At 41.0% G+C, this 55373-nt stretch overlaps 7 protein-coding genes, 1 long non-coding RNA gene and 1 pseudogene across 13 annotated transcripts; 5 read left to right on the forward strand and 4 right to left on the reverse strand.

Moving 5' to 3' along the window:
- Window positions 1-211: 211 nt before the first annotated feature.
- LOC129852773 (adenosine receptor A2b-like) lies at window positions 212-6211 on the forward strand. Its single transcript, XM_055918432.1, has 2 exons — window positions 212-961; window positions 4202-6211. Exons 1-2 carry the CDS (start codon window positions 627-629, stop codon window positions 5229-5231), a joined length of 1365 nt encoding a protein of 454 aa, XP_055774407.1. The 5' UTR covers window positions 212-626; the 3' UTR covers window positions 5232-6211.
- A 1823-nt stretch (window positions 6212-8034) lies between these two features.
- Window positions 8035-12025, forward strand: LOC129853398 (uncharacterized protein C22orf15-like). 3 transcript variants are annotated; one of them, XM_055919396.1, is made up of 5 exons: window positions 8035-8184; window positions 8451-8537; window positions 9976-10098; window positions 10327-10401; window positions 10707-12025. In XM_055919396.1, exons 1-5 carry the CDS (start codon window positions 8160-8162, stop codon window positions 10838-10840), a joined length of 444 nt encoding a protein of 147 aa, XP_055775371.1. In that variant the 5' UTR covers window positions 8035-8159; the 3' UTR covers window positions 10841-12025. The 3 variants fall into 3 exon arrangements, with proteins under 3 accessions (XP_055775371.1, XP_055775372.1, XP_055775373.1); XM_055919397.1 differs by having other exon boundaries at window positions 10330-10401; XM_055919398.1 differs by lacking the exon at window positions 8451-8537.
- Window positions 11528-25163, forward strand: LOC129852837 (beta-ureidopropionase-like; annotated as a pseudogene).
- Window positions 14064-17064, reverse strand: LOC129853399 (uncharacterized). The gene is made up of 2 exons (XR_008759121.1): window positions 15346-17064; window positions 14064-15243 (listed from the first exon to the last, which is right to left on the reverse strand). It is a non-coding gene; the product is annotated as an uncharacterized LOC129853399 (long non-coding RNA).
- A 1648-nt stretch (window positions 25164-26811) lies between the features above and the next one.
- On the reverse strand, window positions 26812-31629 carry LOC129853401 (protein GUCD1-like). 2 transcript variants are annotated; one of them, XM_055919402.1, is made up of 6 exons: window positions 31572-31629; window positions 29813-29897; window positions 29544-29709; window positions 29296-29387; window positions 28902-29143; window positions 26812-28589 (listed from the first exon to the last, which is right to left on the reverse strand). In XM_055919402.1, the coding sequence occupies exons 1-6, from the start codon at window positions 31627-31629 to the stop codon at window positions 28498-28500; spliced, it is 735 nt and encodes a 244-aa protein (XP_055775377.1). In that variant the 3' UTR covers window positions 26812-28497. The 2 variants fall into 2 exon arrangements, with proteins under 2 accessions (XP_055775377.1, XP_055775376.1); XM_055919401.1 differs by lacking the exon at window positions 31572-31629 and adding an exon at window positions 30434-31095.
- On the forward strand, window positions 31191-32616 carry LOC129853402 (small nuclear ribonucleoprotein Sm D3). Of its 2 annotated transcripts, none has more exons than XM_055919404.1 (4): window positions 31191-31316; window positions 31597-31722; window positions 31988-32180; window positions 32451-32616. In XM_055919404.1, exons 2-4 carry the CDS (start codon window positions 31597-31599, stop codon window positions 32513-32515), a joined length of 384 nt encoding a protein of 127 aa, XP_055775379.1. In that variant the 5' UTR covers window positions 31191-31316; the 3' UTR covers window positions 32516-32616. The 2 variants fall into 2 exon arrangements, with proteins under 2 accessions (XP_055775379.1, XP_055775378.1); XM_055919403.1 differs by having other exon boundaries at window positions 31192-31316; window positions 31593-31722.
- A 5010-nt stretch (window positions 32617-37626) lies between these two features.
- Window positions 37627-47362, reverse strand: LOC129853400 (P2X purinoceptor 4-like). 2 transcript variants are annotated; one of them, XR_008759122.1, is made up of 15 exons: window positions 47176-47362; window positions 46604-46751; window positions 46387-46458; window positions 46191-46263; window positions 45762-45858; window positions 45134-45214; window positions 44768-44909; window positions 44363-44499; window positions 44078-44168; window positions 43872-43937; window positions 43674-43778; window positions 43435-43542; window positions 38460-43248; window positions 38275-38323; window positions 37628-38052 (listed from the first exon to the last, which is right to left on the reverse strand). XR_008759122.1 is itself a non-coding variant. In XM_055919400.1 (13 exons), exons 1-13 carry the CDS (start codon window positions 47292-47294, stop codon window positions 42769-42771), a joined length of 1719 nt encoding a protein of 572 aa, XP_055775375.1. In that variant the 5' UTR covers window positions 47295-47362; the 3' UTR covers window positions 37627-42768. The 2 variants fall into 2 exon arrangements, 1 of the variants encoding a protein (XP_055775375.1); XM_055919400.1 differs by having other exon boundaries at window positions 37627-43248.
- Window positions 47363-48844: 1482 nt separating this feature from the next.
- LOC129852838 (taste receptor type 2 member 40-like) lies at window positions 48845-49810 on the forward strand. The gene has a single exon (XM_055918477.1). The coding sequence runs from the start codon at window positions 48845-48847 to the stop codon at window positions 49808-49810; it is 966 nt and encodes a 321-aa protein (XP_055774452.1).
- A 1125-nt stretch (window positions 49811-50935) lies between these two features.
- Window positions 50936-54054, reverse strand: gstt1a (glutathione S-transferase theta 1a). The gene is made up of 5 exons (XM_055919405.1): window positions 53863-54054; window positions 53247-53334; window positions 52892-53048; window positions 52034-52210; window positions 50936-51847 (listed from the first exon to the last, which is right to left on the reverse strand). Exons 1-5 carry the CDS (start codon window positions 53972-53974, stop codon window positions 51647-51649), a joined length of 735 nt encoding a protein of 244 aa, XP_055775380.1. The 5' UTR covers window positions 53975-54054; the 3' UTR covers window positions 50936-51646.
- Between the last annotated feature and the right edge of the window lie 1319 nt (window positions 54055-55373).

The following is a 55373-nucleotide window of genomic DNA, read 5'->3' on the forward strand; positions in this document are numbered from 1 at the left end:
CCGGCAGTTGTATGGGGAATGCAGTACATTGTCTATGTAAAGTAAACAGTACAATTGTTATTTGACTTGCTACATCGGACATTCCAGAGTATCATGGCAGACAATACATTGTAATTTATTGTTTGACTTCAAATGTGGTTAATATTTGATGGAAAGTCCTCTTATTCACTGGTATTTTGTGTAGTCATTTCTGCATTCAGCATTTCCACTTTATTTACTCTTTCTTCCCTTTATCAGCAGCAGTATGACGCTCATGTGATCACTTCCTGGCTCAGTCTGAGCCCCATCTGAGTTTCACAGGGCTGAATCTTCAAACAGTGGCGGGGAAGGACTTGAGAGGAGAGGGCCAGACAGGACAGCAGATACCATAACAGAAAGGAGACTGTCATGCCTTATATGTTAAGTGAGGAGAATGCCTTAGCCTTTGGACTGCTTCTCTGACCACCGACTGTGTGGGACTTCTAAGAGGCTTTAAGGTGAAGTGGTCTCTGTGTGGAGAGCTCAGCCATAGTCCCAGGCAGTGAGATACACCCTACAGAGTAAGCGCACTGCTGCCAGGCTGCAGCTATGGACCTTGAGGAGAGTGGTCCTCCCTCCTCCTCAGTGACCTCGCTGCTCTTCTCACGATGCTGAACGATTCTGCGTCTGTCATCTACATTGTGCTGGAGCTGCTGATAGCTGTACTGTCTGTGTTGGGCAACGTGCTGGTCTGCTGGGCCGTCTGTCTCAACAGCAACCTGCAGAGCATCACCAACTTCTTTGTGGTGTCCCTGGCGGTGGCAGACATTGCTGTGGGGGTGCTGGGTATCCCCTTCGCCATCGTCATCAGCACGGGCTTCTGCTCCAACTTCTATGGCTGCCTCTTCATTGCTTGCTTTGTGCTGGTGCTCACCCAGAGCTCCATCTTCAGCCTGCTGGCCATTGCCATAGACCGCTACATCGCTATCAAGATACCCCTCAGGTTAGTTCCAAATTGTATGAACATAACAGAGAGTGTGCTAACCATTTTAAACATATTGCTGCTGTCGCGCTGCTTTCCACTCCCATATACGGAGAAAGAGGTTAGATCAGGGGTGAGCAAACAACTTTTGGGGGGAAATTATTATTTTAGGTTAAAAAAAAATAGAAAGTACCGGTATGCAGAAATGATAATGAACCCTTTATATTTTAAATAACTGCCCTTTTTCTGGCCCGCAAATTGATGCTGACTAACAAATTGGCCCACAAAAAATTGGAGCGGCCAAATTTCAAAATCCCTATGTGGCCCTCAAGTCAAAAAGTTTCCCACCCCTGGATTAGGCTTTTCAAAGATATTAATCTACCCTTTGATTGATTTGCATACCCAGGTTGCAGGTACATTGTGTAGTTCATGCTTTATGCCAGTAGCACATCGCTACATTTTTCTTCATCTTAAAATCTGTGTGAGATATTTTCAGAATAGAGCAGCAGAGGACCGTGCTATTTTTAAATGCCCTTCAGGTTTTTGGACCAAATGGCTAGATGAGCTTTTGATTTCCTCAGTGGAACCAGCTATAGTCTCCCAGGAGGCCATCTCACCCAAGACCAGTTAACTGTAATCTCCTCTTACTAATAGTTTATACAGACCATGATCCCCATTCAGAACTATAAGCATGTAAACAAAAAAAAATGCTGTTCAGACCAGTCATTTATTTTCCTAGATAAACAAATATAAATTACATTATTCCCTAAAATGTATTAATCAGTAATTACTTATACACTTTCTGGATAGTGTGTGTAGATTGATGCTCTCACACTCTTTTCAACCTCACTCCTACTGGCATATTTGATAGTGTGCATTACCTAAAAACAACATGCCATTCACTCCCTTTTTATTGCATCCAAGATTGCTGTTCTGTTGTTTCCCTGGGATGTGTTAAGGGCATTTGTGCAGGTCTGTGTTGCTGTACGGGGGGGTTGCTGTTTTCTCACAGCTAACCTTTGAACCTCAACGTCTAGAGAATGTGACAGAAACAGGCCCAAAAGCTCAGCTGCTCTCCCACACTGACCAACAGACACTTAAAATAGACTTCCCTTCTAAATACTGACGTTTTATTTTTAACTCTCTTTTTACAACTTAGACGAGAGGTTTTCCCATAAAAAGATAGTGTGTCTAACCACATTTACATCCAAACATTTCATGCAGATGAATTACCTGGCGCATGAAACAAGTCACAACCGGGCAATGATATATATGCCGACAGACAATTTTGTTAGTTCGACATTGTTGGATCTTTTTGTGTCAGTAAAATTAATTACGCAAGAAAAGCAGTGGAAATGCCTTTATGCACAAATATTGATATAATAACCATCATGTCGAGGTAAACTTAGAGTCACGCAATGATACACCATATATACAAAAGTATGTGGACAGCCCTTCAAATTAGTGGATTCGGCTATTTCAGCCACACCTGTTGCTGACGGGTGTATAAAATTGAGCACACAGCCATGCAATCGCCATAGACAAACATTAGCAGTAGAATGGCCTTACTGAAGAGCTCAGTGACTGTCAACGTGGCACCGTCATAGGATGCCACCTTTCCAACAAGTCAGCATCAAATTTCTTCCCTACTAGAGCTGCCCTGATCAACTGCAAGTGCTGTTATTGTGAAGTGGAAACGTCTAGGAGCAACAATGGCTCAGCTGGAAATGATAGGCTACATAAGCTTACAGACTGGGACCGCCGAGTGCAGAAGCACATATTGCGTAAAATTCGCCTGTCTTCGGTTGAAACACTCACTACCGAGTTCCAACTGCCTCTGGAAGCAAGGTCAGCACAATAACTGTTCGTTGTGAGCTTCATGAAATGGGTTTTCATGGCCGACTTGCCAAAAATAACCATGCGCAATGCCAAGAGTCGCCTGGAGTGGTGTAACGTTCTCCACCATTGGACTCCAGAGTGATAAATCACGCTTAACCATCTGGCAGTCCGACGGACGAATCTGGGTTTGGCGGATGACAGGAGAACGCTACTAGCCCGAATGCATAGTGTGAACTGTAAAGTTTGGTGGAGGGGAAATAATTGTCTCGGGCTGTTTTTCATGGTTCGGGCTAGGCCCCTTAGTTCCAGTGATGGGACATCTTAACGCTACAGCATACAATTACATAATAGACAATTCTGTGCTTCCAACTTTGTGGCAACAGTTTGGGGAAGACCCTTTCCTGTTTCAGCATGACAAAGCCCCCGTGCACAAAGCGAGGTCCACACAGAAATGTTTTGTCGAGATCGGTGCGGAAGAACTTGACTGGCCTGCACTGAGGCCTGACCTCAACCACATCGAACACCTTTGGGAGGAATTGGAACGCCGACTGAGAGCCAGGCCTAATCGCCCAACATCAGTGCCCGACCTCACTAATGCTGTTGTGGCTGATTGGAAGCAAGTCCCCGCAGAAATGTTCCAACATCTAGTGGAAAGCCTTCCCAGAAGAGGGGATGCTGTTATAGCAGCAAAGGAGGACCAACTCCATATTAATGCCCATGATTTTGGCATGAGATATTAGATGAGCAGGTGTCCACATATTTTTCTTCATGTAGTATGTTGTGTTGTCCTCCCACTACAACTCGGGAAAGCATGCAGTTTATTAGGCTACAGATGAAAGAAATGATGATGAACTTCGCAGTGTGGTGAATGTTAAAGGTGATGAGCTTGATGCTCCTTTCCAATAAATATCAAGGGTCTTATTCTGGTGACATGATAATCGATGCTTGGCTGCCATTTGACAAATACAAATAATATTGCTCTTATCCATAATAATCTCATAATGTAGGTAGCCTACCTGCTGTATCTGTGAGCTGTTGGCTAGAGTGCATGTGTCAAGACTGGAGTGTGCACATTTGCTAAATAACACAACAGTTTTTGTGACAAAACCATCAGTAGATTTGAAAATGTCATCACGCACAGCCTTTTATCTGCAAAAAGTCTGTTTTGATGGAAACATCTCTGGTGGGGAAATGCGCATATTGTTCAATAAAGATTTTAGAATATTCACATAAAAATTGGTCGCAAATTGGATGGAAACCTAGTTAATGAAATGCCTACTATTATAGTGTTTATTATTTAACTCACTATCCCTTGACCTCTGCGGGAGTCTAACCCTCCAGAGAGACAACTTATCCTCCTCCAGCCAAGAGAGCCCATAATGTGTGTCTTACTGACGGTCCATATCTTTATTATTCCCACAGGTACAATAGCCTGGTGACAGGCCAGCGTGCCAAGGGGATAATTGCTGTCTGTTGGGTGCTGTCCATCATCATCGGCCTGACCCCGATGCTGGGCTGGAATAAGTCCACTGAGCGCCCCAACAGCACCTGTCCTCCAGGCCTGATGGAGTGCCTGTTTGAGGATGTGGTGGTCATGGACTATATGGTCTACTTTAACTTCTTTGCCTGTGTGCTGATGCCTCTGCTGCTCATGCTGGTCATCTACCTGCGGATCTTCATGGCAGCTCGGCATCAGCTGAAGCTCATAGAACTGAAGGCTGTCTACGGGGGGAAGTCCCACTCTACCCTGCAAAAGGAGGTCCAGGCGGCTAAGTCGCTGGCCATCATCGTGGGCCTGTTTGCCATCTGTTGGCTGCCGCTGCACATCATCAACTGCTTCACCCTGTTCTGCCCTCAGTGTGCCCGCCCGCCCCTCTGGATCATATACGTTGCCATCATCCTCTCTCACGGCAACTCAGTGGTCAACCCCTTCATCTACGCATACCGCATCCAGGAGTTCCGCCACACCTTCAAGAGGATCATCCGCCGCCATGTCCTGTTCCGCCGGGAGCTGTTTGACATTGGTGGGAGCAGCCGCACCTCCACCCACAACAGTATCAGCGGCTCAGTAAGGGTTAAGGCCAATGGCATCCGCTTCGACCTCTTTACCGAGAACAGCAGCAGCAGCAGTAGCTGTGAGAGCTCCCACCCCTGTCATAGCCATATCAAACCTGCAGGGGGCGTTCTGAAGCCAGCGCCCATTCACAACCACCCTCTTACCGTGATTAGCTCCCACAACCACAGGGAAAGCCCCCCTGTGCCACAGCCTCTCAGACAGACACATACACACCCTTTATGTCATCCCCTGCAGTATGGGGACCAGCAGCAGCAGTCTCACAAAGGTCCGGAGGTGGAAGAGGTAAAGGACAGGCAGGATCTCTCCCCTGTCCAGGTCAAAACACTATTCTATAAACATAAAACCTGCTTCACTGAGCTCACTGAGGTCTCCTAATGGACACAGAATGGGCATTAGACAGCTACAAAGGATCCTTATCACCTGGCCTTTGGTGTGAAATTACTACGGATGTGTAAATTTTTTGGAGTCAGCTCAGAGTAGATTACTGGGCAGTCAGGCTCACAATCTGAGGATCAGAGTTTGGTTGTATCCCATGTTATCCAGATGGTCTGATTCCACGTTCTATCGCCAGGGATTGTAACCGTTGGTCCTGAATGAGTACGAAACGAGGACCTACACAACGGCAGGCATGCAAAGCCTACTGTACATTCACCATGCTGAAGAGAACAACTTATTTTGGGTGCATGAACAATTCTATTTAAATTTGCAAACAAAAATAATTTGAGTTATTTATGGAAGAAACGTTGTGACTTGAATGGTTAAATGTGATTCTGTTTACGATGTTTATTCTCTTGGTCTGTGACGTGTGTCTGGCGCTTAAATCTGAATCCTCAAAATTGACTTTTGTTCTATGATAACTGGTGAGGTTTTAATAAATCACCTTTATGATGAATCTTGTGTGTTTGGGGATGGCAGGGATGTTCCAGGTTCGTGATAAGGGGACAGTACTACTGCATTGATTTAGAATGTTTGTGCACCATACAGATGGACATGATAAGAGCAATCTCTTAGATGTTCAGGTTTATGATCTTGCAAATGTATGAATGCTCAAAAAATGATCTGTGTGTTTTTAAATCTTAATGGTTTTAAACTATTTTGAGGAATATCTAAACTACTGTGCACTTTCTCAACTTATCTAACTGTCAGTAACACAAACCAAAACTGTTGAGCTGATCGTTGAGATTACACAGACAATTAAATGCCCAAAATAATTAATCAATGACACATACAGCTTACATTTTTCACTGAATATACTCTCAAGTGTTACATAGCTATGGCATTCTCTGCATTTTCACATTTTCAGATGCAATACAGGATGCAATACCTCCTGTTTGAAAATAAATATTTGTATGTAATTGTCATCTCTAAGTGTATCTATTTGCGTTTCCATGTTGCACTGTTTACGCATTACAATTACTGTACAGCTTTCCCAACTATTGATCAATAAGCTTTCCCAACTATTGAGCAATAAGCTTTCCCAACTATTGATCAATAAGTGCAGAGAAAGCTCTAGGGCTCACCATGGCTTTGCTCCAAGCAGGGAGAAGTTTTGGACAAAGGGAAGTGAAGCTCCGGAGGCAGGCTTGCTGGTGAGTCTGGGGAGGGGGTAGACTAGAGCAGACATGCCCTCTATGGGGATTTATGTCCCCTATCACAAGCTGTGAGATCCTCAAATTTCTCCAGCTTTCCCAGCTTTTATCCAAGTTCCCTGATGATTACAGGTTACAGGGTTACAGGGCATTCTCCTTTTGATATTCTCTCAGGGGCTTCCTGAAATGACATTTGAATGTTTTTTAAAAGATGCTCCCAGCCTAGTTCACTAGTGTTTTCTGCACAACAACATATAGTCTCTTCCCCCCATTTCTGACATTACTTAATCAGACTTCAACAACGCACCCTTTTAGCTGTGGCCATTCTGACCAATACATCTCTCACTCACCACTTACCTGTTTTACAGTGTCATCCTCACCCACATTTATTTTTATTCCAGTGTTACTGTACTAACCTCTACTGTTGATATAAGAAAACGTATGAACATGTATGTACTCACTACTGTAAATCACTCTGGATGAGACCGTCAGCTAAATTACTCAAATCTAATGTAAAATGATAAATGACTGTCCTAAGTGACCTGGGGGGGTTATGTTACCTTCCTGTCATGACTCAGTGATGACCATTGGTCCTGATACTGTACATGGTTTACTGTACATTTGGCCATGAGTAATGGTGCTCAATGAACAAGACTAATCTAATTCTGTCACTGAGTGGTTCTAGTGCCTCATTCACTGTACAATCTATCAAGTGTTCGATGGTCTGGTATTCTTGGCTCATCTGATTGATAGTGTGATTTGAGCAGTACCAATGCAATTCTCTTCATGGTCATAGAGGGGGAAATACTAGTTTATTCATTGTTCAGTGTTGATGGTTTAACTCTCACCAGCCCTGCTTAATGTAGCATATACAAGTCAGCAGGCCATGCCATGAATGGACTTAGGTCCTCAGATGATCTACTGTACTGGTCATTGTTATGGTGGTAAGTAGAGAATGTGTGAAGTGTATTCAATACAACTTGTGTGGTATTTGTGAAGTAAGAGGAAAAGCTGATTCCTGCCCCTAACATCTTTAAGCATAAAGACAGATTATTGCTCTCTTAGATTTGTTGTGATGAGGCTTGTGGTAACAACTGGCTTGCCATTGTAATTCGCTAGATATTAGTGTAGCATTGTCTCTATAGGTCATACACAGTCTTGTTTTCAATTCCAGTTAGTGGTCGGCTGACAATAAGTCATCCCCCACAGTATAGCTGTCAGACCACAGTTTTCAACAAGTAGCAGTAAAAGCTCTGTCTGTGTATTGACTCCATGGATACAAACAAAAACAGTCCCTTCACATAAAAGTCTTCCTGTCTTCTCATCTTTTGAAAGGAGAAGAGAGAAGAGTGGGTGTCAGAGGGGTTATCGACCATGGGGGAATGTGATGTCCCTGCAACAGTTAAAAACTGTTTACATGTCTGGTTAAAATTCCAAACAGAACATTTACCCTGTCAACTGTTGGTTTGCTCAGAGCAACTGCAGAAGCCATTCACAATGGCCTCTCCCTCAGTGCCAAAGCTTTGTCACTAAGTGTGATTGTAGTCAACAACATTGATTTAACACCCCCTATTGTGGCACTGTGTGCTTAGCCCAAACTCATTACTTCTTTTGGCTCTATGGAAGAGGCAAGTGCTTCAGCTGCTTGTAGCGACATTACAGGAGGGGGCTATAGAGGTCTGGTCTGAAGCATTTTGTATAGAGAGAAGGTGAAATGTTTGTCACAGTGCTGTTTGGAGGTAAGTAAAAGATGGCGCTATATCATCATCATGATTTGATTGGGCATAATTCCATCATCTCTGTGGAGGTCAACAGCTGACCTATAATGAAATGTATGACATACGGTAATGGAGAGCTTTGTTGATATTAACAGATCATATGAGAATAAAACCTTTTAGAAAATCATTGGTGGGGATTTAATGTGACAATCAGGTTACTTTAATGAAGTATGGGGTTATAGATAGAGGATATGTACAAAAATACTTCTCTTTTATTACTTTGAAAGAGGCCCAAACAGAACTGTTTAACCTGAACTGCAGGATGATAAACTTCATCCACAGTTTGAAGGAGAGGTGTGATCTGGATCCTCAAGGTACTGTCCTGTACTTCTCCCATAGAGAAGAATCATTTACAGTTGAACTTCTGATGTGTTTCATCAAATATCACATTCCTAATGCAACCTGATAGTGTGGTTACAGTATGAAAGAGTGATACAAACAGTACTGGATATACATTAAACAGTACATTGCAGTGTGAGGTTTAATGTAAACTCAGCAAAAAAATAAACGGCCCTTTTTCAGGAACCTGTCTTTCAAACATAATTCGTAAAATTCCAAATAACTTCACAGATCTTCATTGTAATGGGTTTAAACACTGTTTCCCATGCTTGTTCAATGAACCATAAACAATTAATGAGCATGCACCTGTGGAACGGTCATTAAGACAGTAACAGCTTACAGACGGTAGGCAATTCAGGTCACAGTTATGAAAACTTAGGACAATAAAGAGGCCTTTCTACTGACTCTGAAAAACACCAAAAGAAAGATGCCCAGGTTCCCTGCTCATCTGCGTGAACGTGCCTTAGGCATGCTGCTTGGAGGCATGAGGACTGCAGATGTGGCCAGGGCAATAAATTGCAATGTCCGTACTGTGAGACACCTAAAACAGCGCTACAGGGAGACAGAACGGACAACTAATCGTCCTCGCAGTGGCAGACCACGTGTAACAACACCTGCACAGGATCCGTACATCCGGACATCACACCTGTGGGACAGGTACAGGATGGCAACAACTGCCCGAGTTACACCAGGAAGGCACAATCCCTCCATCGGTGCTCAGACTGTCCGCAATAGGCTGAGAGAGGCTGGACTGAGGGCTTGTAGGCCTGTTGTAAGGCAGGTCCTCACCAGACATCACCGGCAACAACGTTGCCTATGGGTACAAACCCACCATCGCTGGACTAGACAGGACTGGCAAAAAGTGCTCTTCACTGACGAGTCGCGGTTTTGTCTCACCAGGGGTGATGATCGGATTCATGTTTATCGTCGAAGGAATGAGCGTTACACCGAGGCCTGTACTCTGGAGCGGGATCGATTTGGAGGTGGAGGGTCTGTCATGGTCTGGGGCGGTGTGTCACAGCATCCTCGGACTGAGCTCGTTGTCATTGCAGGCAATCTGGTGCAGTCCATGAGGAGGAGATGCACTGCAGTACTTAATGCAGCTGGTACTGACTGTTACACCAGATACTGACTGCTACTTTTGATTTTGCCCCCCGCCATTTGTTCAGAGACACGTTATTCAATTTCTGTTAGTCACATGTCTGTGGGACTTGTTATGTTCATACAAATATTTACCATATGTTAAGTTTGCTGAAAATAAGCTCAGTTGACAGTGAGAGGACGTTTCTTTTTCTGCTGAGTTTATATGGTAACTCTGCCAGATTGTTTCCTGACTGAGTAAATGTCATAAGTGAATATGTAATAGACCGAGAGAGCCCAGTGTAAAGGTCACATTGAAGATGTACTCTGCAGACTGTGTGGACCTGATGGACAGGACAGGGGAGCTGGTGAACCTGAGTGACAAGGAGGAGAGCATGGAGCAGGCCAGCAGTCTGATGAAGAAGAGGCACAGCTACGTTCTCATACGCATCTGCAGTGAGTCTCTCAAAATATGATGAAGGCACTAGGCTTCACATGTCCATATTAAAAATCCCATGGGATCAAAGATTGGTTTCTCACATTGCTTGCCCAACACTATTAATATGCCTACTAATATGTTATAGATAGGTTGTTAACATGGCTGCAATAAACGTTATTATTACTAAAGATATTTTACAGTAATGAAACTGATTAACTTTAATTCACTTCATATTTTTCCCCCAGAAGGTGACAGGACTGAAGGGCAGAAGTATGTGCCACTCTTAAATGACCTGGACAAGAGCCATCCTGAGTTAGTAGGTAATGCCAAAAACACGTTCATCCACAGCACAGGTAAATGTGCACCACTGAAACCACTGCATGAGTCTATTCAGTTGGAGCTGCGCATGATCTGAAGTGGTTCTTTGCGGCTTCCTAAAGGTACAGACTGGAGTTGTACCTGTAATATGACTCTCTTGCCTAGTTACTGTACATGTGCACCGCACTTGCCTTGAGCAAACCCACATCAAGTCTGATTTAAGACTTTATGAAAAGGGGTGGCTAATATGTATGTTTGTACGTACTGTCTGCACCCTTGTTACTTTTGTACAATTTTTCTACCTCAGAGGTCCTAAAGAAGCTGTCCAACCCCTGTAAGGAGCGGGACAGAAAGGGTGGTCCGTCAAGGAAAGGCTCTGTTAACCAGACCTGGAGCAAGGCCACCGCTGGAAACAAGAAGAGCCATTCTGGAAAACTTTGACTATGATGAGAGGAGAGGAGGAAAGGTGAAAATTATGGTGATGGACATGCATGAATAAAATGATGTGATCCACATACTAATACAGTAAATGTGTTGTTGCTGTGGTTCTCTTCACTCCGATTTTTTTAACAAAGGTACATTTAGGTTGATAAATTAACATTCCAACATATCCCAACTGGTAATGTAAGAATGTTACATGTCTGCTGTGCATACTAGAGGCTGGTATAGGCCCAGAAACGTTTTGTACTCATATAGTACTATTTGTGAGAATTAGGCTATATGGACCACTTATTAAATGCATAAATCTACTTATCCATGTACTCACAACAATGAATGAAGTTAAAATAAAATACAACAATTGTTGAACAACTAGTAAAGGTAGCATATATATTTGTAGATACAGTGCCTAGTCTTATACCACATAGTTTTCTATACAATACAAGCTATGTCTATACTGTACCTGACCTGTCATAGACTTCCTAACTGTAGTCAGTGTAAAGCATGACTCATGATGATAAATGACAGAGAAACGTGATAGAATCGGACAGGTTGCATAACCGCAGCAAAAGTAAATATATGACTGTTTATTTTGCCCAATAGACGACGGGGTGGGCTTACTGGGCTATCGGGTTCACTAACAGAAGCACAAGGCTTGGACAGTGGAACTTGTACAGAACGAGCCTCACAATGTCGGGGTCTGAGTTTGAATCTTTGGAGAAGACACTGGAGACACATATTCCAGATGAGGAATTGAAAGAAGTGAAACGAATCTTGTTTGGAAAAGAAACCAAGTGAGTTGTTGTTGAATTCTGCGCTCGGCCCTATCAGGCTGCAGAAGTCTCCTTGTCTGTATGCTGAGCCTGGTCTCATAGACTAGACGTAACATAGTAAAAGTAAATCCAGGGCATGCAAATTAGTATGATATGTAAAGTTTGGTACGGTTACATGAGACAGAAGGTTACTTAAGGCAAAAACGAAAGGAGAGTGGTTGGTCGGGGTGGATGGGTGAGCGCAGTGCATAATTTGAGACAGATCCTGGCAGAACAGGATCCTGCACCTCTCCGTTTTGCACTGTTTCATTCCGCAAACCCATTTGTCAAGATCTGGTATCTCTATTGCCATAAAAAATAATTGTCACTGTTTGCAATGTAAAAATTATAATAAAAGCAATCAGAGTTCATTCAAGTTGCCTCCTCCGTAATTATCCTGCCCCTTAAAAACGTAATGTGCAAAAGTGCCTGATATTCTGCGAATTGACTTGAGTCGGGCCGGCCCGGGTTCTTTGTTTGCGAAACATGTAGCCTATAGACCAACTTGTGGCCTTTGCTGTGGTGAGAGAGTGTAACGATCGTCGTAATCCTCCTCCTCGGACGAGGAGGAGAGGCGAGAAGGATCAGACCAATATGCAGAGTGGTTAGTGTCCATGATTATTTAATGAAAACAGACTGAACACTTAACATACAAAAACAACAAACGTGACAAACCGCAAACAGTCCCGTGTGGTGCTAACACAGACACGCGATACAACCACCCACAGCAACCACGTGAATCACAGGCTGCCTAAGTATGATTCTCAATCAGGGACAACGATTGACAGCTGTCTCTGATTGAGAATCATACCCGGCCGAACACAAACATCCCAACATAGAACAAACACATCGACAACCCACCATGTCTTCCGTGTATGTAGTTGGGCCACACGGGACTGTTTGTCGGTTAGATTATCTTTTGTTATTTTGTTTCGTGTAGTGTTCAGTTTAATTGTTAATAAAACATGGACACTTTCCACTCTGCGTTTTGGTCCGATCCCTACACCTCCTCTTCAGACGAAGAGGAGGATTTCAGCCGTAACACATATGCTATGTTGTCCTTACACAGTCCTAGGAACTGTTAATTACAAAATAAATGTAGATTAAGATGTCAATTACAAAATAAATGTAGATTAAGCTTGAACCCCGGGCATGGCTGCTTGAAGCTATATTGTTTTAAATAGTTTTGAATTATGGTGTCCAATAGGTGACTAAATTAGTAACAGTTGCTGTGTGATTGAAAACTGGATACAAATGTAATTAATTTAAAAACAATTCATTAAAGTCTGCAAAGATAAATAATACTGCATATTTTCACAGGAGGGGACATTGAACATTAGCTCACACCAGACGCCACATCTGTACAAAATGTGGAAAACAACACAGTGAAAGAAATTACAGGATAACGTGTGCCCCAAACAATCACAGCACAATTGCTCCACTGTCTGTATGTCCCCTGTATACCTACTGTGCAAGTTAAGGTGATAGAAGACGGACTAAATTACAATACATACAAGTTAAAGGTGAAACCGTCCCTTTGTAGTAGACAAAAATAAGATGTCATTGTATTCTACTCAACTCATGACTTTTTTTTTACAGTACATATTTCAATTTCATACATTGTCGATATATCCCTTTCCCACCCCCTCCCTATTGCCCCTGCCTCACACAAATTCTTATATGTATATATTTTCATTTAGAGGGTATTTTTTACATATTCTTTAAACATATCCCTTTTCCATTTTGAATATATAATAAAGTAAAATAAACCTTTACCGTGCCTCTTGTACTCATATATTTTGCACTTAAAACAATTAATTAATATTTTGAAGTTTTGAAGAGGGGACCATAGAAATGTCAGGAGTCTGTATAACTGTCCCTTTGTAGAAGACAATTGTAAGCAATGCTTATATTCACACCCCACATTTGAGTGAACTACAAATTACTAATAAATGTCAAACTTAAAACACATTTCAGCAATGTACAAATGTCTGTTCCTTTGGAATAAATAATTGTTAGCATTGGTTAGACCCACATTGAAAAAAGAACCGATGTCAGGCTGGTGACTCACCTCAGACCAGTTTGTCATGGGAGCTCCTGCCTGTAGTCATAGGCTATAGACAATATAGCTCTGAGGGTCCTCCAAACACACAAGCCTCTACACTGTCTTGGTAGAGGGGAACAAGTTGAACTGTGAACTATACTGAACAAAAATCTAAACACAACATACAACAATTTCAAAGATTTTACTGAGTTACAGTTCATATCAGGAAATCAGTCAATTAAATAAATTCATCAGGCCCTAATCTATAGATTTCACGACTTGACAGGGGTGCAGCCATGGGTGGGGTGGGCCCAACCACCCATCCACCCACCCACCCACCCACTGGTGAGCCAGGCACAACCAATCATAATGAGTTTTTACCCCACAAAGGGCTTTTATTACCGACAGAAATACTCCTCAGCTTCTTGATATGCCACACCAGTCAGGTGGCTGGATTATTTTGGCAAAGAAGAAATGCTCACTAAAATGGATGTAAACACATTTGTGCACAAATTTTGAGAGAAATATGTTTTTATATGTATGGAACATTTCTGGGATTTTTTATTTCAGCTCATGAAACATGGGACCAACACTTTACATGCTGCGTTTATATTTTTTGTTCAGTGTATATACAAAAGGATTGTTTCACGACCACCCTACGAGTGTCTCAGTTTCCTTCAGCACCTCGCCCCTCAACGTATCTCACTTCCGCCAGCCACTGTTCTACAATCTTCCCCTCAGCAGAACTTAAAACATAGTTATTTTCAGTTCACAATTAACATTTCAAAGTTAGAGGCCATAGACATAACAGGAGTGTCTGTATAACTGTCCCTTTGTAGTAGATCATTTTAAGCATTGCATATGCATGCCACACATTTGAGTGAAATGCTGATTAGTTACAAAATGTTACACAGCATGGGTTAGACTCAGCATGGGTTAGACAAGCAAACACTGGACCGCCGTTAGTCTGGTGTCTCAAGCAAGTCTGTGATGAATTGTGCCCTCACCCAGGCTGGGGGCATGTCAGCTTAAATGCCCACATACAAAGGGGCATCCAGAACAGAGGACATGCAAAGAAGGGGATCGGGGAGATGGTACACAGCGTCCGGCCAATCCACTGCTGGCTGCCAGCTCACACTGGACCGACGTTAGTCTGGTGTCTTTCAAGCAAGTCAGTGATGAATTATGAACTCCCCATGCTGCTCCTGGTAAACAGCGTCCGGCCAATCCACCGCTGCTGATGCTTGTTGAGAGTTGCACGCAAGCGCTGAGGGAGCGAGTGTTATACTACTAATAGTTGACCCAATATTAGCAACTATTCAATTACCATTTCTAAGCTTCTCATTTATTATAGAAAAACTCATCCCAGAACTTTCTGAGGCAGGCCTTGGAGGCAAGAAGGACATCACCCTCTTCTGGTTTTTGCCCATAGGGGCAAGGACAGTGATGAACTGTGAGCTCCGTAGGCAGCTATTGGTAAATAGCGTCCGGTCAATCCACTGCTGCTGCTTCCTGTTGAGAGTTGCCTGCCAGCTCTCCGGAATCACCAGCTGTATATAAGGGAGAGACAGAGTTAAACTACTAATAGTTATCCAAACATTAGCAAATATTAAATTACTATTTCTAAGCTAATTTATTATAGAAAAAATCACCGCAGCACTTCCTGAGGCATGCCATCGAGGCAGGAAGGACATCACCCTCTTCTGCTGGTCTTCGCCCTACCAAGGCACAGACAGAAGAATGGGGTGGATACAAGAGGACCTGAGGTAGAGTTCATACATAATACATACAGAGAATATATAAGTGACAGCTACAGTACTAAGCATTCTCAGCACCATGAGAGCAAATCTATAGCCAAGCAGCAGCATGGATGGTAAGTGACAGCTACTAGATTTAGTTATGTAGCTATAGGACAAAGAATCCATTGGCCTATATGACAGATACAGGAAGAGTGTCATCATGGAGCGGGGCGGCAGGGGGGCGGCAGGGTAGCCTAGTGGCTAGAGCGTTGGACTAGTAACCGAAAGGTTGCAAGTTCAAATCCCCGAGCTGACAAGGTACAAATCTGTCGTTCTGCCCCTGAACAGGCAGTTAACCCACTGTTCCTAGGCCGTCATTGAAAATAAGAATTTGTTCTTAACTGACTTGCCTAGTTAAATAAAGGTAAAATAAAATAAAAAATGGAAGGGTTTTCATATGTGCAAAGCACACATTGCATTTATGGAAAGCATGCGTGTAAAGTTGTGTAAAATTTAACGCATGTCAGATCTAAGAATTTGTTCTTAAGACTTGCCTAGTTAAAAAAAGGTTACTTTTTTTTATGTAATAAAAAAATCTACATGGACAATAGTAAGATTAACACAATGCATATCTTCCATTTTGGTAAAGTATTCATGCTTGCAGAATGTCAAGGGAATTAAATAGCCTACCTAACATTGCAGACCCATATGCATGTGTAGATTGAAATGCAAGGGAAATATCACGATTTTTACACCATTAAACTAGCTAACAAAATACATGTATTAGCTAATAAATGACTGATACTACTACATAAAACTGTGCCATACACTGGAACCGAAAATAAACTACTGTAGCATGCTACTTTCTCACAACTTAACAGGCGTCTTATTCCATACAAAAAACACAAATTTAAGCGCAAGTATGCATTAAAATAGCTACGATTATAAAAATATGATTTACCGATGCCGGTAAATGCTACGTGCATCATAGGTAGATGACACCAGATATGTATTTTATTTATTTGTATTTAACCTTAATTTAACCAGGCAAGTAAGTTAAGAACAAATTCTTATTTACAATGAGATTGCACTGTATAATAATGTTTACAATTCGCTTTCCATTTTTACAAATTCACAAATGTAGCAAAAACATTACAATCGTTTTCATGCCATCTTATTAAACGATGTAACTCTCTCCGTGTGATGTAAACAATGATCCAACGCGGGGAAAGCGTCATGGCCGCCGTTTGTTTTTGAAAATTCGAGTTGGGGCCGGGGCTAAAGTCAAAGTACGAACATGATTGCACCACACGACAAACGGGTGATGGTGGTTGGATACCGTTAGTTGAGAATGTCTCGCATTCCCATTGGTGGCTTTAGTGGCTTTTCACTTAGTTGAGACTGGCTAGACATCGAATTTGCTGACAGTGTTGTCAGTCATTTCACGTAGAAGCAACAATTTAGACAGAGAAGAATGCGCTCCAAAAGACTCAAAAAGCGCATGCGCAAAGACCCCAAACCAAATATTTTTTCAGTAATCTAAAATTATGTAGAAATGCATGAAATGCGGTTATAAAAGGCCCACATTTTCCCGGACCCTAGGCTACAAACGTGTTCCCTCATTTGTGCAACTTCTGCAAGCACCGTTACTCTACTGCTCTATGCCAGTATGCAAAAGGATATATCTATATTTTTTTATGTGTTCAGGCCCAGGTTTCTCGGGCTCACTTTTTGTTCCAGCACCTCCCAATTTACCATTAAGCACTAGGTGGGAGTATAATGTGAACGTCTAACAACCCAATGGTTGTGTGTTTGAATCCAATCATGGAACATTTTTGCTCATTTGCAACTACTTACAGTACTACTTTTTAGTTACTTTGCAACTACTTAGCATGTTAGCTAACCCTAACATGTAATATGTACAGCAACAACAAATTGGAATTTGTAACATATCATACATTTTGCAAATTCGTAACATATCATACATTTTGCAAATTTGTAACATATTGTACATTTTGAAAATTCATGACATATTGTACGACTTGCAATTCGTAACATATCATACAAATTGTAATCACAAAATCAAATCAAAGTTTATTTGTCACATGCGCCAAATACAACAGGTGTAGTAGACCTTACAGTGAAATGCTTACTTACAAGCCCTTAACCAACAGTGCAGTTTTTAAGTAAAAAATAGTGTCATGGCTCCTCCTCTGCAGTGCAGGGGCGGTTCCTCCTGCAGGCAGAGGAGGGTCGTTAGTGATTGGAGTCACCTGGGCTCAGGGTATTTATAAACTGTTTCACTAATTACCTCTCTCTCTCTCTGCTCCTCCAGGTATGGTCATGTTTTGTTTGTTCCTTTGTAGTTTTGCATAGTTTTCACTCAGTCATGTTCACACACAATTATTCACGCATCCATGCACTTTACATACACCTTACATTATGATACTTCCACACCTCATTCCTTTTTCTTAGTTTAAAGTTAATAGTTTTGTTTATAATAAAGAACACTTTTAATTGGCCTATACCTGTTCGTGTCCCCTCATTTTTATCACAGGCTATGAGCCGGCTTGTGACATTAGGTATTAGGTAAACAATAAATAAGTAAAGAAAACAAATAACAGTAGCGAGGCTATATACAGGTGGTACCGGTACAGAGTCAATGTGCGTTTTCAAATCAAAATCAGATCAAATTTATTAGTCACATACACATGGTTAGCAGATGTTAATGCGAGTGTAGCGAAATGCTTGTGCTTCTAGTTCCGACAATGCAGTAATAACTGTTAGTCAGGCTATTTGAGGAAATATGTACATGTAGGATTAGTTAAAGTGAAATGATAAACAGAGTAGCAGCAGCGTAAAAGAGGGGTTGGGGGGCAGACACAATGAATAGTCAGGGTAGCCATTTGATTAGATGTTCAGGAAGCTTATGGCTTGGGGGTAAAAGCTGTTAAGAAGCCTTTTGGTCCTAGTCTTGGTGCTCCAGTATTGCTTGCCATGCGATAGCAGAGAGAACAGTCTATGGCTGGGGTGGCTGGAGTCTTTGACAATTTTTAGGGCCTTCCTCTGACACCGCCTTGTATAGAGGTCACGGATTGCAGGCAGCTTAGCCCGTGATGTACTGGGCCAAACGCACTGCCCTCTGTAGTGCCTTGCGGTCGGAGGCTGAGCAGTTGCCGTACCAGGCAGTGATGCAACCAGTCAGGATGCTCTCGATGTTGCAGCTCTAGAACCGTTTGAGAATCTGAGGACCCATGCCAAATCTTTTTCGTTTCTTGAGGGGGAATAGGCTTTGTTGTGCCCTCTTCATGACTGTCTTTGTGTGCTTGGACCATGTTATTTTGTTGGTGATGTGGACACCAAGGAATTTGAAGATCTCAACCTGCTCCACTGCAGCCCCGTCGATGAGAATGGGGGCGTGCTTGGTCCTCCTTTTCCTGTAGTCCACAATCATCTCCTTAGTCTTGATTACGTTGAGGGATAGGTTGTTATTCTGGCACAACCCGGCCAGGTCTCTTACTTCCTCCCTATAGGTTGTCTCGTCAGTGATCAGGCCTACCACTGTGTCTGCAAACTTAATGACGTGTTGGAGTCGTGCCTGGCCATGCAGTCGTGGGTGAACAGAGACTACAAGAGGGGACTGAGCACGCACCCTTGAGGGGCTTCAGTGTTGAGGATCAGTGTGGCAGATGTGTTGTTACCTACCCCTTACCACCTGGAGGCGGCCTGTCAAAGTCCAGGATCCAGTTGCAGAGGGAGGTGTTTAGTCCCAGGGTCCTTAGCTTAGTGATGAGCTAAGCTAAGGATCCTGGGACTAAATATATACCATACGAAACATAACATATCATACTAAATGGAGTGTTTCAGATACATGTACAGAATAATATGAAATGCTATAAGACCAGGTTGCTATGTGACCATAGAAAATACAGTAGATTGCATTTCATAACTATGTGGACAATATGTACTCACCCATGAGGTTTAGCCACATATTGACACTGCTGTTATAAAGTGAAAAATATATGAAAATGTTAATGTCTCAATTTTTCCTTTTCAATCATTCCTTTGGAGTTTGATGTTCAGCAGAGTGAGTAAATTATTTACAATCAAGTGGACTTCGATCAAACGGTGTCCTTTCAACCAACCCCTGTCATAGTGCCTGTAAATGGGGGCAGTATTGAACCCTGGTTTTAATGTCTATGATTGAACCTTTCATGGGGGCAATTTTCAGTCTTTAGTATATATGGACATTAAGCAATCCACACACTATCTGCCTGGCAGGCTGGTGCCACCTGGCAGCAATGGCCAAATAAAGGGATGGTTCAATCAAAATCGTGTAGTATTTTGTTACTCAATTAATACAATCACACAAAGATGGACTTGTTTGTAGGGTTTACCAGCATTTCATATAGGTGTTGCTGAGGGTCTGTGAAACCAGATGAGAGTCACTTCTGTCTGGATAATTAGGTTTAGCTGACCTTTAAAGCACATTTGACAATCTCTTGCAGGAAGTTTGATCTCCCAGCATGTGCAGTGGAGGCTGCATTGGAGAGGGACTTTGAGCTTCAGGGGTACTTGCTTGATGCGTCTCCAGAGCAGCTCAGGCCCCCGAGAAACGTCCTCATTCAGAACCGCATCGTTCTGCCCACTGATGCCCCTGTCCTGGTTCAGATTAGAGTGTAATGACTACTTGGGTTCAATCTCTTAACCAACCAAAGCCTGCTGCAATATTGTTTGCATCTATGGCACTCTCTCTTTCTTCTCGTTATATGTGCATGTAAAGTTACAACAAATCCATTTAAATTCAATCACTTTTTCACAGCATCCCTTTTGATTTACTTAAAAGGTTTTATGTTTACCCATGGAAAAAGTGGTCAGAAAATGTTTTTTTTAACCTGAATGCTAAATACCATGAGACATCCATGTCTTCATCGCTGGAAAATATAAACGGTTGAGTTCGATATCATTTTAAAGCTTACAGTTTTGTCACACTATTTTATTATTTATTGAAAAAAATGCTTTTAAATAAAAATGTAAATTTTAAACCTTTAATGTAAATTATCTAAAAACACGTTAACTCAGATTTGGTTCATATTCACATATGTTGTAGCTTAGATCCTATTTCACATCATCTGAGGCTTTTGTGTTGTGCCCGCCATCAGTTGAGACACAACATGCTCTTGAATACAGGGTGGGTGTCATTTCAACCATAGAAATATAATTCATAGAACAGACCCTATCCCTTCAGACCACTGCAATTTAGCTGGTACACCATTAAAATTGAATAGAACCACTCTGTATTCAAGAGCATGTTGTGTCTCAACTGATGGCGGGCACAACACATAAACCTCAGATGATGTAAAATAGGGTCTAAGCTAAAACATGACCTATTTTTTATTTGCATATAACATTTTTGACAACCCTGTTTGTAAACTTTTAAATTATATTAATCTCAACCATTTATCTTTTCCAGTGATGATGTGGATGTTTCATGGTATACTGGGGTATGCAAAATGGGTCAACTTTGAGCACCTTTTTCTCTTGAAAGATTTGGCATTCAGGTCCAAATAGTCACTTTCTGAGCCCTTCTACAATTGGAAAATATGTATGGAACGTTTTGTTCAAATCAAAATGGGTGCTGTCAAAAAGTTATTGAATTTAAATGGATTTACCCAATTGCAATTTGAAGTCCTTGCTATGAGCAGTGTTGAGAAGATGCATGGGGTTTGGTGACTGATCTCTGTGTTCATCAATGAAGTCCACCATTCCATTCACTCCATTCCAGCCATTATTATGAGCCGTCCTGCCCACAGCAGCCTCCACTGGTGTTCAGCCCTCTACCCGGATAATAGCACTCCACAAAAGGATTGGTGAGATGGTCAATGTGGCGGCCATGTGTGGGGTCAACATTGTCTGCTTTCAGGAGGCCTGGAGTGAGTGAGATTACAGATCTGTTTTACTGGGGTAGCCTATTGGAGCTTTCCATACATTTTCTTTGTGCAATCTATTACAGAGAATAAGGATACAAATTGAGCTTGTTCACTTTACTGTACTATAACTGGATCAGCCAGGGTGATAGGATTTGGGTATACGGCAGAGGGTTAATGTGTCCTTAATTGGTTATAGGGACATCAGCAACACACCAAACACAGTCTGTTATCCTATTTGTTTGGTGTCCTAAACAACATTATGTGTTGAACATGTGATGAAAGAGAAGTGCATTCCTATGGCCTCTTGCCCCTTTAGAGTGTCCTAGTATAGTAGAAACACACCAATCTCACCCCCAAGTGCTCCATCAGGGAGGTGACCCCATCCCCACAACTATGTGCAACAGTAATAAGCATACACAGAGGTTTTCATCCAAATGCTTCACATTGTGTGAAGACAGATCACATGATACATTTTTGGAGCATAGTATGCATATTTTCTGTCCTCTGAGAGATATACTTATATGAACAGTTATGTTTAAGTGCTCTATAGTGTGTACCTCAATTTTACGGCTCTGAGTTTTTAGAGGCGTTCCTGCTTTGTTCCCCATCACAGGTATTCCCTTTGCCTTCCGTACCCGGGAGAAAGAAATGTGGACGGAGTCTGCATAAGGTGGATACACCACCCGCTTCTGCCAAGAGGTTCGAGGTCAAGGGTCATCCACGGTACAGGAATGAACCACATCCAATGCAATACTGCTAATGACTCATACTTTGAGAACAGTCATAGTAGTAGCCATTTAATAGTATGGGTAGTAGTAAGTATGCATAATTTAACTGTAGTTTTACAAATTCCCTGCAGTCAAATGACCTAGTGGCCTCATGGGTGGAATGAATTGTGGCGAAAATCCTGTGTTTCTATATCAAACAGTGTTGTTATATTTCAGTCTTCTGTGATGTATATAAAGTGTAATATTGAGTTGCAAACTAAAAATGTTATACATTCAACTCTATATCTAACATGGTCCAGGTGTCTTCTTTTTGTAAGCCCATAACCATGTGTGTAAGGTGTATACTTTTGTTTCAAAGTAGATTTATTTGACTACCAAGAAACACTCTGTGACCCTGATTTAGCCCACTGCAGTAAAAGGTTAACAGATATGAAGCTGTAGTCAAATAATGCCATTGTATAGATTAGAGATTGGTATTGCTCCTTAGTGTATTATTTATCATGTGAAATAATGTTCCATTATGTTTAGCTACAAGGCACATTCTACAACATAATGTAGGCCCAGCTGTTGAGAAACAAAGAGTGATTGTACTCTGGCGTAGTTTGCATGCTGCCATCTAATTCATGCATAGTGAATAATACATGTTTGTGGTGGGAGTTCATGCTCAGCTTGGGGTCTAGAACATAAAAACAGCTCCAGTCTGATATGAGCATTCCAGCACGTAGCTGTGCGCTGTCGCACACATACGTCTCTGTGTTTGCATGTGTGTGTGTGTGCATGTGTGTTTGTGCTGATGGAGATGGGCAATTCCAGCCTTTTGTCTTTGTATGATGACTAATGTCTTAAACTCTACTCTTGTTTTGTCTTCAGCTGGAAAAGAAATACAACATCGTAGTGATATCGCCCATTTTGTAGCGAGAAAAGGTACACAACGTACTTTGGAACAGCAGTAGAGGTCTCCAACTCAGGCAGCATCCTGGGTAAAACCAGGAAGAATCATATTCCCCGGGTGGGAGTCTTCAACGTGGTCTAGAAGGCCAGCATCCCGGAGTCACCTCTTCACTGTTGATGTTGAGACTGGTGTTATGTGGGTACTATTTAATGAATCTGCCAGTTGAGGACTTGTGAGACGTCTGTTTCTCAAACTAGACACTCTAATGTACTTGTCCTCTTGCTCAGTTGTGCACCGGGGCCTCCCACTCCTCTTTCTATTCTGGTTAGAGCACTGTTCTGTGAAGGGAGTAGTACACAGCGTTGTACGAGATCTTCAGTTTCTTGCCAATTTCTCCCATGGAATAGCCTTCATCTCTCAGAACAAGAATAGACATGAGTTTCAGAAGAAATTTCTTTGCTTCTGGCCATTTTGAGCCTGTAATCAAACCGACAAATGCTGATGCTCCAGATACTCAACTAGTCTAAAGAAGGACAGTTTTATTGCTTCTTTAATCAGCACTACAGTTTTCAGCTGCTAACATAATTGCAAACGGGTTTTCTAATGATCAATTAGCCTTTTAAAACGATAAACTTGGATTAGCTAACACAACGTGCCATTGGAACACAGGAGTGATGGTTGCTGATAATGGGCATCTGTACGCCTATGTAGATATTCCATTAAAAATCAGCCTTTTCCAGCTACAATAGTCATTTACAACATTAACAATGTCTACACTGTATTTCTGATCAATTTTATGTTATTTTAATGGACAAAAAATGTGCTTTTCTTTCAGAAACAAGGACATTTCTAAGTGACCCCAAACTTTTGAACCGTAGTGTATGTGTACATCAAGTCCAGAGCAGATCATTGTGTACATATTAATTGAATAGTGTCCCATTTGTTCATCAAACAATAATTCCTCATGTTTCTGGCATTCCAATCTGTAAACCAACAGGAAGCTGAATTTAGAGCCTGTAGCTCGCCCCTCACAAAAATAAATGAGTGTTAATTGTAGCGGGTGCACTTTGAATGCATGGAAAAGGCCTATTAAGAACCCCACTCTGCTATATATGTTCTACACTAGCTGCAGCCCTGCAATGTATGGCCTGAACACAACAAAGGTTCCCTGCTTACGACCCCATCTCTTTTATCTACCTGTGTGCTTGTCTCATTAGATGCATGTCCATACTCAGAGTGAGGAACAGACATTTGTAATTAGGGCTGTCAGGAGGACTGTTCCAACCGTCTTTGTACTTTGTACTCTAAAGTTGCTTGTGTCTGTCACGCGCGCACACACACACACACACACACACACACACACACACACGCACACGCACACGCACACGCACACACAAGTTGCTTGTGTCTGTCACGCGCACACACACACACACACATACACACACACACACACACACACACACACACACACACACACACACACACACACACACACACACACACACACACACACACACACACACACACACACACACACACACACACACACACTATACTCTTCCAGCTCCCATCCCACAATGGTGTGTCTACAGTAGGAAGACATACTCATTACTTGCTGAACACAACGGGCTGTTGTTTCATTTTTCAAGAAGTTAATAATCATGTCATGTCATCCACTAAACCTATTATTACAGGTCAACGGATTTTGCATGTTCATGCAGATGACAAGGCATGCATGACATGTGCATTGCTCATGTTCATTGTCCTACACTGACACCTACAGTATCAACCATTTCCTTAGGAATACGTTAGATTTGTAGAGCTTATGAGAATTTATTTGAACCTTCTTCTTTTGTCTTTTTCATCTATATTTCCTTACATGTAACCCTGTTTAGCTGACCTCTAACATTTTTTTATGGCAAATATACTATACTGGATGCAGATATGCACAGACTTTTGCTTGGACTTTTTTCCCCCTCCCTAACTCAGTCCACAAATTACATGAAGGGTGACACTGGCCACAGAGTGTTTGAGACCCAGTTTGGAAAGATTGCTATGAACATCTACTATGGGCACCACCACCCTCTCAACTGGTTCATGTACAGTATGAATGGATTGAGATTTGATCAGATTTTTTCTTTATTAGGATCCCCATTAGCCGATGCCGATGGCGACAGCTAGTTTTACTGTGGTCTGAAACACACTGAAAAATACATTACAGACAAAATACTTTACAATTGACATACATTTAAAAACATTAACATGTAGTGTAATTTGTGCATCTATCAGTTACACATACATGTCAGTACATACACACAACAAGTAGGTCACATGGGGAGAGGCGTTGTGCCGTAAGGTGTTGCTTTATTTTGTTTTTTTAAACCAGGTTCACTTGTGCTATATAAGATGGAAGGGAGTTCCATGCACTCATGGCTCTGTATAATACTGTACGTTACCTTGAATTTGTTCTGGACCTGGGGACTGTGAAAGACCCCAGGTGTCATGTCTGGTGGTGTAAGTATGTGTGTCAGTGCTGTGTGTAAGTTGACTATGCAAACAATTTGGAATTTCCAACACATTAATGTTTCTTATAAAAGCAAGAAGTGACGCAATTAGTCTTTCCTCAAATCTCAGCCAAGAGAGACTGGCATAATATTAGCCGTCTGATTACAATGAAGAACAAGACGTTCCGCTCTGTTCTGGGCCAGTTGCAGCTTAACTAGGTCTTTCTTAGCAGCACTTGACCATACTGTAATACTGGACAATAATCAAGATAATATCAAACTAGAACCTGCAGGACTTGTTTTGTGGAGTGTGAGCATCTCTTTATTATGAACAGACCTCTCCCCATCTTTACAACCATTGAATCTATATGTTTTGACCATGACTGTTTACAATCTAAGGTAATACCAAGTAATTTTGTCTCCTCAACTTTTTCAACAGCCACACTATTCATTACCAGATTCATCTGAGGTCTAGCACTTAAGGAATGATTTGTACCAAATACAATGCTCTTAGTTTTAGAGAGGTTCAGGACCAGTTTATTACTGGCCACCAATTCCAAAACAGACTACAACTCTTTGTTAAGGGTTTCAGTGACTTCATTAGCTGTGGTTGCTGATGTGTATATAGTTGAATCATCAGCTTACATGGACATACATGCTTTGTTAAATGCCAGTGGGAGGTCATTGGTAAAAATAGAAAAGAGTAGAAGGCCTAGAGAGCTGCTCTGCGGTACACCACACTTGACATGTTTGACATTAGAAAAGCTTGCATTAAAGAAAACCCTCTGAGTTCTATAAGACAGATAGCTCTGAATCCATCATAATATTATGGCAAAGGTTGACATAACACATACGTTTTCTCAACATGTTAACAAGTGTCATGTTGCTGAACGTTAGCCTCACAGCACATTCATATCCATAGACCTCATGACCCATGCAAAAGTTGCAGGTTGTCTACCTTTGAAACACTAACAGACATCAATGTCTGGTCTAACCTGTATCGTGTTCAGTTACGCGATAACATAACCCTGGTATATTAAATTTTCATAAGTAGTTTGCACTACTATATCTGCAGATGACTGGGAGGTATGGGAAGTATTCAGAGGAGCTCACCAGGGCAACCAAGCATGACTTCAAGCCGAACATTATCAAGGAGTAGAAGATCGATATGACCTGAAGGTACCCCTAAACGAAGAGACGTGCTGCACTGTAGACAGTAGGCTATCTCAATAAGAGGACATGAAGTCAATGTTGAGGAAGACATGATTAGTGCTATCAAGATTATTAACAGACCAAACAAGCCAGCCATAAGCTAAACCAAAGAATGTGTTCAAATTATTTTATTGAGTACAGTACATACATGGAATTGTATATTTCATAAAAATAAAGCCATTTTAACACATTCCATTTGTTCATAACAAAAATACACAAGCAGGAATAAATCATTGTCATCCCATTTAGATTGGGAAATATGCTATCATGGTAAAATGAAAATTAAATAATACATAATTATGGCTGGTACAAAAACCAAAGTGCAATAACATCATCCATGATACCAAAATATAAAAATAAATGTTGAAAGAGAATAATGAAGTCATTCTGTGTGTTGCCTCCACTTGATTGCTATTTTCAACAGAAAATATCTTATGATCTAATAATTCCTTTAAAACTTGGAAGGTAGTGTTAAGTCATATACTGAAGCAAAACCTGCAAGGCATCCATCTACCTCGTACCGAGTATTTCACACTTTCCACTGTGTCTCCATTCTCCCTTTTCCAAACTCAAAGAGCATGGAGATCGAGGCATGTAGTGCAACATGGAAAAAACGTCAGACAGTGGAGGCTGGTGGGATGAGCTATAAGAGGATCAGGCTGATTGTAATGGCTGGAATGGAATTAATGGGATGGATTCGAACATGTGGTTTCCATGTTTGATACAGTTCCATTAATTCCATGCCAGCCATTACAATGGGTCCGTCCTCCTATAGCTTCTCCCACCAGCCTCCACTGCCTTCAGATGAAACTATAACTGATTCTCTGTAATAATCTCCTTGATGTGAATGACACTGACATGGACTGTAATCATCGGTTCACATAACAAAAGCAAAGTCTGTACAAAGCAGCAGGCTGAGGTTGAACATGATGTCCTGATGACTGACACCTAGGCCTGCCAGGCAGATTTGGTTCCATTAACAGGCTATGGGTCAAGGTGTATTGCATTAAAGAAAATACATTTGTAACATGGGTTTGCTATTGTAATACAACACATCAGACTCTATGGACATTAATTACCTGAGTCTTTCAAAAACAATTTCTCCCTCTATTCCATGTTATTAGAAAATAGTAAATAATACATAAGTTTAACAAACAGTATCAAAATAACTATTAATAAAATAAGACAAGGCTAGTCTAAGGGGAGTAAAGTAGCAATACATGGCCCATCAGACTTGCATGACACCAGGTAAAACCAAAGAAAGCATCATGTTGCCATAAGCCCTTGTATGTGCATTGTTTTGTCCTCCTCTCCAAGTCTAGAATCAACTTGAGTGTCATGTTATTTTTTCCACCCAGCATTAGGAATAGGATTTCAAGTCTTGCACTGCTCACCATTTCACACGTCAATTGTTAGAATTAACTAACTGAAGTAAAACTAAACAAAATGGGACACAGGAAAATATAATTTATTCTATTTAATCTATCTGCTTGTCCCCCAACCAACTTAAAAACCACACTTTATTTATGTCTTCCGTGATTATTCCTTTACACACTGACGACTAGCATGGGCTATGTGAAGTGAGGCGTGTGTGGTGCCGTTGGAGTGGTGCTGTGTGTTCTGTGAGCAGTCAGTTAGCACTGGAGAGGACAGCCCGGGACCATCTACAACACTGGGCTAGAGCTGGAACCAGCAGTCCCAGTTCAGGGACCTGTAGACCCACTGGTGTGTCATCATAGTGAGGATGGGGCGCCATAGCGATGTGGAGAACATCTACATCTTCATTGTCCCTAAGCCATTCAGCTCTCCTTGAAGATGAACAGAATATCCTCATCTGTCCCATAGCTCATTCGAGCCTCTTCAAAGTTACTAATGCTGGTGCAACACACGCCTGTAAGCAAAACACACAAAGGCTTTCTGTCAATGTGATATTTTCACTCTTACTCAATCTCTCTGTGCTTACTGATAAGAACATGGTCAACTTTTCACCCTCTGGTTACATGTTCATGCAAAGCCCCATGCAGGGCACAGTCAGGTGCAGGTGTTATGTTATTGTGCAATTTATTAAGAAGCACTTAGATTTAGAACTTGGAATGCCAAAAAACACAATGTGATTTATTCCACACTTATACTTAATGAATATATGGGTTTAGTAAGTCAGTGGCCCTGTCTACTGCTGGAAATGTGTAGAGGGAGGACTAACGGTCTGAGTAGGCAGGGTTGTTGTAGAAGATGCAGCCAGTGCTCCGGTTGAAGCCGCACACCACCACAAAGTGACCCTGGTATTCTGGCTTCCTGCAGAAGCACTTCTGGCCCACAGGCAGGAAACAGCAGTACTTGACAGGCGAAGAGCAAAGTTCACACACCAGAACCACAGCGTTGACCAGCACTATGGCCACATGGCCCTGGTCAATATGTTCCTGGATTTCCTGAATTGTCACAGAGCTACAGGTGACATTCAAAAAGGCAGAAAGTTAGCATCTCTTAGTTATTTTCTGTCTAGGTCTGTAAAAAAAACTATTACTAACCAGACAAGCTGGTAGATTTGGAACAATTTGTCTTTTTTCTTTATCCGTGCAATTTTTTCACAAACTAACCATTTATTCACCACCACACCCTTGCTTTCAGCCTTTAGGAAGAGTTCGTTGACTCGGTCTTCCTCAGTGTCAAAATGCTTTTTGTAGAAGGACTGGAAACAGATGAAAGAAACATAAACATGGTAAGTCTCTCGGGTACGTATTAGTTAAGGACATTTGTTATAGTGGGCTACATGATGATTACATGTACTTAACCTTACATTATTCCTAGTGTACTTGTGATGGCCTGCAAAGTGTTGACTCATTACCTGATTCCTGAAGCCCTTGTCAACACCCAGTGTCTGAGTGCAGAAGCGGTGCCGGACCCTCAGCTGGCACATGAGGTAGGCCAAGTCAATTGTCCAGACACTCTGCGTCAGCTTCAACTCCCAGCAAGCACCCTGAAACTCCTCATCACTCACAGGGTGGAGGTACCTGCCAAATTATTGTATATGATGAAGTCTTCAGCTACACAATGCACTGTAGTTAAAATGCATACCCATGTCTGTATGCAGTATATGATGAAATGTCCTCTTACTTCAAAACCATTCTGGAGCAGGCTAATCCACAGTCCCAGTGGTACAGCTGCCGAATGACGGGTACATTCAGCAGGACAGCATCATCTGTCAAAAACAAGATGTGATGAGGCTGATGGAAAGAATTACACAATCTTAGCTACTGGTCTCACCCAGCCTATAATATGTCAGTTTCTTGCTGTTGTGGCAAGCTTCTCCAAATGAATAAAAATCATGTTTACAAAAGTAAATAACTACTGTAGCTAGCTAACTAATGTTTTTCTAATGGATTGGACATTCCTTTAGCAACACTGATAAACACAGCAAGTGTTATTTACATGTGACAATGTCATGAGATGGATGGGATGCCCTGGTTCGATCCCGGGCTGTAACACAACCGGTCGTGATCGGGAGTCCCTTAAAACGGCGCACAATTGGCTCAGCGTCGTCCGGGTTAGTTGGGGGTTTGGCCGTCATTGTAAATAATAATATGTTCTTAATTGTGTTGCCTCGTTAAATAAAGGTTAAATTTAAAAAAATACTTTTGCTTCACATTCAATTTGTGGTTAGCTAGCTAAGTTAGGTGGGTTCTACTACCAAACGTGACATTTCAAAAACACTCTAGATAACTAAAGCACACATACCTGACATTCTGTTGGTTTGTTCTTTGCTGCTAGATGCAAATCACCAACTAGTTAGACTTGATTACGGTCGGTAGCTAGTTAATCCTCCGGAGTTGGATTGCCTCATGAGGGTGTTGGCTAGCACTGCCTGGCGCTAGCAACCAAATCAGTGTACTCTAGAACATATCATTATTTACATCTTGGTTGGTCGACTTAATAGTCAATTCGCCCACTAACTGTTAGATTATTCAAAGTGGGTTCATGTGAATTGTTTAGTGTTTTCTTGTACTGATAGCTAAGCTAGTTCTGTTTAGATAGCTAGCTGGGTTTCTTCAAATAATTGATACGAACGAGGATTGCGAGTCAAACTCACTTCCGGTAGCTAGTGGCGCACGCACACCCAAATGTTGTTAATAGCGCGCGCACACACTTAAAAGTGGATCCAGAAACTACACTGCCACCAAAATAACCCTGGTCGCGAACAAGAACAACATCTGTCACAGAGTGTATCCCACATTATTAGAGTCGCTTAATTGTTGTTCATACTATAGATGGAATATAAAAAAGGTGTTAAATTGGATTGAGCGTTGTCTGTAAAATAAAAAAGCTTTATTAGTAAACTAAACTGCACCGTTGGCAGGACATCAGTAGGTGGCAGCACACACAGTTCTCGCTCTAGTTTTCACCTTGCATCGCCACAGATAGAACAATGAGCTATTAGTTATAAAACATCTTTGCCATGGCTATGAATGAATCAAACAGGAAATACACGGGGCTGGAGAGGCTAGTTTTCAAACAAGCAGGACATCTTTGCCATTCACCCATAGCTGGACTAGACCTAAATAAAAAATATTAGCTATCTAGCTGAATAATTTCCACGAACTTGTTTGCAAGGATTTAAACGGTAAGATATTACGGTTATCATCATCTATCTAGCTATTAGCATTATAGCAGTGCACACGGAAATGAGCTAGCTACAGTACGTATCATTAGGCGCTAACGTTAGATAGTTATCGTTAGCTACCAAGCATTGCTAGCTAACATCCCGCTAGCCAATTCCATTCTTCCTGTTTTAGGTACTAACGTTTAACTACTGATTTTTTGCGACAAATAACATCAACCAGAAGATAACTGTTTTATATTTGACCAAAACCATTACTATATTTGTGGTGGTGCTCAGAAAGATGTCCATTGGAGTGCCAATCAAAGTCCTTCATGAAGCTGAGGGCCACATCGTTACCTGCGAGACCAACACCGGGGAGGTGTACCGGGGGAAACTCATTGAAGCTGAGGACAACATGAACTGCCAGGTAATAACATGCGTCGCAAACTTTAAAGTTGATTTCATGCCTAACATGAATTACAATTTTATAGAAAGTATCAATCTGAACATGTTGCATCAAGTTCTCTTAAGTTCTAAGTTCCTTACTAGTCTATATTTTAATATTATGATCTACAAATCAACATCTCTTTTCCCTGAATCCCTCATAAAGTAGTCCTCCACAACCTACCCTCAACCCCTCCCTTCCTAATCTAATTTGATGTATTTCTTATTCAACATTCTGTCCCCTCCAGATGGCCAACATCACAGTGACTCACAGAGATGGCCGTGTAGCCCAGCTGGAGCAGGTGTACATCCGAGGCAGCAAGATTCGATTCCTTATTCTACCAGACATGCTGAAGAACGCACCAATGCTAAAGAGTATGAAGAACAAGAACCAGGGAGCTGGAGCTGGGAGAGGCAAAGCTGCCATTCTCAAAGCACAAGGTATAGATTTTATTACATTCTGGCCCCTAATCAGATCTTCTTTGAATCCAACTGGCCTGCGTGCGCCATCATGCCAACTCCTTGTCAGTCATTCTGATGCCAAACATGTTTGGCTTGACTATGACAGCAATGGAGTTGGCGTTAGCAGGAGCACAAAGAGATCTAGGCCCAGGCTAGTATCCTATTGGATTTGCTACATAAATTATGGAAGCAGATTATTGTAATAATGTATGTTGATTGATGAACAATTTGCTTTGTCTCCTCTCCCAGTGGCTGCTAGGGGTCGAGGACGTGGAGGGATGGGAAGAGGAAATATATTCCCGAAAAGGCGATAATTTTTACAATTATTTTCAACTTTCTATAATACTGCTTGTTTGTTATTTTGTTGACAAATGATGCGAAATACCATTTCCATATTAAAATGATTTTCTTAATATTTATCTGTTCCTTGTTATCAGGTAGCAAATAACTTTAGAGTAGCCATAATAGATTCCGACAATATGCTTGCTTACAGCTGCACTGGGGTCGAACAGGTTTCCTGTTTAGATTTAAAACACAGCGGAGCCGGTGTGAGATATGGCTCGGGAAACGTACCTCAATGTAGGGATGAGAAATTAGTTGTATGTCGAATTGTCCCATTATACCAACTGTAACATTGAGGAGATTGAACAACTGCTAGTTTAAGTAAACTGCTGTTTTGTTTCTCATGCTAGCTAGCAGTAGCCATTGCCGCCGTTATGGAATGTTCCGTTGAACAACAAAGGAGCTGATTGGCTGACACTGCCATTACAAAACGGCTGCTCTTGCCTCTGCTACCTAGCATTAGGACGAAAAGGGCCGTTTTCTGTAACTAGCAGTCTTTCAATCTTATCGGTGTAACAGTTGAGATAAAGGGACAATTCTGAGTACAACGCATTTCTTATCCCTGGATTATGGTATGTGCACATACCATACCACATATAAGCAAGCATTCTGGCTAAACTTCAGAGCAGTTTGATAGGTCGTACACTGAAGAGGCTTCGTTGGAAAGTTAAGGAAATACGAGTGTATGCATGATGTTTAGTGGCGGGCTGGATATTGGAGGTGGGTAAAGGTCTCGACAAAAAGAGCATGTCTTCAAGGTTCTTGTTTACACATTATCAGCGGTTTTGTAGTACTTTGCAAACCTGTGGAAATAACATAGTCTTATTGAAAAGCTATATTTAATCTCTTTAGAGTATTGTGTCCACATATTCATTGATCTCACCTAAAGTTGTATCCAGGGGCTACAGTTGAAGTCAGAAGTTTACATACACTTAGGTTGGAGTCATTAACTCGTTTTTCAACCACTCCACAAAATCTTGTTAACAAACAATAGTTTTGGCAAGTCGGTTAGGACATCTACTTTGTGCATGACACAAGTAATTTTTCCAACAATTGTTTACAGACAGATTATTTCACTTACAATTCACTGTGTCACAATTCCAGTGGGGCAGAAGTTTACATACACTAAGTTGACTACCTTTTAAACAGCTTGGAAAATTCCAGAAAATGATGTCATGGCTTTAGAAGCTTCTAATAGGCTGATTGACATAATTTGAGTCAATTGGAGGTGGATGTATTTCAAGGCCTACCTTCAAACTCAGTACCTCTTTGCTTGACATCATGGGAAAATCAAAATAAATCAGCCAATACCTCAGAAAAAAATTGTAGACTTCCACAAGTCTGGTTCATCCTTGGGAGCAATTTCCAAACGCCTAAAGGCACCACGTTCATCTGTACAAACAATTGTATGCAAGTATAAACACCATTGGACCACGCAGCTGTCATACTGTTCAGGAAGGAGATGCGTTCTGCCTCCTAGTGATGAATGTATTTTGGTGTGAAAATTGCAAATCAATCCCAGAACAACAGCAAAGGACCTTGTGAAGATGCTGGAGGAAACAGGTACTAAAGTATCTATAAACACAGTAAAACTAGTCCTATATTGACATAACCTGAAAAGCCGCTCAGCAAGGAAGAAGCCACTGCTCCAAAACCGCCATTAAAAAGCCAGACTACGGTTTGCAACTACACATGGGGACAATGATTGTACTTTTTGGAGAAATGTCCTCTGGTCTGATGAAACAAAATTAGAACTGTTTGGCCATAATGACCATTGTTAGGTTTGGAGGAAAAAGGGGGTGGCTTGCAAGCAGAAGAACATGTTGTGGGGGTGCTTTGCTGCAGGAGGCACTGGTGCACTTCACAAAATAGATAGCGTCATGAGGTAGTCAAATTATGTGGGTATATTGAAGCAACATCTCAAGACATCCGTCAGGAAGTTAAAGCTTGGTCGCAAATGGGTCTTCCTAATGGACAATGACCCCAAGCATACTTCCAAAGTTGTGGCTAAATGGCTTAAGGACAACAAAGTCAAGGTATTGGAGTGGCCATCACAAAGCCCTGACCTCAATTCTATAGAAAATGTGTGTGCAGAACTGAAAAAGTGTGTCCGAACAAGGAGGCCTACAAACCTGACTTAGTTTCACAAGCTCTGTCAGGAGGAATGGACCAAAATTCACCCAACTTATTGTGGGAAGCTTGTGGAAGGCTACCCGAAACGACCCAAGTTATACGATTTAAAGGCAATGCTACCAAATACTAATTGAGTGTATGTAAACTTCTGACCCACTGGGAATGTGATGAAATAAATAAAAGCTGAAATAAATCATTCTCTCTACTATTATTCTGACATTTCACGTTCTTAAAATAAAGTGGTGAACCTAACTGACCTAAGACAGGGAATTTCTTACTAGGATTAAATGTCAGGAATTGTGAAAAACTGAGTTTAAATGTATTTGGCTAAGGTGTATGTAAACTTCTGACTTCAACTGTACATTGTTCTCAGAGTTTTTATGTCCAGCCTGCAGAAAGAGTATTTAGGGCCACAGGTCCCAGCTCCAGCCAATCACAGTCCCAAGAACGCCACCCTTAACAACATAACCATGATATAGTCTAATTTCAAAATTCAGCTATTTAGCGAATTTTACACAGAATATACAAAACATTAAGAACACCTTCTCTTTCTATGAAAGACTGACCAGGTGAAAGCTATGATCCCTTATTGATGTCACTTGTTAAATCCACTTCAATCAGTGTAGATGAATGGGAGGAGACAGGTTAAAGAAGGATTGTGTATGTGTGTCATTCAGAGGGTGAATGGGCAAGACAAAATATTTAAGTGCCTTTGAATGGGATATGGTAGTAGGTGCCAGGCCAGGTGCATCGGTTTGTGTGAAGAACTGCAATAATGCTGGGTTTTTCATGCGCAACTTTTTCTCATGTGTATGAAGAATGGTCCACCACCCAAAGGACATCCAGCCAACTTGACACAACTGTATGAAGCATTGGAGTCAACATGGGCCTACATCCCTGAGGAACACTTTTGACACTTTGTATAGTCCATGCCCCGACGAATTGAGACTGTTCTGAAGTGGGGGGGTGCAACTCAATGTTAGGAAGGTGTCCCTAACGTTTGGTATACTTAGTGTATATACACCACAGAGTTACACTACTGCCCAAATAGCCTATAGCCTGATGGGCATGGATGAATTGTGAATTGAAGGATTCAATTGTGACACAAACCAAACACGGCATAACTGCTGAGAATAACTTCAAGAATATCTAATATGGGCTTATGCAGAGTCAAATCTAAATGGGACCTGAGAAAAGAAAGTGAGTGGCTACATGTTATACCCTGATAGCCATGGTCTGAATGTCCTCCTCAGTTTCAGTGAACATGTCTTTGAAGCGGAAGATGGGACAGTCGTGGTCTGATGTGTGATTGAAATCACATTGCTTCAGATATGAAGGGTTAACATCAGGCAAAATGTTTCTTCTGCAAGGGACTAAAAGAGAAAATATGGGGTATTCTAAAGAATTAAAGAAAACTCATAAGTGGGTGTCCTGCCTTTATTCCTACATGTTTCACTTGAGTGCAACACAAACATACAGTGCCTTAGGAAAGTATTCAGACCCCTTGACTTTTTCTACATTTTGTTACGTTACGTCCTTATTCTAAAATGGATTAAATAAATAAAATCCTCAGCAATCTACACACACTAACCCATAATGACAAAGAAAATACAGGTTTTTAGATTTAAAACAGAAATACCGTATATACAGAAGTATTCAGACCCTCGAAATTGAGCTCAGGTGCATCCTGTTTCCATTGACCATCCTTGAGATGTTTCTACAACTTGATTGGAGTCCACCTGTGGTAAATTCAATTGAACATTATTTGGAAAGGCACACACCTGTCTATTAAATCCCACAGTTGACAGTGCATGTCAGAGCAAAACCAAGCCATGAGATCGAAATAATTTTCCGTAGCGCTCCGAGACAGAATTGTGTCTAGGCACAGATCTGGGGAAAGGTACCAAAACATTTCTGCAGCACTGACGGTCCCCAAGAATACAGTGGCCTCCATCATTCTGAAATTGAAGAAGTTTGGAAGGACTAACACTAGAGCTGGCCGCCTGTCCAAACTGAGCAATCAGGGGAGAAGGGCCTTGGTCATGGATGTGAGCAAGAACCCGATGGTCACTCTGACGAGCTCCAGAGTTCCTCTGTGGAGATGGGAGAACCTTACAGAAGGACAACCATCTCTGCAGCACTCCACCCATCAGGCCTTTATGGTAGACTGGCCAGACGGAAGCCGCTCCTTAGTTAAAGGCTCGTGACAGCCTGCTTGGAGTTTTCCAAAAGGCACCTAAAGGACTGTCAGACCATTAAGAACAAGATTCTCTGGTCTAAAGAAACCAAGATTGAATTCCTTGGCCTGAATGTCAAGCGTCACGTCTGGAGGAAACCTGGCAGCATCATTACGGTGAAGTATGGTGGTGGCAGCATCATGCTGTGGGGATGTTTTTCAGCAACAGGGACTGGGAGACTAGTCAGGATCGAGGGAAAGATGAATGGAGCAAAGTACAGAGAGATCCTTGATGAAAACCTGAGCCAGAGCGTTCAGGACCTCAGACTGGGGCGAAGGTTCACCTTCCAACAGGACAACGACCCTACGCACACAGCCAAGACAACGCAGGAGTGGCTTCGGGACAAGTCTCGGAATGTCCTTGAGTGGCCCAGCCAGAGCCCGGACTTGAACCTGATTGAACATCTCTGGAGAGACCTGACAATAGCTGTGCAGCGACGCTCCCCATCCAACCTGACAGAGCTTGAGAGGATCTTCAGAGAAGAATGTGAGAAACTCCCCAAATACAGTTGTGCCAAGCTTATAGCGTCACCCAAGACTAGATGCTGTAATCACTGCCAAACGTGCGTCAACTAATTTAGTAAAGTGTGATATCTCTGTTGTTTGTTGTTTTTCATTGCCATCATGGGGTATTGTGTGTAGATTGATGATGGAAAAAAACATTTTATAATAAGGCTGTAATGTAACAAAATGTGGAAAAAGTCAAGGGGTCTGAATACTTTCCGAATGCACTGTAATGTGTTCTTTACTCAGGTAGGTTAGTGTCTATTTCAAGAGGACCCTAAGATAACACCTCACAGGTATTGACAGTCTCTCTGTAGTTTACGCATAGCCCTGTTTGCATACCTTTTGAAGAGAGTAATATGATTAGAGACATTGCTATATAGTTATTCAAATATATTGCAGAATGATTCAGAAAATGTTAATGAATTTTAGGACACATTTCTCTGGAGCTGTAGATATGTATTTACTTATGACACTGAATGAATGTTTCAGCCATCTCTTTGCTGGTTGCTGCCCATGTTAACAATTCAACAAGGATTCGTCAGCAAGACATGGAGGTTTACCGTTGCCACGGACATCACTGGATCCCTCTGTGCAGTCACTGTCTGACATGCAAATGGTGGATTGGCTTGGGAGCTTAATAAGATACAGGATCACATTTCACTAACATTCAAATACCTTTTTGACTACAATTGAAATAAAGGTTGTATAAGTAAATTTATTAATGTGTAACTACAGTCTCATTATTCATTTTACAATATATTTTTAGTAGTGTTCCATTCAAACAATAACATAACTTTTCACAATATAGCCTATTATACTTTTCAGTATATTTTAAAGAAGAAATCAGAAACATACCTTTGGACAGTTTCAGTTGAGTTTGATTGGGGGTGACGATCATGTTAGTCTGCCAGACAAAGATCACATTTTCCTTAAGCAAATCCCCGTATTCACAAATATAAAAACAGTTAAAAACAATTTGAACTGAAACTGACCAAAATATGATACACTGTAGATTAAGTGTATTGAGTATATGATGCTACCTGAGGGGATGTTGTAATCAGACAAATCCCACACACGGGCACCTAGATCAGAGATGTTGGGGAAGGCAGTGTCCTTCACCTAGGTGGTGACAGAGCTGATCACTGAGTTGGTCTCCTGGTAAGACTTTTGCACCGTACAGACACACCTGCAGTATAACAGGTTAGACACGACACAAGAGGAAACAAGTGTAGAGACAATGTGATACAATCACACACCATCCACTCTGACTTAATATAGATGGCTTTGTAATAGAAACTGAATTATTGAAACCCCAATTTACCCAAACACATCAAAGATGACCAGAAACTGGATTAATCTAAAGACAGCTCCCACCACTTTGCTCTTAGCCACAATAATTCCTAATGTTTCATAATCAAACAAACAGCAGAGGCAGCTCTGACAGGCAGCTCTGACAGCTACAGCAGCCCGTCTTCTGAGTTATGGATATACTGTAGCAAACTAGCAATGGGAGTAATACAAGAGGTAAACAGGTCTCACACTCACAGCCTGCTGAGATAATAGTAAAATCATCTTCATGGCTAGTAAGAAAACTACAACAGCCCAGTGGTCATATATTTTTTTGGGAGGGGCTTGCATGTTTTGCAAGTCATTTTTGCATTAATACGTGTCACATATCAGTTTGCAAACAATGTAAAAAAAAATATATATACTATAAACTCAGCAAAAAAAGAAACGTCCCTTTTCAGGACCCTGTCTTTCAAAGATAATTCGTAAAAATCCAATTTACTTCACAGATCTTCATTGTAAAGGGTTTAAACACTGTTTCCCATGCTTGTTCAATGAACCATAAACAATTATGTACCTGCGGAACGGTCTTTGAAACACTAACAGCTTACAGATGGTAGGCAAGGTCACAGTTATGAAAACTTAGGACACTAAAGAGGCCTTTCTACTGACTCTGAAAAACATCAAAAGAAAGATGCCCAGGGTCCCTGCTCATCTGCGTGAACGTGCCTTAGGCATGCTGCAAGGAGGCATGAAGACTGCAGATGTGGCCAGGGCAAAAAATTGCAATGTCCGTACTGTGAGAGGCCTAAGACAGCGCTACAGGGAGACAGGACGGACAGCTGATCGTCCTCGCAGTGGCAGACCACGTGTAACAACACCTGTGCAGGATTGGTACATCTGAGCATCACACTTGCGGGACAGGTACGGGATGGCAACAACAACTGCCCGAGTTACACCAGGAACACACAATCCCACCATCGGTGCTCAGACTGTCCGCAATAGGCTGAGAGAGGCTGGACTGAGGGCTTGTAGGCCTGTTGTAAGACAGGTGCTCACCAGATATCACCGGCAACAACGTCGCCTATGGGCACAAACCCACCGTCGCTGAACCAGACAGGACTGGCAAAAAGTGCTCTTCATTGACGAGTCGCGGTTTTGTCTCACCAGGGGTGATGGTTGGATTCACGTTTATCGCCGAAGGAATGAGCGTTACACCGAGGCCTGTACTCTGGAGCGGGATCGATTTGGAGGTGGAGGGTCCGTCATGGTCTGGGGCGGTGTGTCACAGCACCATTGGACTGAGCTTGTTGTCATTGCAGGCAATCTCAACGCTGTGCGTTACAGGGAAGACATCCTCCTCCCTCATATGGTACCCTTCCTGCAGGATCATCCTGACATGACTCTCCAGCATGACAATGCCACCAGCCATACTGTTCATCCTGTGCATGATTTCCTGCAAGACAGGAATGTCAGTGTTCTGCCATGGCCAGCGAAGAACCCGGATCTCAATACCATTGAGCACGTCTGGGACCGTATGGATCGGAGGATCAGGGCTAGGGCCATTCCCCCCAGAAATGTCTGGGAACTTGCAGGTGCCTTGGTGGAAGAGTGGGGTAACATCTCACAGCAAGAACTGGCAAATCTGTTGCAGTCCATGAGGAGGAGATGCACCGCAGTACTTAATGCAGTTGGTGGCCACACCAGATACTGACTGTTACTTTTGATTTTTACCTCCCCCTTTGTTCAGGGACACATTATTCCATTTCTGTTTGTCACATGTCTATGGAACTTGTTCAGTTTATATCTCAGTTGTTGAATCTTGTTATGTTCATACAAATATTTACACATGTTAAGTTTGCTGAAAATAAACGCAGTTGACAGTGAGAGGACATTTCTTTTTTTGCTGAGAAAGCTGCAAACAAACATGGTCTCTTTTTGTTTTCTTGAGTAAGGCAGCTCCAAAATGCAGGTGATTCAGCCTAGCTCAGTGCTTTCTGTGGTGGGGCAAGCCAGCAGAAAATACGGAGTGTTGCGCCGTGATTGGCTCAGTGTTCTGTCACTCATGGGGAAACTACGTCACCGTGAAGTGTAAGGGGAGACTTCAAACATTCTAGCCCTTTGGCTGCTGACTTTAGAAGTGCCCATCCAAGAAGACTCAAGGTCATTGGCCACAGATAAAATGACGTCAAATCACGTTACATGTACAGTAGCTTTGATTTGGACTGATCATGTCAACATCATACTTTCAAAATCTTAGCTAGCAGTCATCATCATGAATCAAGTTGACAATCTACTGGTAAATCCTTTTTAATCCTTGTCACATGAAGATAAATAATGAAGAGAAATTATAGATAAAACTTATCAGTGCTCATTGGACATAAACATTACACAACAACTTAGAAATCTCAAATTTAAAAAATGAGTGGTTTTGAAGTCCAAAAATGTATTGTATTCTGCTGCATAAATTATGTAATATGCCAGGGAGATATGTATACTGTAGCTAAGAAAGTAAAAACGTTACTTAGTGTATGTTGTTTAGTAAGTTGTTAGTAGCCCTTGTTTAGTAAGTTGTTAGGCACACTAGTAAGTGTGTGAGGCACGCTAATAATTTGGTCCCTTTTCCTCTCTTAATTAGCCTATTGCCTGTTTTTAGAGAAATGTAATCATCAAATATTGTAAGAGCTTTCATTGTCTGCTTATATGCCCCGTTATTTATCTTATGGTTCTGACTTGGTGTACAGGGAAAATACTGTAAGAATGGCCCATGTTCTGAATTCTGTCGCTGCACATTTCAAAAGTGCGGATCCAATACTTATATTGACAACGTCCGTCCTAGCTCGCTCATTAATGTCTTTATCGAAATTACGGATTGCCTTTTATCCGTTTGTCATCCCCTTATGCCATAGCTTGTACATTTCAAATGTCAGTAGAAACCACATTTGTTAAGTAAGTCAGTCATATCAGCTATGTTTTTTTTAAAGGCAGTAAATGAGGCTGAATGAACTGTTTCGCTGCTAGACAAGGCTCCCCTGATAGCCAGGTGTAGCAGTAGTAAGATGTTGGGACTGCTGTTGGGACTCTGCTGTTGAGACAGCTCTATGTAGGCCAGTTTGTGGGAACCGTTTGTCACTGTTATAGTGCAATTAATGTATTGTTTAGTGTTGTGTTGTGTTGTGGCTTTGCTGGCATGCATCCCACCTTTAATTTTTTTTTTGCCCCACGTAGATTTACATGCTAAAATCTCCACTGCAACTGACCCTAGCTCATTTCGCAAATCTAACTCATCTGAGTAGAGGCATAATAAAACTACTGTACATCGACTACAATAGATCCATAGAAACGGTATGTACTATTGTATGCACACAAGAACTGGAGAAGATGTGAAATTACATTATCATCAAGTCAACAATATTTTCAAAATTACATTTAATGCACATGGCAAAAAAGATTTGTTCAATATAAAAAAGAATTGAAATAGGTTACATGTATGCAGTCAACAAAATGATAACACAATTCCCTTCTCCAGTTAGCTCCAATTCATTGTCATCTAAGATAATGGATCTTCTGCAATCTTTTTTAGTTTTAAAATTTAAAAATATATATTTTTAATTGTATCTTTATTTAACTAGGCAAGTCAGTTAAGAACAAATTCTTATTTATAATGACGGCCTACCCCGGCCAAACCCGAACAACGCTGGGCCAATTGTGCACCGCCCTATGGGACTCCCAATCACGGCCGATTGTGATACAGCCTGGATTCAAACCAGGATCTGTAGTGACGCCTCTAGCACTGAGATGCAACGCCTTAGACCGCTGCGCCACTTGGGAGCCCTCTTCATCATTCATGGTCTCTAGACAGTGGGATGGATAGACACAATATCTATAGGCGAGGATAATGATCAAGTTGAAAATGTTAACCTTAATGCAGAATGGAAGATTAGATAAATACACCAGTACAAATGCATGCTACAGCTGCTACATGATGAGGACCAGTCTCTGATGGAGCTTTCTATGTAGAACACTGCTTTCTAGAACACTGACTCTCCCTCTTCTCTAAAGCTATGTGTTAGGGCTGGACTGGGGAGAAGTAGTTCTACTGGGTCTCATGCCAGTGTACTCTCCATCTTGGCTGGAGTATTCCTCTCTGATTCTCCACACACTACAACTGGGTATGACAGGGAGGCTTTCTCTGGGTGGGGCCCCAAATCTCCAGGTGATATACTGATTGTAGGCGCAGTGGCGCAGGGCGTTGGTCCCCTGCTCCCCCTCGGTCAGCTCACAAAGAGGCTCCCTGTACAGCAACACTGCCTCCAGCAAGGGCCGACTCAGCACTAGCTGTTCAAACAGGGAGGAGGTGGTGATGCAGCGACCTCTGCTCATCCTGCAGCACAGCTGCTCCTGGGGATGGGTGGAGGGGAGGCAGCAGCCACACAGACACCAGGCTGGACGGCTAGGCCTAATGAGAGCCTGGGGCTGCTTGTCTATGATGTGCCCTTTCTGCAATACACCAGCCATGGCACTCAGGTGCTTTATGTCGTCCTGACAACAAGAGTGCAATACATACATATTACAGTAGTCATATGTACTTATATATAATAGTTTACCTTACTCAGTAACTGTGTAAAAGACAAGAGAAGGGTAACATAAAGTGAGGTTAAAAGTGAGTATCTACTGTATCAGGGGGTGAGAATGGCACTACATTTGGGAAAACACAATTATGCTAACCTTGAATGGGTGAACGGACATGGGCTTCACTTGTTGTAAACTTTTCCTATGTGATCTTTTCACCACTCTTATATGGTTCTCGTCCACAAACGAGACACAAAGAATGCACTGGAACACAGAAGAAGAATAGTGCCATTGTTCAGCGTCTCACCACATATTTACATCCAACATTCAGTCAATGGGAATGCAAATTTGAGGGCATGTATAATCCCCAGTGGGGAATGCCATCCCACTCCTACCTGTTGTCTGTCCTGAACAGATTCAACCTTTTTCTCTGAGTAGTTCTGCCTGGCTTCTTTAGAGAAGCAGCTGGTCCCAATGAGCCAGTCAATGAATAAAGTGGTCTGGGGAAAGTCACAGTCAATGTAGGCTTCTTTGCCTGTTAAAATGTTGAATTTCAAAAAGAAGTTGAATAAAAACATCTGAATAAAGCTCACCAGTGCATAATAGGATAAAGTTGATCCAATATAGATGATCAGTTGGATTATGCTGAATTGTCCTGCCTTTTAAAGAACACACATGATAAATGACCATTTGTATTATTCTGATTCATGCACTGATTAGAATAATATATGCTCATTCGTAAGATTACCATAATCATTATTGCAGGTTTGAATGATAAGACTTAATAAGTCATACAAACCTTTCCGAATACCATGACATCAAACCTGATCCCAAATGCTTTAAACAGGGTTCTCTCCCCAACACCTTTCTCTGTCTGATATCTAGCAAACCTGCCAACACATGTAGTTATAAAACTGTAAAAAAACTATGTTACACTGTAATATCTGGATACACCAATATCTACAATTACAAATGCCCATTCCAGTATAGATTGACAGTTTTCCATAATCTCATTTGAAATGGGTCAACTGGCCATGTATGGTCTATGACATTCGGCCTAAAGAACAAGGCCAGTCACAATTACCTGAAGTTGAGACCAGGGTACAGAGTTCTGTTGCTCTCCTTCTCATCCAGCCGGCGGAAGGAGTATTTGGGCAGACAGTTCCGCAAGAACCCGTCCAGATTACAATCCCACTTAATTTGGATCCCAATGACGCCACCCTTTGGTGAGAGAGCATGGTGGAGATGATCCACTCAACTTGTTGTACGTCAACCTTACCTGACAATCATGTAAACCCTCTCATATCTGAAGTAATTAAGGTGATTTAATTCTGTAATTCATTAAGTAATCAAATATGTTCAACTTAATGAATTGCCAGTATGTGCAATGCCAAAATAGATGCAGACATCAGTGACATACATACATAATTGAGAGTCATAGAGTAAGTTTGTGGTTATTTGAGAAATTTCCTCTAACAGAGAAGCCCACCTCAACTGCCATCTCTGAGAAGTTCTCTCTGGCCTCCTGCACAATGTCCCCGAGGCGGAAGATGGGGCACCAGGGGTCGGTACGCCTGTTAAATTGGCATTGCTTCAGGTAGCTGTCCGTCATCTCAGGGAGGATGTTCCTTCTGTGAGACAAACACACATTAGTAAGATCAGCTGAATGTAAAGAAGGTGCTCGTTTTCCATCTGTTTATGAATTCATGTAATTCTGTTTTTTGTGATTATGACCCTTTGAGTATGTAAAGGTGGGGTGGTGAAGGTTACTCTGAATATAATATATATAATATACTTAACTGTGGTGTGCAAGCTAAAAATAAAAACCTATTCACATTGAATTGGGCAGTCTCACCTAATGAAGTTAAAGTTTGGGAATCTTATGTTGTTCTTGATGAGGACTGTGAAGTTCTCAGCTGATGCCAAGAGAGCAGGCCTAGATGTCAGAGCAGTCATCAATTGCACTATTGAAGCATAGTTGTGAAAAAAATATGTTTTTACAGCTGACGGTTTAGGGCTCTATTCAATCTTTAAAGCTGAAGCGTTGCAGATTCCGTGATAGAAATGTAAAGGTAATTTCAGGTTGAGCCGACATGGAGCGTTTACCGTGAATGCAGTCTCTGCTAAAACGGGAACATTGCATTTTAATTTCAATCACGCTACAAAGCTGAACTTCCACAATTGAATAGAGCCATTCATTTTCATTCCAAAGTTGTTGTGAAACTACTTTGAAACAATGTTCCTCATCATATTTGACTATACACTCATGCAGCGGTAATGTGGTGAGCTTCCTCCACATTAGAGGAACTAAAGTATAAATATAGCTGTCAGGCAGTGGTCTATGTAGAAGTGAAGATAACTTGATTTACTGAGTAAATAACCTCTGCAGAGACTGCAAGTAAAATCACACTGAATATGATGAGAGGGGGAAGGCAGGCACACAAACTGATAATGAGAATACAAATCATAGTGAGCTTATTTACTTGGGGGGCGTTTTCTTGGTCTCTATGGGGCACCATGTAGACACCTCACATGTTTTCTGTGTTACATCAAACTTCACACATGCACCTGTCTGAACCCCTGAAAGGAAAGCAAAATGTGAAATTTAGAATGTGTTCAATTTGAACTATTATATGGTTCACATGACAAATAATAACAAAATTTGTCCTAACTGTTCTATTATCATGTGTCTACATGTTTACTACTACTGTGTAACCCTTACATAACCTTACAGATACAGAATGTATCTGCCTACAGTAAAGACAGAGAGAACAGAGCAGACCATCTGAAACCTCAACACATCAGGGACAAATTCCTCCCCTCCTTGCAAGAACTCAGGGTCTAACCAGATAGAGATGACACAAACAGAGGAGAATGATCAGGAGAAAAGTTGTAGACAGCTGTAGTTGTACCGTGGCTGTTCTGATCCCAGAACCCCTTCACACAGTCCTTGTCTGTCCAACACACTTTTCCGTAAGGAGGGACCTGTAATACACAGACTCCTGGGAGATGAGTTGGTTCTAGTCATCAAGTAGTGTGGTTAATAGAAGTGATATCAGACATTATCATTTACAGGAATTGGGTAGGAACGTCCTACTGGCACTCTACCTCAGGGCATTTTCCTTGCCTTTGATTTTTTGTAACAATGACATTGGTCACCACGAAAAATGAATTCTTTCCCTTAAACAGAAAGTCCAACAAATGTATAGAAAGTCAGAACCAATGTACAAATATATGCATGTATTATACAAATCTAATATGTGTATAATATACAACAATAAAACAACAATGTTTGTAAAACACACGTATGAACGCACACACACACCTGTGATGGCCCACTGTAATCTACAACATCCCATACTATATCACCAACATCTGGCAAGCTGGTCATGGCCACTCCCTTGACCTTAGCAGTAACAGAGCTGACCACATAGTCGTGTTGTTGGTACTCCTTGTTCCAGAACATTACAATGCTACAATGTAAAACAGTATTTTATTATAGAATGTTGCAAATTGGAGTAAATTACTTGTATGTGTCCCTGATGGATTTGAAATACTATTGGTATAGCTAGAAAAGTTGGATGGTAAATAAAATAAAAAAAATAGTAAATACAATTGATAAAAGTAATACATCATTATTTTAGAATGTATTCACTATCTATAATAACATTCATTTTGAAATATTATTGGTATGGCTAGAAGATGGATGGTAAACACATTAAAATAAATAGTTAATACAATTGATAAAAGTAATACATCATTATTTCAGAATGTATTCGTTATCTATAATAACGTTCATACTTTATTTTCATGCACACATTCTTGATCAAGGTCCGTGGGCGTTCCTTGTCTACTACCGTTATTACCGCAAACTGAATCATTCTGCAGAATACTCACCAGATGAACATCAGTATGACACCGTTAAATGTCCATTTCAGCGATCCCAGCCTTACACTTTGTATTCGGACCAGTTTATGTGTTTCATATTCACATAGATTTAGCCGTTTACAAGGCATTTTGGAAATTGTCAGAGAGAGTGAATCTCTTTCTTCTGACTCATACTGGTTCTTCTCCTTCCTGTGTGGGTCAGTGATCACATGTACATCTGCTTGGAGCTGTTTCAGTTCCATTGACCAAACAATATTCTAAGTCTGTGAAATTCAAGACTGGTCCAGTCGTCGTTGTTGTATAGCATTATGCATGTATCTCTGTTGTGCAGCCAAAGCTGGAACAAAGTAGCGTTTGTCTATTGTTTTATGTTATTTGCTACTTTGAAATTATTTGATCATTTATTACATGAAAATTACACGAATGCATTCATATGAATTAAAGACTAACATATGAAGTAGGCCTACCATGGGGTATACCGATACATTAGATCAAACGAAGATTTCTGTCACTATCAGTATTTGCAAATCAAAGGGTCACATATCCCTATGAAGGAAGTCATTGTATCTGGGCATGGCTGTATCCTGACCACTTAACTTGATTGTGAAGATGTGCACTGCATCCTAGTCCAGACATGATATAGGCTACAGTAGGCTTGATGTTTTTTTTATGCAATATGAATGACAGTTTCTTTGGGGGGAAAGTTGTGCCAAACAAGTTTCCTGATTTGGTGCCCAATCAAGAAATAATTTAAAACTCTAGATAGCAGTAAATAATTAGTATGGAACGGAATTGGATGTATTTGGCCACCACAGGAGCTTGAAAAGGAGGACTATATAATTGTGTCACATACTAGCTTTATTTTCACAGTAGTTAAATATATTTCGTTTTTGTTATTGTGTGACATTAAAATTGCTTGTGCAATTATGCCTGAGAAAAATCCAGAATCTGGAGAAAAGAGACTATGGGCTCAAAACCATTTACATTGTGAATTACATAACATTGAAACAGGATGAAAAGCACAGAACTTCATTTTGAATAAGCTAATTTGTACAAATGAAATACATAATGGATTTGAATAAGGAAATACATCCAGCCTCATCAGGCAAAGGAAAATAAAATACATATCATTTCCATGGTTTAAAAATGTAAAACCAGCCCCAGAAGATGCTTGTAAGTAAATGAGTGTCTGGTCTGTAAACAAAAGCCATGGCACGATGGACAGTGGCAAGGCAGACAGTAAGTAACATGTCATGTTTATCCTCAGTACGGACAATGAGAGTGGCTGAGATGATACAAGTATTGACTATCTTGCATCCCTACTCCTTCCCTCCATCTTCAATTTAATCTGTGTCTGGTTACAGTATTACAAATCCAGTAATAGTCTACATTCTAGTCAATGTATACTTCATGCATGCTTTTCATAAAAGCAAAATGGTCATGAATAACGTGACTTGTCTTCCTCATGGCTAATTTGTGTTTTCAAATTCTGCTGTGGAATGGCCATGCCCTACCATCAATCAACATTGTCCCTCATTTACATTATCTCAGAGAGTCATTACTCACAGAAACAGATTTGCATAGGAATACTCATTTTCTCTATAAAATGGTATGTGAATAATACTCTGCTTCATAACAAAGAGGAATTCTGCCAAATCGTTCTCCTCTGGTTATAACTATGGGTTTTGGACAACATGAAGTCCAGCTGTATGGTATAGCTGTCCTGGTCGTTATTGGAGTGCTATGGAACACATTCAACTTGATAACAACCATGTTCCAGCAGTGGAAGGCTGGTGGTGTCCAGACTGTGGGACTGATCATCTCCACTATCTCCCTGGGCAATGTTTTCCTGCACCTCTCCACCTTTGGCATCGTAGTCACTATGTGGCGTGGGGTGTTGTGTTGGGATGATCTACCCATGTTCTTCTGTGCCATGTTGTATGTGTGGCTGAGCAGCAGCTGTTTGAGCTTCTGGTCCATCGCCTGGCTGAGTGTCCTCTATTGTGTGAAGGTGGTCAACTTCACCTCTGAGCTGTTCGCTAAGATCAAGACAAACATCTCACCCATCATCAACGTGGCTCTTGCAGTGACCTTCCTGAACTCCTGTGTGATGTTTTCCCCCTTCTTCTCCCTTAATTACCGTAACGAGTCATACGTAACACCTGTGACAAAGAACACCACCTGCGTGATTAAGACACCTCTATTCCCCACTTGGATCAACATGAACCTTTATGTGCTAGTCTTCATCTGCTACCTGGCTCCGTTACCTGTGATGGTGATGGTTCCCTCCTCCATCAGACTGGTGGTCCATCTCTGCAAACACACGCTGGGGATGAGAAAGAACAAGACCGATGTTCAGAGTGCTGACTCCTACCTGCTGGTGTGCAAGCTTACTGTGGCCCTGGTGGGCGTCTACATAACCACTCTGACCACCATCTCCTTGTTCTATCTCTCTAAACTATATGGCTCTGACATTAGCATTAACTCACTCCTGCTGGGTTACTCCTTCTATTGCATAGCATCAGGCGTTCTCTTGACTATCTCCAATAAGAACCTGAGGGAGAAACTCTGGGCTCTTTTCTGTGGTACCAAGGCATCAAATGCATCAAGCAAAAGCCTGAGTGGAGAAACTGGGGCAGCTTGATATGCTTTTGAGTTTGAATACATTGTCTCCTTTTCAGTTCTTCAGGACAGTGTATTATGTCACAATATACTTAATGTTTGTCATTGACAGATATTACAAGCAAGTGCTAATTATTTTATTGTAAAATCCCTTTTTGCTACTGCTGTTGTTGGCTTTTTATGCTTAGGTGTACTGGGTTTCATAGTATTTTACTTTTAAGTAGCGGTGCATGTATTGGCTTTATTTGTCTTTTTATATTTGTTATGTATTTTTGTAATGATGATTTGCACAAATTAAGGAGTGTGGCTTTATGTACAGTGCCTAGTGAAAGTCTACACTATTTCAATGTCAGTTTCATTTTTCAGAGGGACAATTATACAAATGTTAATGCCAAAGACACACCAGCATGGTGCTGAGTGTTCCTGAGTTGACCAGTAGCAGTCCTGACTTGAATCTGTTTGACAATCAGAGGCAAGGTTTGATTATGGCTGTCCATCAATGATTCCCAACCAAATTTACTGAGCTGGAGCAATTTTAACAAAAACAATGGATAGAGTTGTGCAGTTGTGCAGATTTGGTAGAATCTTTTTCAAAATGATTCACAGCTGTAATTTCTGCCAAAGGCGCTTCCACCAACTATTAACTCTGGAGTGTGAAGACATGTGCAATCTTATGCAAGACATCTTTCTTTAATATTTTTATTAACTAAGAACATTTTCTAAAAATGTCACTTTGTTAATGTGAAGCAGGTTGGGTAGATAAGCAGGGGAAAAATCCACTAAAATCCAATTATTTCCTTTTTTAGATTTACATAATTTTATTAAGGCAGCAAAAGGTGAAAACTGTGCAAGGGATGTGTAGACTTTCACTAGGCACTGTAAATGAAATGTGAAGAGTTTGAAGAATGTTCTTTCAGGTTTTGGACTTTTGCATATCTCATCAAATAGTACTTTACATTCTATTGTTATTTGGGCGTTTTATTTTTAGAACAAAACCTTTTTAGAAAAATGGGAAGAGTTTAAACAATTTTCTTTCAGGTTTTGGACTGCAGAACCTTTGCATCTCTCACCAAATAGTACTTTACATTCTATTGTTTAATTATTTTAAAGAATTAAAAATCATTTGAAAAAATTGGAAAAAGACACATTTAGATTTTATTTTATTTATTATCAAGAAATTAAGGGTTTATTCTAATAACAGCTTGGTCTCATAGACTAGACATAACATAGTAAATGTAAATCCGGGACTCTCAAATTAGTATGATATGTTATATTTGGTATGGTAACATAAGACAGCTGGTTACTTAAGGCAAAAAGTAGGGTGGTTAGTCAGGGTGGCTGGATGGGCGTATAACGGGAACGTCTAGCAACCCAAAGGTTGTGTGTTCTGAATCTCATCACGGACAACTTTAGCATTTTAGATAATTAGCAACTTTGCAACAACTTACTACTTTTTAGCTACTTTGCAACTACTTAGCATGTTAGCTAACCCTTCCCTTAACCCTAACCTTAACCCCTAGCCTAGTTAACGTTAGCCACCTAGCTAACGTTAGCCGCAACAAATTGGAATTCGTAACATATCATACGATTTGCAAATTTGTAACATATTGTATGAATTGCAATCCGTAACATATCATGCTAATTGTAATTTGTAACATATCACACAAAATGGTTGATGGAGTTCCACAAATTAATACATACAATACGAAATATAACATATCATACTAATTGGAGTATCGGATGTGCGTTTACTATGTTACGTCTAAACTTGAGTTCAGGTTGCTAATAAAAAATATTAAGACAAAAATTAAAAGCATTGTCACACAATACTTGGTGGTCAAAATGTTCTCATCATGAGTTAGTTGAACATCTTCTGTATCTTTGGCTTGAGAAATTCCAGCATTCCATTGTTCTCAAAGGTTTGAGGCAGGCTGGCCACATCCATGATGGTCTTGTGAGCTTCGTCAAAGAGAGCCTCGCCAAGCTCCATTTTTACCCTGTCTCTCCAGGCACCGAGAATGGGCCTGTTCTCAAACAAATCCAGACCAGTGCCAACCGGCTGAAAAACATGCACACACAGGAAAACCCATATCATTTCAGGGAAAGTACAGCGCAAATCTGCAACCAAAGACATTGGGAGGGACATTTACAACAGTTAGTGAGAGAATCCCTCACACAATAGCTTCAAAATCATGCACAACTCACTCTTCCCTACCCTTTCACATTTTTACAAATGTAATGTTACCTGCATGATCTCTACTATTGCCACCAGGTCTGCTAGTGAGATCTTTTCCCCAATGATGAAGGGTCTGTCGTCCAGGAACTTCTCCTCAAACACCTTCAGAGACAGTGTCAGGTCCTCCATAGCGGAGTCCATTTTCTCCTTAGGGACGTCTGAACCAGTTATGATGGGAACTATTGCCTAAAAATATGTAAATATTTTTTACATTTCATTTACATTACATTTACGTGTCTATACCCATACTTATTCAATATGATTTAAAGGTAGACTGAACAAAATGAACTTGCCACGAGCAGCACCGGAGATATTGAAATTAGCAAGTTGCAACACTGTTCACAGTGTGGTAGTCAGGGTACCAAAACAACAAAGAAGTTGAGCCTCGCGCTTCAATGCTCTTAGTTATTCCAGAAATTGACCCACTATGCTGTTAACTTTATGCACCTGAGTCATGTTGCTGAGTCTACATTTAATAAATAATCCAGTGATAAAATGTCTATTCACCAATGCCATAGACTTAAATGTTCGACGCTAATGATTTCCTTTAGTCATTAACTAAGTTATTACATAAGACATTATTTGTGTACAAATGGTTCAATAACCAGCCAAGGTCCACACTTAGAAAAAAAGCTTCCAAAAGGGTTCTTGGGTTGTCCTCATAGGAGAACCCGTTTTGGTTCTAAGTAGAACCCTCTGTGGAATGGAACCAAACCTGAAACCAAAAAGGTTCTACCTGGAACCAAAAATGGGTCTTCAAAGGGTCCTCCTATGGGGAAAGCCTAAGAACCCTTTTAGGTTCTAGGTAGCACCTTTTTTTCTAAGTGCAGTTCCACTTACAGGACATATTGGATGTTTATATCTTACCCTGAACCAGAACACCTTTGAGCCATGGGCTCTCATGGCTGCGTGTTGCCAGGACAGGTACTCGTTGACCCGGGCTCGCTTTTGCAGGTCTGCTGGGTACCAGTGGTCTGAATCTGAGGTGCCAAATTTTTCAGCCAGGTACTTCAGGATGGCAACACTAAAAATAAGGAGAGATATACAATTAATTTAAGGAACTCCCTAGAAACCTAAGTAGAGTCGACATGTAACCGACTAGGCAGACGTCAATTCAACGTCTATTCCACGTTGGTTCAAAGTAATTTCATTGAAATGTTGATTCAACCAGTGTGTGCCCAGTGGGAAGTCTCTCTGTGTAGATTACTGTAGACTACTTTACCTCTCTGTGAGAATGAAGTCTCCATCTCTCATGACCGGAACCTTTCTCACCACACTGATCTTACCAAAGTCTTCCCCATACTGCTGGCCTGAGGAGCAAAACAATTGTGACACTGATTTATCCAATATTACTTTTAAGAAAATATAGATATTTTGTTGTTATAATGAATTTACACATATAGCATGATGATTATCTATGGTGAAAAAACGTTTCCATATACAGTATGTCTTTCATGTTTCATTTCTAGTTATTGGGTCCAGTTAGATATTACCTTCTGAATAAACAAACAAGGTCATTATGTAACAAGTTCAAAGTTTGCAATTGGTTGTTTTCACCTAGAAGTTTATGGCCTACATATATACATATAAAATCTAACTTTCATTGTCATAATAGGCTAGGTTACTTCCTAACTGTATTTGCAGTAGGCCCATATTTACTAAAATGGTTGGGTGCTTGCTTCAAAATAATACATTTTTTGATTTACCTCGAATAGAATTTCACTATATTTGAACATATTTTGTACACACCAAAACTCTGTTGTGTAGAAGTCGTCAACATAAATCCTATACATTCAAAACGTTATAAATCACATTCCAAATATCTCGCAGTAGCCTACCTGTAGCCAGATCGACAAACTTGAAATCAAACGGAATGTTTGTTTTCTTTGCAAAAATGAACACAGAGCGACATGGCTGAGAGTGCAGATCAAGATACAATTCCAACGGCATTTTCACAGATGTAGAAGGGATGTTATGCGCCGAATCTCTTCCCAGCACCCGCTATCCTTTATGTTGGTATGGAGCCCCTCCCATATAGTCAAATGATTATAAAGGGTTCCGACAGTTCAATGTAGTGTCTGCTTCTGGTTGTCGGGGTCAGAAGTTGGCAACATTTTGGAAATGTTTATAAAAATATCCAGACAAAATAACTGAGCCATAAGGTGACTCTGTGCAATGGACCATGCTATGATTCAGTTATTATTTGCATATAGACTGTTTTATTATAATGTAATATAATGAGCAATGTCTCAGACAGTAACTAGCGTTATCAATTTCACAACAGTATTGATCATGTTATAAGTAGGTCAAGTCTTTTGTTTACTAAGATAATGGGCCTTTAAGACAGATTTGGGAGGAAGGCATAAAGTCCAGAGACTCTATCACCCAGGGACATCACGCACCCCAAAAAATTTGAGGGGTCACAAAGTACATGTGGATATCCTTTTGCATAAAAAAAAAAAATCCGAAACAGCTTTTTCCTACAATCTAGAGCCATAATTGTTATGCTTAATTCTATGTAAAAATATATATATTTATATGTATATTTTTCTGCATAGCTAAGCATATCTCTTGAGCTGTCAGTATTTTTTTAAAGAAACTAAATATGCTTTTCTGCATCAATGCTAAAATCTGGGTAAAAGATTGAAAGGAATGTGAGTCTTATTCAGTACATTTAGTAATGTCTTGCTTTTCTCAAGTCTACCAACCTTGCCAGCAGGTATGCCAGCTAAGATAGTTAGACAAGCTAACTACTCTAACTGTATAGCCTGAAATGGCTTCTTGGTAGTTAGTTATGAGGTTGGGAGATTGGGAACCTATCTGGGCTAGCTAAAGCCTACTTCATAAAATTCCTAGATGGCTAGTGGTATTACAGAGAAACAACAACAACACAAAAATAATGTCAAATTATTATTATTTGAAACAGGACAAATCTTAACCTAAACCGCTATGGGCATGACGCCTCTGCTCTCAGCCCCCAGAGACAATGGCCTAGTCTAGCAATGGTTTTGATTAACTGGCAGTCCATTTAAACTCTTTCACCTCCACTTGGAATGCAGTATACTCCTGTAACATTTAGAAAATGAATAAATGGGCTTAACAGCCTTGGAGAGTACATGCGTGTCCCTGATGACGGCATGTGAATATTGTCATTTTTGTTCAGCAGTGTCTCAGAACACCTGACATAGCCCTATTGCCCAAGTTTCAGATGTTTTTGTCACTTCCACTCTCCATGCGCAGTTTTGTCAAATCAATTCAAATCACATTTTATTTGTCATATGCTTTTTAATTTTTTTTAAATTAAAAATAATAACACGAGGAATAACTACACAATGGGTAACGATAACTC

The sequence above is a fragment of the Salvelinus fontinalis genome, chromosome 4 (genome assembly GCF_029448725.1).
Source record: "Salvelinus fontinalis isolate EN_2023a chromosome 4, ASM2944872v1, whole genome shotgun sequence".
Taxonomy (NCBI): Eukaryota; Metazoa; Chordata; class Actinopteri; order Salmoniformes; family Salmonidae; genus Salvelinus; species Salvelinus fontinalis.

Bases quoted from the DNA above. Each gene is read 5' to 3' on its own strand.
- LOC129852773 (XM_055918432.1), top strand. From the start codon at position 627: ATGCTGAACGATTCTGCGTCTGTCATCTACATTGTGCTGGAGCTGCTG. The intron at 962-4,201 runs GTTAGTTCCAAA...TTATTCCCACAG, and splicing joins GCTATCAAGATACCCCTCAG to GTACAATAGCCTGGTGACAG.
- LOC129853398 (XM_055919396.1), top strand. From the start codon at position 8,160: ATGTTTGTCACAGTGCTGTTTGGAG. The intron at 10,099-10,326 runs GTGAGTCTCTCA...TTTTTCCCCCAG, and splicing joins CGTTCTCATACGCATCTGCA to AAGGTGACAGGACTGAAGGG. The intron at 10,402-10,706 runs GTAATGCCAAAA...TTTCTACCTCAG, and splicing joins GAGCCATCCTGAGTTAGTAG to AGGTCCTAAAGAAGCTGTCC.
- LOC129853402 (XM_055919404.1), top strand. From the start codon at position 31,597: ATGTCCATTGGAGTGCCAATCAAAGTCCTTCATGAAGCTGAGGGCCAC. The intron at 31,723-31,987 runs GTAATAACATGC...TGTCCCCTCCAG, and splicing joins AGGACAACATGAACTGCCAG to ATGGCCAACATCACAGTGAC. The intron at 32,181-32,450 runs GTATAGATTTTA...CTCCTCTCCCAG, and splicing joins TGCCATTCTCAAAGCACAAG to TGGCTGCTAGGGGTCGAGGA.
- LOC129853401 (XM_055919402.1), bottom strand. From the start codon at position 31,629: ATGAAGGACTTTGATTGGCACTCCAATGGACATCTTTCTGAGCACCAC. The intron at 29,898-31,571 runs GTAATGGTTTTG...TGTTTTTGACAG, and splicing joins TGAGCACCACCACAAATATA to ATGATGCTGTCCTGCTGAAT. The intron at 29,710-29,812 runs GTAAGAGGACAT...ATAATTTGGCAG, and splicing joins TGCTCCAGAATGGTTTTGAA to GTACCTCCACCCTGTGAGTG.
- LOC129853400 (XM_055919400.1), bottom strand. From the start codon at position 47,294: ATGCCTTGTAAACGGCTAAATCTATGTGAATATGAAACACATAAACTG. The intron at 46,752-47,175 runs GTGAGTATTCTG...TTTACATTGTAG, and splicing joins GTCATACTGATGTTCATCTG to CATTGTAATGTTCTGGAACA. The intron at 46,264-46,386 runs GTAGAGTGCCAG...TGTGTATTACAG, and splicing joins GGCAAGGAAAATGCCCTGAG to GTCCCTCCTTACGGAAAAGT.
- LOC129852838 (XM_055918477.1), top strand. From the start codon at position 48,845: ATGGGTTTTGGACAACATGAAGTCCAGCTGTATGGTATAGCTGTCCTG.
- gstt1a (XM_055919405.1), bottom strand. From the start codon at position 53,974: ATGCCGTTGGAATTGTATCTTGATCTGCACTCTCAGCCATGTCGCTCT. The intron at 53,335-53,862 runs GTAGGCTACTGC...TTTGCTCCTCAG, and splicing joins GTTTGTCGATCTGGCTACAG to GCCAGCAGTATGGGGAAGAC. The intron at 52,211-52,891 runs GTAAGATATAAA...ACATATTTTTAG, and splicing joins CAAAGGTGTTCTGGTTCAGG to GCAATAGTTCCCATCATAAC.